The sequence below is a fragment of the Phocoena phocoena genome, chromosome 3 (assembly GCF_963924675.1).
Source record: "Phocoena phocoena chromosome 3, mPhoPho1.1, whole genome shotgun sequence".
Classification (NCBI taxonomy): domain Eukaryota; kingdom Metazoa; phylum Chordata; class Mammalia; order Artiodactyla; family Phocoenidae; genus Phocoena; species Phocoena phocoena.
In genome coordinates this window covers 110,498,456-110,570,544 of record NC_089221.1, presented here as the reverse complement: position 1 = coordinate 110,570,544, position 72,089 = coordinate 110,498,456, and the positions used below count along the sequence as shown (strand labels likewise).

The following is a 72,089-nucleotide window of genomic DNA, read 5'->3' as shown; positions in this document are numbered from 1 at the left end:
ACAAAGCCTCTGAGTATTCCTAACCACTGCCAAACAAGCACCAGCAGTTAAGGCCTCAGCCGAGAACGTCCCTGCTTCCACTTGCACTGAACACCATGGGAGAGAAGGCAGAGGCACAGGGCCCTCATGCCTTGATGAGAAAACCCTAGTGTTTCTGCTGAGGGCCCAACAGCTTGGAGAGGTTGAGGAGAGAAGGGAGCGTGTGGCCACCCCAGCCCTAATCTCCTTCAGCTGAGGGACAGTGGCCAAGGGACATCTGAAGGAGGGTGAAGAGTCTGGGTCAGCAGTTCTTCCTCTCTGTTCTCTCCACCCACCCTTATCCCCACCAAGCCCCGACGTCAGCCCTACTATGCCTACCCTGGAAACCCTCAGCCACTTCTCACAGGTCCCCTCCCAGGGAAGTTCTTTAACTGGTGGGCGTGGGAAAGAGGAAGAGGAAAAATATTTCTATCCCTCCCAATTCTCTCCACTCTATAAACACCCAGTTAGAAAATGACTGGATCTGACCTGGAGATCTCATGCCAGGTATCTTCATGGCTCTTCTTACACCCGTAAGGAGAATGACTGATGAAGAAATGCAAAATCCCAACACATAAAAATGTGTTTGAAAAAGGGAAGCCCCCCAAAAGTTCCCATCTGTTGAGGCAATAAAATGACTTAAAAAAAATTCTTTGGGGTCTTTCCAAATCATGGAGGAAAATATAAACAGAGAAAGACATGCTCTAGTCTTAAAACTCTGACTTGGTACCAAACTAGGTGAACCCTAACAACAGTAAACAACCTCTCCCCAGCACCCTTCAGCTCACTTTGCCTAGCCCAACATGAGGTCCTGGACAATTGAACAAACATTTATTGACCACTGAATGTGTGCTTCCTACCATTCCAGGAGTTGGAGCTCTGCAACCTCTAGGTGTTTTGAGAGGAGCAGGAAAACAGTTCAGTCAACATTTACTGTGTACCTACACTGTGCTAGGTTTTAAAGTTTGAAGGGACAAGAATCTGAGAAAAGAGCAGCTAAGAATAATTCAACCTGGGAAGTACTAATCTACACATAGCACCACAGGTGCAAGAAACAATTAATTCTGCATGGTGGGATCAGGGAAGGTGATCTAGAGAGGTGACATTTAAGTTGGGCTTTAAAAACATATTAGGATTTTGATGGGTACAGCTGGGAAGGAGTGGCATTCCAAGCAGAAAGAACTGAGTGAGCAAAGGTTACGATTGGGAGGGGTGGTATGGACAGTTGGTCATGTGGGGTACGGCATGTAGTCAGGCCAGTGGCGCCAGAGCATGGGGTCTGGGATCAGGGAAAGAGGAAATAAAAGGCAGGCTGCGGTTTATGATAGCCATGGATAAGGGCCATTCAGAGGACCAGCCTGCAGCTTCAGCATCTTCTATACTTACCATTTAAGTCAAGGCCCCACTGCCTCCTAGGAAGCTCCCAACCAGTGGCAGATTATGGCAGGGGTGGTAGGGCTTGTCCATTTCTGCTCAAAGTGGGACTCCTCTAATGGGCAATCTTTATGTTGAAGCTTCCCATTGAGCTGACTGAGATGTTCTCAAAGCTGTATCACAGTCAGAGGATCTTCCTACCCAATCCTCCTTCCTTCCCCCCTCTCCTTTCCCAGGAGGTAGACCTCCATTGCTGGATTGCCCTCGGAAGGCTGCCTTCTCCCTATCTACGCCTGCTCCCTTCCTTTTATCTTTCATAGGTATTACCCTCCAGCCCCCAAGTAAATCTCCTGCACTTCAAATTCCATCTTGGTGTCCTCTTCCCAGAGGACCCAAACTGACTGAGAAGGATCCTGGATGAATGCTCAGTGTCTGGGCTCTGTCTTGTTGGCAAGGAGGAGCCGTTGAGATCTTTTAAACAGGGGAAGCCATGATCAGATCTGAATTTTATAAACATTATCTAGCAACAGAGTAAGGAATGAACCAGTGGGGAGGGAAAATGGTGGCAAAAGGACCATTTAAAAGGACAGTGCATTTACTGGAACAAGATTTTGACAAGAAGAAACTGGCAGCATCTATAATTTTCTATGTATATACTCTTTAACTCAACAATCCCAATTTTAGAAATCTTACAGAAACGGTAGCACAAATGCATGAAAGTATAAGGATGAGGATGTTTACAGTAGCCTCATATATATTAGGATGACATCAGAAAACTCCATATTCATCTGTAGGAAGGAAGATAAAAAATGGTACATCCACACAATGGAATAATACCATACAGCCTTTAAAAAGAATGTAGCAGGTCTCTTTGTACTGTCTTAGAAAGATGTACACATTATATTGCTGTTTGTAAAAAGCTAGTTGCTGAACAAATATACTGCAAGATCCAGTTTTCACAAGCAAAATGGTGCATATACATATCTTCTACATGTGCTTGTATAAATAAGTCTAGAAGGAGATAACGTCAACTGTTGATAAAGGTTATTTCTTGGAGTGGAGGGCTTTTTTTACTTTTTATGTTTTTACAAAGTACTAGTAATAGAGAGATTCAGGCTTTTATTTTTATTTAGTTTGGTGTTTTTCTGTACTTACCAATTTTTAAGGTGATAAACATAGTTCATTCCTCTTAAAAGAAAACAAGATTTTAATTTAAAAAGCTCTATGTTCACCTGGAAAAAATATATAAAAATTCTTCATATTTCCTATTCAGAGAAAAATATAACAAAAAGCTCCTAGGATATTTGGGATGTCTGTCAATGGCCTCGTGTAAGTAAACAGGAATTAGAGATGACCTGGAATAGAGCTGAACACAGGGTGGCAAAGACAGAAGTTCCAGAAGAAGCCCAGAGTGCTATCCTGGGTAGTAGGTAGATGACCCATACAGGAGGGGTGAGTGGGGGAAGGAGAGGGAGACGGGATGTGTGCTGAGTGTGCTGGCCTGAGTGTGGAGGCTCAGGCCAGGCCAGGTGGTGTAAACGAGAAGTGATGCTGGCTCCTGTCCCACAGCTAGGAGAGTAGCTGGGGCTAGAAACTTATGACCTAAGAAAGAGTCAAAACTCACCAACAGCACTCACCAATGGGTGAAAATGCTAAATATAAACAGGGAAACTGTTAACAAAAAAAAAAAAACCTAGAAAAAACACTGGTGAATGTTACCTGATCTGAATGGAGAAGGACTTTAAATACAAAAGCAAATAGCATTTTAAAAGTCTGTCAATATTACAACATTAAAAATAAACACCTATTCTTTAAAAACAGAACTCACAAACAAAATCAAAAGGCAAGCAAAAACTGGAAAAATATTCACAATATTTACAGAGAGGAAATATCCTTCAAAACAAAACAAAACAAAACAGATCAGTAACGAAAAAAATGGTTCAGAAGAAAACAGAGTATTTTGTATTAATTACAATTTGGTTCAATTACATATAATGGAAAACAACAGTGGCTTAAACAAGATGGAATTTTATTTCTCTCTCACACATTAAAAAAAAAGAAAAAAAAGTTCACAGTCAGTTCAGGGTTGGTATAGTAACTCCAGGAGTCATTAGAGACTTAGGTTTCTTCCAGCTCATTCTGCCCCATCCATAGGGCACAGCTCTCATGGTCCATGTTGGTTGCTAGAGCTCTAGTCATTGTGCCCTCATTTAAGGAAGTAGGATGGAGAAAGGGAGGGTGGATAGAAGGGCACACCCCTCTCCTTTTAAGGAGACTTATTAGAAGTCCCACATGACCATTACATCTCATTGGCCAGAGATCAGTCACATGGCCATACATAGCTGCAAGGGAACCTGGGAAACATAGCCTTTCAGTTGGATGGCAAAGGGCTCAGCTAAAAATTGTGTTTATTACTAAGAAAGAGGGGGGAATGGATATTGGAAACAACTAGCAATTTCTAACATACATGTGAACAGAATTCTCAAAAGAAATACAAATGTAAAACTTTTTTAAAGGGTCAACTTTACTAATAAATAAATGTAAAGCAGCCTTCTTACAGGCTTCTCCTGCTAAGATCTTGAAGGGCTGGCCAGACAAGCCATCAAGATGACACTCAGAAACTGACAGTCTTAATAACAACCTCCATACAGCTGCCCACAGATAGAGTCCCAGGGTAAGGCCCTTCCACCTGCTGAGTGGCTCCTAGCCTTTCTCCCCAGAGTCTCCCTCCAACCCCAAGTGATGTCAGATTCTATAAACACTGGAAGGTGGAGAAAATTCTGCACCCAGGGATTCTCTAACTCAACTATGGCTACAATTAAATTTTAGGTGTTTTTGAAAGTTCCTTAAAAAGTAATATCCTCATGCAAACTGAATCAGCAGTTTCAGAACTAAAAAGAACCTCTGTTCCTTTGCTTGGAGTGTCACAAACCAAGCATGAAAACCGGCCACTAAACATCCATTAATAAGTTTTATCTCAGTGCCCCCTTTCCTCCAAAAACCAAGTAGTTAAATTTGTTCGTGTGGATGTTCAAATACTTGCACGCTCCCATATGTGTGCCTGCTTCAGGTGAATCTTATATTCTGATTCGGGAAATGTCTGCCTGGAGTGAGTTGGTCCTCCCATGGGATGACTCCTAGTGGGTAGGGAGGCCCAGAGAGCGGTCTGAGCTCATGAACCCCAGCATCCTTTCCTCAAGTCTTTGCCTGTTCCTGACTTGGCTCCTTAGGAATCTCTCTTAACTCTACAAGCTATTCTCTTTTTTTTTTTTTTTTTTTTTGCGGTACGCGGGCCTCTCACTGTCGTGGCCTCTCCCGTTGCAGAGCACAGGCTCCAGACGCGCAGGCTCAGCGGCCATGGCTCACGGGCCCAGCCGCTCCGCGGCATGTGGGATCCTCCCGGACCGGGGCATGAACCCGTGTCCCCCGCATCGGCAGGCGGACCCTCAACCACTGCGCCACCAGGGAAGCCTACAAGCTATTCTTGAGTGTCTGCTATAGGCTCCAGAGCAGAGCATTGTTGGCTATCTGTTCTGCTCCAGCATCCTTCTCACATGTGCTGACTCTTCCCCTCCAGGCCTTTGCACAAGCCACTCTCTCCGCCTGGAACATACACTCTGTATTGTTCACCTGGCTAACTTCACCTCATCCTCCAAGACCCCTCAGGTGTCACTGCCTCCAGGGAGCCTTACTGAACTTGTCTCCTCTGCTCAACACCCAAAGGGATTGGGAAGCCCTCTGTACGCTCCCACGAACCCTCTTTGATTGTCTCACCACAGCACTACCACAGTCTTGGTTCCCTGGCCTAACTCTCCCAACAGACTGAAAACCTCTTGAGGGACCTTGACATATTCATGTTGGTTTTACCACAATTCAGCAGAGTGCCTGGCACGCAAAGGACACTCAATAAAGTTTTACTGAATGAATGTTTAGGGAATAATTCAGAAAATAGAAAAGAAGTGTCACAAATCCCAAAGCATCAAGTTAACCAAACTTGATGAACATATGTTCATCAAGAACATATGTTCTAGAACATTCTTCCTCTCCTCTTGTCACCCTGGCTCTCCTGCTCCAATAGCAGTCAGGACTGGTAACCTTATGACTGCTCACCTGCTCTTTCCTCGGTCTTCTTCTTTCTCAGGAATCCTCTTAAATGCCTCTTCCTCAGGGGCTATCTCTGACCACCTGATCCAAAGTAGTCATTCAGTTGCTTGATAACACATCAGTTATTTTAATTTGCTACACAGCACTCACTGTGTTGCCATTTTACTTATGTGTTTGTTTAACTATTTTCTATCTCCAGCACTAGACCGTAAGCTCCATGTGAGCAGGAACCTTGTCCACAGTTGTACGCCCAGCATCTGACGAAGTGTGTGCTATACAGTGGAGTGTTCATTAAATGTTTGTTAAATGAATGCATGCTACTGTTAACTGCATTCTGATTTAATTTGCTGTTTGCCTTCTCTCTTTGCTCTTGGTTTAGGTGCTCCAGAGAAACTGAGAAGGGTCTCCCTCATGGCATTGGAGGGTGAGAGGGGCACCTCAGTTCCCTTCCTAGGCCAAGGTGGGGTATGTTGCCTACCCACAGCTTCCTTGTGACCAGATGCTGAGGAATCTTGGCCCACGTATCTGCAGCCTCCAGATGCTGGAAATGCTCCTCCAGCTTTCTGGGAGAGCAGCTCCAGATGCCCATTGCCCAGACTGACAGAGGAATGTGCTCAGGGCTACTAGCTGGCTTGGCACCCATCAGGAAGCAAGTGTAGTGTCCAGCACACTGAGAACAGAAATCTTCCTTTTCCATATCGCCACCTTGAGAGTACACGTAGCTGCCTGGCTGGGTGCAGAAGCTGGCCCTGCCTCACGTGGCTTGGCAGCGTGGTTCTCTGGCTCTGCTTTAGAACAGCCTTGAGAAGCTGCGGCCTCTGCTCCTACAGAAATTGCTCTGCCAGCTCAGTGGAGGGCCAGGACTGGAGTCTCTCACCTGTCCCTGGCCCTTCCTTGAAGTCCTTTGGTTTACTGGAAATCATAAACTGTGAGAGACAGCCTTTATCACACTCTGAACAGTGCACTCTTAATGTTTAACGCCAGAGGCTGAAACGACCAGGGACACTGGCCTCCTGGTTACTCCCAGTGACTGATATTTGCACCTGGTAATTGAGGTCAGATTTGCTTCTCTTAAGTCACGTGGTTTGCTTCAAGGCAGGAAGACGTTGGGGCCACTTGTTGCAAAGGAACCAGGAGGTGATCACAGAAACGCTGCAAACCAGCTTTGGCAGCAAAGGCCATGCTTCCCAAGGAGCCAGCCCTGGGAGCATGGAGCTGAGCTGGTTAATGACCCACGTGGGGTCTAAACCCCAACATTTGACTCAGAGCAAGCTTAGGATACTTTTCTTCCCTCTAAGATAACTGCTAAATGGAGTCAACTTTGAATCCTTGCTGGAATAGAGTGGGACATTAATTAATTAACAAACTAATTAAACATACTGAATAGGCCACCCAGAAGATTCTGGTCACTTAAGGGTCTCCAAATCACAGTACAGGCCCCACCCTGTGCAGACACCCTAATCTTGCTCCAGGATTTGCTTGACCTCAGGTATTTATCTCCTGGTTGTCATGGAAGCAGCTCAGATAAACAGCAACAGAGCCAACCTGGCTTCTCTGCCAGCCTTGGGTCCTGCTGAGCGTGGTGATGCTCCCTGGTGGCCACTGGCGGTCCTGCCCTCTGGGCTGGACGCAGCCCTACACCAAGTCATGCCTGACGCCTCTTTCAGGTGGCCTCTTGAGGCACACAATAGGTGCTCAATAACTGCTTGTTGAATGAAGCATCCCCCAGGGTGTATCTTGGCTCTCAGGCTTCAAGGCTCCTTAGATAATCCTTCAGTGGCTGCTGTGGCTGCAGCAGATCCACCCAGGGACTGCAGGCCATCCTGAACATGGCCACTCATCTCCTCAAGTGACTCAGTTGGCCCACAGGCCACTTCCTCTGCTCCCAGAACCAGGTGTATACACACCTTTGAGGAAGGAGTCAGCTGTGGTCAGGCAACTCGGCTGGAGGGCAAACAGGGACGATGTCTGGCCAGAGTTGCACTGGATGCCACGCACCACAGTGAGAGTGGCAGAGGACCCCCCCCACCTGCGTGCCAGTGGAATGTCACCCTCACTGTCTGCGTATCCACCTGAGGACAAGAGCACACTCTCAACAGAACAACCCTCGAGGATGGACAGCTGGCCTCAAGAGGACACTACAAGGGAACTAAGAGAGAAGCCACTGTCCCCACAGACCCTGAAATGGCTACCAAAGGAAGAGCCACAGTGTTCTCAGGAAAGTTTCTAAAGTGGGACAGATTCTCCCCTCTGTGACACACAGAAAGAGGGTTGGGGGATAGACCAGATTACCTGATCTCTCAAGGCCACCAAAGTCAACCACTGCCCTGTTTAGGGAAGCAGTACAGGGCTGAGTGTGGACTGTGGAACTGGACCTGTGAAGCCCAGGTCTGCTGCATGAAAGCAGTGTAGCTTAGGCATCATCTAACCTCTGTTTCTTCATCTGGTCATTATGTGAATTAAAGAAGATAATATACATAAAACTTTTAGTATAAAACCCTCAATACATTTTCACTATATAACTATTTTTTCTTTCAAGAACACTGAACTAAACAGAAAAGAAACAGGGAAATGAATGGCGTGGCATTACACATCAGCAGAAACTTGATTACCCACCCCAGCTAACAGAAATGACTGCAAATAATAATACAGCAAAGACAGTTTTGAGCTTTCTGGCTCAGTCATTCTAGGCTCCTGAGTCATGGCAGATGCACAGGCTACATGAAGCTGAGCCACACGTGAAAGCTGTTTCCACCCACAGACTAGTGGAGCCTACTGATGTGCTTAATAAGAATGACAAGGATGATAAAAAATAGCTACCATGGGCCACGCACATGCTAAATAGTTCACACAGGTTATTTTATTTAATTCAAACTGCAAATCTGTGAGGTAGGTTGTTCTTGTTCCCATTTTACTGATGCAGAAACTGAGAGGTGAAGAAGCTGAATAATTTCCCAAGTACACCCCCCCACTCACCTGTGTACACACACAAAGAAGCAGAACTGGGATTCAAACCCAGGCCTAACTGACTGTGGACTTCTCCACTGTGCTATACCATCTGAAGCAAAATTCTAAGAGTTGTCCATACCCTGGGAAAACCCACTTGGGTACTCCTTAAGTCTACTTTTCTAGGAGCAAGGGCCACAACTGTGTATCTAAGACCAATGGGCGCAGTCCTCAGGTGACAGTGTGACTAGGGCAGATGGAAAGGGCATCTGCCACTCCTGACCCATAGGGCAAAAGTCAGGCTTCTTTTTCCAAAGGGTCTTAGGGAGACTCCTCCCACACCAGCTTGCTGCAGGAGTAAGGGCCCAGCTTTGCTCAGGGACAGAGAGTTCTAGAGTAACCACCTGCCATCTGCATGTCTGTACCTGTCCCCTCCCCACTCCATGTTCAGTCTCTGTTGCCCCGGGGAGGGGGCAGGGGGTGGTGCAGGGTCTGGCCAACACCAGGCAAGGGTGGGGAATGGGGAAGAGGAGCACTGGGAGCACACCAGCCCCAGCCCCACTCTGCCTCTTAGACAACAAAGAAGGAGGCTCCCTGCCTCTGCTACCATGGATGACCCTCCCTGAGGGGCTCTTAATGCCCAAGACTGATGGTCCTATGTGTTGAGGAAGCCCTGTCCCCCAATCCCTTACAATAGCCAGAACCAGCTGCCAAAGGATTAGACTCAGAACTGTTTCTGTATATTAACATTTTGTCCTGGAGACCAAAGTGAATCCTGGGGAGGGAACACTGGCCTGGGACTCCATGAGCCATGGTTCCTATTTCCAGCTTTGCCTCTAACTCTCCACATGACCTTAAGCAAGTCACTTGACCTCCCTGGTCTAGAGTTTCCTTCCTGTTAAATGGGAATGATTACATATAATCATCAATTGTGGCTGCCATTCACTGAGGTATTACTCTGAGCCAGGCCCTATGCTGGATGCATCATCATGTTCATCCCCAGAGTATCCTTTGAGGTAGGTACTATTTTCATCCCCATTTTCAGGAAACTGTGGAGGAACAGGAAAGTTAGGGGACATGCCCACAGTCACACAGTTAGTAAAGGTGGATCTGGCTCTCAGAACCATGTCTGTTTTTCTAAGCTTTTCACCACTGTGACATACAGAGTTACTTCATAAAGATCAAGGACAGTTGTAAAAAAGTTTGAAAGAAAAAAAAAGGGGGGGGGGGATGCAAAATACAAATATAAATCACAACCCCCTGGACATCACTTAAGGTATAATCCTAACCCCCTGAAGCACATTCTGTGGAATCTGTCCACAGAATCAGAAACCTCCAAAATGGGAAAGACCCTCAATTAGCCATTTTGTTTTTCTCTCTCCTTCCCTTTGAGCAAGAATGTCATGACTAGCCAAATTCTACGGGTGGCACCAGAAAGGTCAAGCGAGGGTGACCAACTTAGGCCCTCAGCTGGCAGGTTAGGAGGGAGACAGAACCAGGATTCCTGGCTCCTAGAAGAGGGGACAGTGATGATAAAAGGCCCATTTTTTGTCAAGGTGGAGCCCCTCCAACCAGAATTTAAACATTTTAACATAATATTCAAGTACACCTTTTCTAACCCTAAAAAATTTTATTTCACTACAAAGCTGGTCAATATTGAGTTCTGAATGTAGTTGGTCCTCTCTCTCCTGGCAAAGCTCTATATCAGATAGGGCTCACAATTGCAGACAACAGAACAAATGGTGGTTAATACTGCCAGAAGAGGGTCTATACAGAAGTATACTGAGAGGTGCAGGATCTGCGAGGCCTGCAGATTTAGAGACCAACCAGCCAGGAACAATGCCTCAACCACACCTTAGAGCTGGGCCAAGAACAAAATCCTACCTTCTTACAGTGCCCTGCAAGGCCAGCCCCTCCTCCCACTCTTCTCCTGGCTCCCTGGTACACCCGCCTCCTTCCTGCTCTGCCAGCAATCCCAACTCAGGGCTATGAACTTGGTGTTTCCTCTTCCTGGAACACAGACAATCACATTGCTTGCTCCCTGGCTTCACTCAGATTTCTGCTCAAAGACCCCCTCCTTAGAGAAGTCTTCCTGGACTAGCCTGTCACTTTAACCCCTTTCCCTGCTTGACTCTTACTCATAGCACCTACTGCTCCCAGATACTCTATAAAGTATTGCCTGTCTCCGGAATCAGACTGCAAACTCCATGAGGGCAGGCTGCTTTGTTTGCTGCTCTAAGCCCACAGACTGATAACTTTTAGGTGCTTAACTATTTGCTGAATACTTTATAAAGGACTAAACAAAGGAATGAATGGAAAACTTCAATACAAACCAAATCCTCACGTTCTCCTGCCCTGCCCGAGCTGGAGGATTAGGGTAGCAGCAAGAGTCAATTTGTGTTGTGGCTGCAGCTGTGCTGTCACCCTGCCCGGATCTCGATCTGCCCTGCAGCTCCCACTTTGGAGGGGAGACATGCCTGGGGACCTGTAGCTCCAAAACTCCCCTGACAATCTCTGCAGCTCTTGGAACTTGTCCAGACTGTTGCTGTGCAGACCATGAAGGCCTGGCTGGGTTCCTGCCCCTGCTTTCCCAGGGCCTCAGATAGGCTGGGAAGTGACTTACCCAAAGTCCCCTTTCTCCCCTAGATGAGTTCAGCCCAGGGAGTGACACTAACAAAAAAATGCAGTCATGTATAGATTCAGAGGGTCACATGAGGTTGGAGTTGCGGGAAGCCTTGGTGATCCAGAGACCAGCCTGTGCTCTGCAGATAACGCAGACCAGTGCAGAGGCAGGCGTGTGTGTGGACTCTGGGGTCTGGCAGATCCAACCTCCACCAGCCATGTGATTTTGGAGAATCTTTTGAAAAGACAGTATTTGAAAAACACTGCTTTCCTCAGGTGTAAAACGGAAATAAACGTCCCTACTTTATACAGTAAGCTTGTCCTCCTGTTCAAAAGTCTTCCCTTCCTATTCTTTATTATATTTAAAGTGAAACTCCTTGGCTTGACAGTCAAATCCCACCACCACCAAAATCCAGTCAACCCAGTGTACCGGGTATGGTCCCTCCAACCCCCTGTCAAACTGCTGCTCTGTCTCACATTTGTGTACCTGTAGCCTTCTTCTTCTCCTCTCCTACCTGAGCCTACCAAAGCCCAGGGGCAAGCTTCACCAAGTCTCCCCTGACATGGGCTTTTCTGGGCACTCACTTGTGTTAAGTATTGCATGTTAACAGATAGCAATAAAGTTTTGACTCTCCAACCAGAATGTGGGATCCTTGAGGGCACAAGGATCAAGAGATCTTGAGGGTCTCTTCTCTTATGATGTCCCCCCCAACGAGGCATTAAATAATACGTAAAAATTCCTGCTGACTGACTTACCTGAAGTTAGAATTCAGTTAAAATGCTCCCAAATATGACCTCTATTACCCAAGGGAAGGAAAATAAAGATATAAAAATAAATTGGAGACAAATTCAAATCATTTCTATTTCTGCATACTTGGTGTGGAAAAAAACCCACCTCTACCTCCAGCCCAGACTTGACAAGTAAAGGAACTCCCTGAAAACAATGCATAGAATAAATCACAAGTACTAGTCTCACTTAAAGACTTCAGGAAGGAAAACACAGTTAAACTGAAAACTGTTAACTGGTGTTTAAAAAAAAAAACACAACAAACAGCCAGGAAACGTTTTTAGGACCATGTCTCTCAGAGTCCCTTAGGGGCTGATTCACCCTTCAACATATCCTTCCCAACACCTGCTTTTACTAAAAACCAACAGCCCAACACCAGAGCTTTGTGAGTCAGAAGCAGAGTGAAACTGGACACAGAAGCACTCAGCTATAAAGCACATCACCCACATAACAAGCAATAGCCACATAAGTATGACTGCCCAGTGCCCTGTGACCATGAGCGTAGGCCCTGGCGAAGCTGAACCAACATCACCCCAGACTCTCCTCCTGCCTTGTTCCTCTCTCTGATCCATGCCTCCACTTCCCCCACCCACTTGCTAAAGACATCTGGAAAAAGGTACTTGCACAACCCTCCACCCAAACGAATTCTACATTATTTCAAGTGAGACCTAAGAACCAATACATATTTCTTTCTTTTTTTTTTTTTTTTTTGCGGTACGCGGGCCTCTCACTGTTGTGGCCTCTCCCGTTGCGGAGCACAGGCTCCGGATGTGCAGGCTCAGCAGCCATGGCTCACGGGCCCAGCTGCTCCGCGGCACGTGGGATCTTCCTGGACCAGGGCACGAACCCGTGTCCCCTGAATCGGCAGGCGGACTCTCAACCACTGCGCCACCAGGGAAGCCCTCTTGTGTTTTTTTAAGCAAGAATATTAAAAGAAAGAGCTTAGAAAACTCAAGTGATATGGAGAAGAATTAGATCTACTACCATTTGATTTTAACCTCATATTAGATAGATAATCTTTTTGAATGCAGTTCTACATCTACACATAGAAACTGTCCCTTTAAATTTCAAACACCAACTTAGTTCTCTTCCTTTCTCAGATTTTTAAAAACAGGACTTGGTCACTACAGCTTACAGAGTCATAAAACACAGTCCACACAAAACCTGTACACAAAAATGCTCATTGCAGCATTTTTCGTAATAGCTAAAACAGTGAAATAACACAAATGTCCATCAAATGATGAATGAATAAACAAAATGTGGTATTTCCATATAATGGAATATTATTTGGCAAAGAATAGGAATAGAGTACTGACACATGCTACAACATAGATGTACCTTGAAAACATCATGCTAAGTGCAAGAAGCTAGACACAAAAGGCCACATATTGTATGGTTCTATTTATATGATCCAGGATAGGCAAATCTATAGGGAAACAAAGTAAATTAGTGGTTGCCAGGGGCTGGGGAAATGGGGAGATTGGAGAGGTGATAATTTAGGGGTACAGTTTCTTTTTGGGGTAATGAAAATGTTCTAAATTGACTCTGGTGATGAATGCACAATCCTGTGAACAGCCTAAAAACCAGTGAATTGTACATTTTAAATGGAATTGCATGGTATAAGAAATATATCTCAATAAAGCTGTTTTTAAAAAAAGAGGACATGACCTAAATATAAGACATGACACCATAAAACTCCTAGAAGAGAACACAGGCAAAAGATTCTCTGACATAGATCGTACTGATGTTTTCATACGTCTCCCAAGGCAACAGAAATAAAAGCACAAATAAACAAATGGGACCTAATCAAACATAAGCTTTTGCACAGCAAGGAAACCATAAGCAAAACAAAAAGATGACCTATGGACTGGGAGAAAATATTCGCAAATGATGCGACCGACAAGAGCTTAATTTCCAAAATTTATAAACAGCTCATACAACTCAATAACAAAGAAAAATTAACAACACAATTGAAAACTGGGCAGAAAACCTAAATAGATATTTCTCCAAAGAAGACATACACATGACCAATAGGCACATGAAAAGATGCTGATCATCGCTAATTATTAGAGAAATGTAAATCAAAACTACCATGAGGTACCACCTCACACTGGTCAGAATGGCCATCATTAAAAAGTCTACAAATAACAAATGCTGAAGATGGGGGCGTAGAAAAGGGAACCCTCCTACACAGTTGGTGGGAATGTAAATTGGTGCAGCCACTATGGAAAACAGTATGGAGATTCCTCAAAAAACTAAAACAGAGTTGGCATATGATCCAGCAATCCCATTCCTTGGCATATGCCCAGACAAAACTATAATTCGAAAAATATATGCACCCATATATTCATAGCAGCACTATTCACAATAGCCAAGACATGGAAGCAACCTAAATGTCCATCAACAGATGAATGGATAAAGAACATGTAGTATGTATATTCAATGGAGTATTACTCAGCCATAAAGAATAAAATAATGCCACTTGCAACATGGATGGACCTAGAGATTATCATACTAAGTAAGTCAGAAAGAGAAAGACAAATACCATATAATATCACCCACATGTGGAATGTAAAATACGACACAGGGCTTCCGTGGTGGCACAGTGGTTAGGAATCCACCTGCCAATGCAGGGGACATGGGTTTGAGCCCTAGTCCAGGAAGATCCCACATGCCACAGAGCAACTAAGCCTGTGTGCCACAACTACTGATCCTACATTCTAGAACCCGTGAGCCACAACCACTGAGCCCATGTGCCACAACTACTGAAGCCCGCACACCTAGAGCCCGTGCTCCGCAACAAGAGAAGCTACCACAATGAGAAACCCATACACCGCAATGAAGAGTAGCCCTGCTTGCCACAACTAGAGAAAACCTGCACGCAGCAATGAAGACCTAATGCAGCCAAAAATAAATTAATTAAAAATAAAATAAACCTTATTTAAAAAAATAAAATGAAGTACGACACAAATGAACATATCTACGAAACAGAAACAGATTCACAGTCATAGAAAACAGACTTGTGGTTGCCAAGGTGAAGGGGGGATGGGAGAGGGAACGATTGGGAGTTTGGGATTAGCAGATGCAAACTATTATATATAAAGTGTACTAACAACAAGGTCCTACTGTATAGCACAGGGAACTATATTCAATATCCTGTGATAAACCATAATGGAAAAGAATATATATATGTATAACTGAATACACTGCTGTACTTTGCTGTATAGCAGAAATTAACACAACATTTTAAATCAACTATACTTCAATAAATTTTTTTTAAAAAGAGGACACGGGAAAAAATACCCCACAATCTCAAATTAGTGACTGTTGTTTGTGAGACTGACTATTGTATAAGTCTATTAGTTTGAAACATCCAGAGTTAATGCGTCCTTGAGGCTATTTGTCCTGAGTGGCCTGAGAATCAGTGCCCCAAAGCAGTGCTCAGAAAGGTCCCACAGAACAAAGGACAGCTTTTCTTTCACTGACCGCAGTTTTAACTGTAATATTTTAAAACATTCAGGTATCAGCAGGTACTTATGAGTGACCTGGTTTATAAAACAGTTGATTTTGACAATTTAGACTTGGGTTGCCTCAGTTACTAGAACTAGGCTGAGACAGAGTTATGCTCAGGGAGTTTAGGGTTTGTCAGTGTCTTCATCCTCAAACAAGTCACTGAACCTCCTGGGTACAGAGGAAGAATTTTCAAATTTTTGAAATCAAACTTTTCCAATTTATGGAGGTTACAGGTTCTTCAAATGAACAATTAAACTACCTTGCGTCAAGTGGTACACATAATGATGCACATAAGGCAAACAGTAATAAAGGCAAATTTTACCAGTGTGTGCCAACAATTCAGGTTAAATAAAATAAGAAAGAAAAATAATACTGTGTAAAATTAGGATAGTAAATTTAGAGATGGGGGTTGTTTGGGAATTATAACGTGGTTTCCCATTAATTTCACTTTGTTCCTTTTTCAGTCTATAAGAACAAATATAATTCATCTTCTACCCATAGGTGGTCAGCCTAATTTTCTGATAAGAGGCAAGAGCTACAGAGACCTTGGGCTGCCCCTCTGGCTTGCTACATTTTAGCTCTGTGAGTAATCTAATCTCTGAGTCTTGGTTTCCATGTTTGTAACAAAAGAATTATTTGACCAAGTTTTTGTGGAGATTGAATAAGATGTAAACTGTGGAGCATGGTGCCTAACGCACAGAGGCTTGTGGCAAAGCTGGCACAGGCTGGGTGAAGGTGGGGATCAAGTTCCTCGCAAAGAAAGACTTGCGACACTGAGGGAAGGTGTCAGAGAAACTTTGTCAGGCAGGGCCCTAAAGGGTTGCAGGTAAGGGAAGGACACCACCAAACCAAGAAGATGCTGATAATCAAGGAAGGCTTTTGCTAGACCCTTCGTTAGAATGCCAATAAGTGGTGTAGTTGCCCTTAGCGTTAAGGACAGAAAGTACCCTTATTCCCAAATATAAAACTTAGAATTAGTGTCTATTGAGGGTAAAGCTAACAAATAGGGTGGAAACAGAATATAAACAATCTCCACTCAAACTGCTCAGATTACAACACTAAATGGGGAGTCTTAGGATCAATAAACTAGAGCTGTGAAATTACCAGCTGTGGGATGAGAGGGAAGATCAGATGCAGAAGCCCTCCAAGAGGGCTGCAAAGTCATGGCAAGCAGACAGAAACCCTGGGCCTGCTGGGCCAGGGATGGCTCTCCAGCAGTACATGAACAGTCCACCCTATGAGCAACTGGAAGAAGGCCAATGAAGTCCACGCAAAGAACACCTCATATTTCTGGCTTACCACACACTTGTTGAATTAAAGGGACTGTCTGGGTGGGTACCACCTCCTAGGATGACAAAAGGGGACAGGCCCAAGGAGCAGAAGGGAAGGGACACCACACTCACACTGCAGAGGATGGCCCCCTTGCCCTGCATCCCCTCTGCAACATTCTAGTAATACTTCTGGTTTCACTGCTATTGTTTTTTTGTTTTTATAAACAAACTGTGAAAATCAACAAGCTACCTCAACATCAAACGTGTGATTTGCACCAATTCTTACACACACACACACACACAAACCAAATAATGTAGAACAAATAAGAGAAAAACTCTGGTCAACCTCTAAGCTCACCCATGGCTGGTGGCTGGCATTCTTGTCCTCAGAAGGAGGGAGTCCATTTTCTTGTTTCTCTGTGGCCTCACGACGGCCTGCAGTGCAGGGAAGTCCAGGGCCTGCTGCCATCTGCAGGCAAAACAGAAAAAACACAAGTTATGGCTCAAATCATCCACCTGAAGCCCCCAACCTGGGCCTGTCCCCAGGCAGCTGGAAGACCTGGGTCCTGTCCGGGTGTAAGAAACAGAACTCACTCAGTTCTGTGTTTGGGACCCCACCACAGAGTTGTGACAGACATAGTAAAAGTTCTAAATGATCAAGGGCTCAAGTATTTTTTTTTTTTAATAAATTTATTTATTTTTGGCTGCATTGGGTCTCTGTTGCTGCATGCTGGCTTTCTCTAGTTGCAGTAAGCAGGGGCTACTCTTCGTTGCGGAGCACAGGCTTCTCATTATGGCAGCTTCTCTTCCTACAGAGCACGGGCTCTAGAGTGCAGGGTCAGTAGTTGCGGCACACAGGCTTAGTCGCTCCGCAGCATGTGGGATCTTCCCAGACCAGGGCTCTAACCCGTGTCCCCTGCATTGGCAGGCGGATTCTCTACCACTGCGCCACAAGGGAAGTCCTCAAGTATTTCTTAACAACAGCAGCAAACCCTTACACATGTGCCAGACATTGCTCTGAATGACTTACATTTATTAACTCATTTAATCCTCATAGAAATAGGTGAGGGACTTCCCTGGTGGCACAGTGGATGACTCCTCGCTCCCAGTGCAGGGGGCCCGGGTTCAATCCCTGGTCAGGGAACTAGATCCCGTATGCATGCCACAACTAAGAGTTCATATGCCACAAATAAGGAGTTGGTGAGCCACAACTAAGGAGCCCTGGAGCCGCAACTAAGGACCCAGAAAGCTGCAACTAAGGAGCCCGCCTGCCTCAACTAAAACCCAGTGCAACCATAAATAAATAAATTTTTTTTAAAAAAACAGGTGAATGTTTTAGGAGGTCTCTGCCAATTTGCCTGATTATTGAGTTAGGCTGAATAATTAAAATGAAAACCTTCATAAAACCTGATTTCAAAGAAGAGTCAACTATGAAAACTCTGTGAGAGATTCTGAGCATCCTCCAGATCAGTCAGTCCTTGAATATTTATCAAGTGCCTGCTATGGACCAGACACTGCTCTAGAACCTGGGAATGGCGGCATAGACACAAAAGATAAAGTCCCTGCTCTCGCAGAGCTTCCATTCTGGTGGAGGGGGGCCACAACAGAAGAGGTGATAAATGTTGTACAGAAGAAAAAGCAGGGTAAAGGGGATAGAGAGTGATGACAATGCTGCTAATATTCATTCATTTATTCATTCGTTTCCAAGTGCTTATTAACCATCTACCACAAGTAGGCACTATGCTGGGATGCAATGATGGGCCAAAAATAGACATGGCCCCTGCCTGTAAGGGCTACTTACTCACACAGGAGAAGCATATGATCACCCAAATAAATGCAAAGATGTTAACTCATGGTAGCTGTGATAGCAGAATGGCAGAGGTCCCAGTGAGAGCATCCTAGGAAGCTCAGAAGCCTGGGATGGAGTGGGAGGAGGACAAGCACCCTTGGTAAAAAGCAGACCATGTGCAAAGGCTGGATCACAGACAGCAAGCCAGAGGCAGAGTGGGGAGAGAGGAGGCAGATGGAGGTGAAGAAGGGATGTGGGCTCTTGCACAGCACTCCCAGCCACGAGATGTCCTTATCCTCTGAGAACTGGAGCACCACACAAGGGCCTTAGGCAGAGGAGTAAGATGGTTGGATGCCTGTGTTTTTAAAAGATTACACTATGTGGTAGGCTGAATAATGGCCCCCCAAAGATGATGATGTCTGAATCCCTGGAAGCTATGAATATATCTCCTTACATGACAAAAAGGACATTGCAGATGTGATTAGGTTAAGGATCTCGAAATGGGCAGATTATCCAGGTGGGCCCAATGTAATCACAAGTGTCCTTATAAGAGGGACACAAAGAAAGATTCAACTACAGATGAGTGTCAGAGTGATGCAGTGTGAGAAAGACTTGTTAGTTTTAAAGGTGGAGGAAGGGTCCATGAGCCATGGAATGCAGGAAGCCTCCAGAAGCTGGAAAAGTCAGCAAAATGATTCTCCTCCAGAGTCTTCAGAAGGAAAAGGGCCCTTGTGAAACCTTCAGAGCTGTAAGATAATAAATTTGGATTGTTTCAAGCTACTAATTTTGTGTTCATTTGTTACAGCAAAAACAGGAGACTAATACACGCTGGTTTTTGTAAAACACAGGCTAGAGGTTATGGGAAGGGGAGGCAGGGACCAGCTGGAGGTCACTGTGTCATCCAGACAAGAGACGTGAAAGCTTGAACCACAGTGGTGGCAGTGAGGTGGAGAGGAGCTGAAGGACCCCAGGAGGGGAGGAGTCAGCCAGTCATGTTCCAGACATTATTGGAATGCAGCAGCAGGCCTTCTTTAGGCTCAGGACCTGCCTGGCTCACCCGGGGCAGCGCTTACCACCCTTTGTAGAAGGCGGAAGCTTGCACTAGGGCTGTAAGACCACCTCCAGATAGAGACACCATCTGCTCACTTAACAGGGACCTGCCAACCCCTTTCCCACAAAGGAGTCCAGGGATTTCCAGGAACACTCTAAGAACTAACACTCTCGGAATTTCGACTAGGAAAAAAGTAGCAATTGTTTCTGCCAAGCATTAGGCCTTGCAGTGAACCTTTTTTTCTTCCTAAGAGAGATTTTGTAATCCTGGAAAGGAGGCATCTAAATTTAAATATACCTATCTTCGGGCTTCCCTGGTGGCGCAGTGGTTGAGAGTCCGCCTGCCAGTGCGGGGGACACGGGTTCGTGCCCCGGTCTGGGAGGATCCCACATGCTGCAGAGCAGCTGGGCCCGTGAGCCATGGCCGCTGAGCCTGCGCATCCGGAGCCTGGGTTCCACAACGGGAGAGGCCACAGCAGTGAGAGGCCCGCGTACTGCAAAAATAAATATAAAAATAAAAATAAATAAATATACCTATCTTCAACCCAGGTGAAACAGAACCATGATTATATCTAACATGTAGAAATTTCACGGTCAGTAGAATAATGCAGAAGTTAAAGAAAGAGAATAAAGGAGAAACTAGGAGACCCTCTCTCAGCATTTCCTCCATTGCTATTTAATGATTCAGATCTACTGAAAAAGTGGGATCCTAATCTGGTCCAACCTAAAAGGGCTATTGAGAAGAAGAGGCAATAAAAATTATTTCAAAGGATTTTAGATATATTCTATTTTACTCCAAAAGTATAAATATATACCCACCAAGACAAATACCTTGGAGGATACTGAAGGGTGGCAAGAAAGTCTTGTCATCCTCCCATGGCTTTGCAGGAGACCACAGGGACCTAACTAGATTCTAGGAGCATATAAGGACCCAGGAGTGCCGGCAGATGGCAAAATACCAGGCAGTCCTGTTAAGGTTAGGACACATTAATTTAAAAATAGTTATATGTTTAAATTGTTTTTCTGTTGACAAAAGTGACATATGTTTATTAGTGGAAACCCCAAAAATTTCCTGTACTCCCAACAGTCCAGAGGTAACTTATCTGTAAATATTTCTTCCAATTTTTCACACACAAACACACAGGCATACACACATACACACTTTCTTTTTAACAACATTAGGATAGTGTGCATATTTTTCTTTTGCAACCAGCTTTGTTTTATCTAACAGTATATAATTTTTCCATGTCAGTAGATATACTTTAAAGAGTTGGCACTATTCTATCACTATTTTCCATGGTATCAAAATCACTTAACTAATCCCTTATTGTTAGACAACGGAGTGGTTTCTAACTTTATGATAACGGAAGTCACACTGGGAAGAACAGCCCCATATATAAGAACACCTCCCCATTTAAAATCTGTGTCTGAAGCTCAGATTATTTCTTAGGGTTGTGTTTCACACCTTTCAGTCATCCATACATCAATATTATTATTTTGCCATAATTAAATGCCATCTGTACTGTACTTAACATTTCTCTTTAAATCAACTCATTTTCACCCTTAAATAAAAGTGTTTTAAAAGCAAACCTTATTTACTATTGTCAATGGAAAACCAGCATCAAATGTCATAAATGAAGGCAGTCACAATAAATAAATACAATGGAAAACACAGCAGTGTCACGAAAATACAGTTGATATTGCTATCCCTTTGCTCATCCTTTTATATCAAGTGGGAGATTAGGAAGGCTTAACAAGGTGTTAAAGACATATTAGCTCCAAGCTGAGATTTTTCTCCTCCCCTTGGTCAGAAGATTGGAAAGGAATTGACCAGAGGAATAACTTTGTTACCATGGGAGTCAGTGTTAGATGATGCTGCAAATGTATCCCACCTAGAATTACCCTCACCACCTGAAATAAGCCCAAAGGCAAACATGTTTTAGGATACATGTTGAAATCAGAATTACGGGGATAAAATGTATGGACACTTTAAAAAGGTTTTGATAAACTCCATCCAAGTTAGTTTTACCATAGTTTTACTATGAGAGTGCCCACTTTACTTCACCCTCAGATACTGTTATAAACAAAAATGTTAAAATGTTAAGCTATTTAGTGTAAGATATTCAGCAGCTGAATTTTCAAAGCTATTTTCATACTCCTCCAGCCAGTTTCTGACCCTGGGGAGGGCAATTATATGAACCTCAGCTAGTGGTAAATTTACACAAACTGATATTGCACTTGGTTTAACCAAGCTAAAGTAAACTCAGTAAAACATGAGGAAGTGACTTTAGCATTTGCAAATATTTTAGAATGCTTTTGTGCAGGCAAAGGTCAAATGAGGATCAGAATAGCATGGATTCCAAAGAATACTTTTGAGAAATAAGAGACCCAGAGAGGCATTACTCCTGAGACAAAAATCACTAAAACTTTTCAGTAAGTCAATGAAAACTCTAAAATAAACATGTGTTTAAGCCTTCCTATCTTGGTGCAATGAGCAACTGCACAAATAGGTTACAGATTAATGCAACTGTTAAGACTTCTAAAATAGAAATATAAAAGCGTATTTTGAAGCATGAAGAGTTAATAACAATAGGAAGCTTCCAGATTATTTCAATAATTCTTAGGCAGACACACGTGTGTATGTGCCTGTGGGAGAGGAGGATTAAAAACATGCTAAAAAGTTTCTTATGTTTGAAATGAAGTTGGACATTCTGATTTTTAGCATTTATAGGAAAATATGTTTACCTATGCTTAGAACTTAATGAGGGCTCCTAATAGGATACAGAATTCCAAGTCACTAAATGAAATGAAGGAAGGAAGGAATGGGGACAAAGACACCTTGATGATTCCAGATGACGTCATAAGAAAAAAAAAGAATATATAAATAACAACTCAATAACAAAAGACAATCAAATTTTCCAAGTAGATCTGAATAGACATTATTCCAAAGAAGATATACAAATGGCTAATAAGCATATTAAAAGATGCTCAATATCATTAACCATCTGGGAAGTGCAAATTAAAACCACAATGAGCTAGAAATTTACACCTGTTAGGATGGCTATAATCAAAAATATAGACAAGTGTTGGTGAGGATGTAGACAATTGAAACACTCATGCATTGCTAGTGGAACTGTAAAATGTTGCAGCTACTTTGGAAGTTTAAACAAAGACATACCATATGATCCAGCAATTCCACTTCTAGGTATATACCCAAGAGATGTGAAAATATATGTTTACACAAAAATTTGTACATGAATGTTCATAGAAGCATTATTAGTAATAGCCAAAAAGCAGAAACAATCTAAGTGTCCCTCAACTGATGAATGGATAAACAAAATGTTTATCCACATGATAAATCCACATGATGGAATATACTGGGCAATAAAAAGGAACAAACTGGGGCTTCCCTGGTGGTGCAGTGGTTAAGAATCCGCCTGCCAATGCAGGGGACATGGGTTCAAGTCCTGCTCCAGGAAGATCCCACATGCCATGGAGCAACTAAGAGCATGCGCCACAACTACTAAGCCTATGCTCTAGAGCCTGGGAGCCACAACTACTGAGCCTGCGTGCTACATCTACTGAAGCCCGCGTGCCTAGAGCCTGTGCTCTGCAACGAGACGCCACCGCAATGAGAAGCCCGCGCACCACAACGAAGAGTAGCCCCCACTCGCCACAACTAGAGAAAGCCCGCGTGCAGCAACGAAGACCCAATGCAGCCAAAATTTTTTTTAAAAAAGGAACAAACTACTGATACATGCTGTAGTGTGGATAAACCTCCAAAACATTATGCTAAGTGTATGAAGCCAGTCACAACAAACCACATATTGTTACAATCCCATTTATATGAAATGTCCAGAAATAGGCAATATATAGAGACTGAAAGTAGATTAGTGCTTGCCTAGGGCTGGGGAGGGGAATATTAAGGGATACTGGAGAATGACTGCTAATGGAGTAATAAAGATGTTCTAAAATTAGACTATGGTGATGGTTACACCCTCTAAATATACCACAAACCACTGAATTGTATCCTTTTAATGGGTGAATTTTATGGTATGTAAATTATATCTTTAAAAAGTTGTTAATAATAATAAAAAGGAGACCATAAATGAAGCTAACAGATAGGAGACCAGACTAAGGGAAGATTTACAACACTGACATTTCACGAAGGATTAACATTTTAGTGAGCATACCAATATATAAGGATCAAAATGAAAACCAGATAGAAAATATCAGAAACCTAGAAGAAGAGTAATGAGACAAATAGGCAATTCACAAATGGCAAAACAATATGATGAGATGCTCAATTAAAACAGAAATGGAGTACTGCTTAACCTACTAGTTTGACAAAAAATTACTAAATTAGATAATAATAAGTGCTGACAGACACTGGAAAAGGGACTCTTCATGGACTCCTGGTGGGAGGAAACTGATGAAGCCATTCAGCAGCACAAAGTAGCAGTTTTTAGTAAAAGACATCCTACAAGTATCCCAGAATTAGCAATCTCATACCTATCTATGGATCTATCTATCTCAGAGACATTCTTGCCGAACACACAGAGACACTGGAAAGGATATCTGGTGCAGCACTGTTTGTGGAAGCAAGGAGTTGGAGGCCACTTAATGTCTATTTCCAGGGGACTAGTTAAGTACTTGCGGTGTACACTCTTGATAGAAAATTATGCAACAGCCAGGATTAATGAATCAGATTTACATATATCAATATGGTTCGACTTAAAAACATAATGCTGAGGGAAACAAAGAAACAGTATGAGATTTATAGCACAGCAGTATTTATTTAGATAAGTACAAAAAAAGCAAAACATGACATACATTTCAAAGATACACATTTTCTGAGAAGATATAAAGAAAGGTAGTTTGTAAAACAAACAAATATGTCACCATGGCTGCCTAAGTGTGTGTGCATGGGAAGGAGCGTGTTGAGAAATGGAGGATAAAAGGAAATAATGAAATGAAACAAAATGACAGACTCTAAATGGACCAAGGGTTATAGTGTGCCATGACTGAAGAGTATGAGCAATTCAATTTTGAAGGCCTGAGATCCTAAGGAAAATAAAATCCCATGCATTATTTTCTTGTGAAAAATGTAATAAAGTACATCACATGCTGGTGGCTAAACCAATGCATAATAAAGCCACGAGAAAAGAAGGTAGTAGGGAGGCTTGCACGGTCTTTAGCGGATTCATTCGGTTTTCAGGAACATGGAAGCAAGAACTTGGGGTGGTGAAAATGCTGTGGATGGTGTCTACTACAACCCTCTCCCTCTCCACCCGCAGACAGAAGAGAGGAAAGGGAGAGAACCATGCATTTCAGCTTAAATTTAGTTAACAGGAGAGAGAAGAGACATTAACGAATTCCAAAGAAAAGGAATAGCTCATTGAAAGTACATCACAAAATCAAAGAATCTGATTTTCTGGCTCATGATAAAGGTGGTATTTTCTAAAAGCAATAAATACTCACCACCACCCTGAAGGGGTGTACAGAGGGGGAACTCCATGTTTTAAAAATTAGGACCTTGATCTTTTGTCAAGGCTGTTTTCAAAGTTAAGGTTATTCAAGTGTTCTTTCAGTAATGGGCCTTATGATCAGATCCACGTGATTAGGCTGAGACAAAAGTTGAGTAAAAGGGGGGTGCTCTTGGTATTGCCTACAAAAACCATCATCACTCAAATGTAAGTCAAGTGCCTGCAGATTTAGTCACTTTACTCCTAACACTTAGGGTCTTCTCCCATCTACACAACTGGTCTTGGGGGCACCTTGCATATATATTTTCTCTTGCCAGGGAATGGGGGACACCCAAGGGCAGCGGCTGTCTCCATAGCCTTGAGGTGGAGCCCAATTTTGAGCTGGCGTGACCAAGGGCAAAGACCAGGGCATTCATCTTTCACCCTTCTGCTGGTGGACAGAGTGCACAGAAAGTGTCCTGTTTGGGATGGACTGAGTCCCCGAGTGCATCCACCCCTGACCATTTCTGCCAGCCCTGGGGTTGGGGCCCCTGCAGAGTCAGCCCCTGTTTTCACCAGGGCAGAGCCTTGGGGAGGGAGCGGCATCCTGGCCTAGTTACTCTCCATGCCTACGACCAAGAGAGATGAGCTGCAAGCCTGCCAGCTCAGGGAACACCTGAAAGGCACCCCAGGTGCGCCCAAGTACACCAGATCTGAAAAACGTAGCCAAACAAGCCAGGTATGGGGCTGCGTGCCCAAGCAGAGGAGTTTGATAGAGATAAGAAGGCGTAAATTATGAATTACTCCCTGCTGGGCTCAGGTGAGACATTCTGCTCAGCATTTTACATACATCCTCCCACTTTGATTTTTACAGAAACTCGGTGGAGGCGTGGGGTGGGGTGGGTGTCGGCCTTCTACAAAAAGAAAACGTGTGATGGGAGCGGTGGCCTGGCTAGCCCCGGCCCCACCTCGACCCCACGCAGCCAGATCCTTGGCGCGTTTGTCCAAGCCCCCCCCCCCCCCCCGCCACCCCGCCCTGGGCTTTCAGCCCTGCCTGGAGGATCAGAGCCACAAGAGCCCAGCGGTACCGCATCTCAGGCCCTCCCAGACCCGCCGCAGGAACCCCCGGCCAGGCCGGCCCTCGCCCAACGTCCGCCTGGCGTCCCGCCCGCGCGGTCCGCAAGGAGGAGCCCGCGAGGCGACCACGAAAGGGCTGCGCTTACCTCGCCGGGCGCGGGCTGTGGCCTCTGCTCGCTAGCCCCAGGCCCACCGACCCGCACCCTGCGCCCCTCGCCCCGACGGCTGATACGCCGGCTGTTGGACACCGCCACTTTCATTTTCCTCAACACTCTCGGCAGGAAAGCGAAAGCGAAAGTGAAAGCGGCCGAGAGGCGGGCTTGAGCCCGAGCGCGCGGTGAACGCGGAGCACGGGGCCGCCAGCCAGAGGCGGGGGCCCGGGCCTCGGGTCTGCACGCGGCCGTCCGGGCGGCGTTCGGCTGGAGCCACGTCCACCCGAGACACCGCTAGTCAGCCCGTCGCGCACGTCGCGGCCGCGCATTGCGCCCTCGCCCGGCTACGCGGTCCACGGCGCCTCAATCCCCCCGGGCTGCTTTCTCATCTGCCCTTCATTTAGCGCCCGCCGGGGCCTCGCAGCTGGAGGCGGGCCCGGGATCTGACTGCCGGCGGCGCTTCGTGGGCTTCTGGCCTGAGCAGGCGGGTGCTGGCCTGGGCGTTTGGGGGCAAGCCTCTGAGGGGTCCCGGTGGGAGGTGCTGAGGGAACTGCTGCAGGTTTCGTTCGAAGACCCCGGGGGTCCGGCGCTCCCCAGCCCAGGCGTGCGCACTGGTCCCTCTGCCCCGCTGGGGGCACAGGCACCGCTGACAGCCCGTTCCTGACGACGAGGTACCAGGCTCTTCATCCTGGGTCAGCGGGGAACTAAAAGTCAACGATGTCGGTGAAATGAGGGGCACTTCGTTTGATAAGAAAAACTGGAACAGCAAGTTTAAGATTTGGAATCCTGGTCTGAGTGGTGCCTATCAATACCCGAGGATTTAGAGATTCCAGGTTAAAGCCCTGACTCTGGCACTTGTTGGCTGTGTGATTTGGAGCAAAATATTTACTCCCTTAGCTTTAGTTTCTTCTCCTGTAGGATGGGGATAATAACCATACCTACCTCAGGGTTGTGGGAATTAAATGAAACGATATAAGGGAGAAAATATTTGGTATTTTCTATTAGGCTGTAGGTGGGTTCTTTGAGGGCAGCGACCAAATCATTGTTTTTCTGGATGCTTGATAGACATTCTCTAATAGTTGATAAAAGGATAGTTTTCAAAGTTCAAACTGTGTTATCTTCACTTAGAAGAACTGGAGGGGGGGATGGGGAGGGCACTGCAGTCTTTTTGGAAGGCACCTCACACTTAGCCTGACAATTAACCCCTATAATTATGCCACTGCTAACAAAGTTTGACAGAAGTCTCTACAGCTCTGTCCAGCATCAGCCACTGACAGCTGAAAAATACTTTTGTAAGTACTTCTGTAGAAACCGAAAAACACTGTCAAGACTCCGTACCCAAAAAACAATTTGCATGTGTTTCTTTGTTATTTTTTGTCATAGAGCAGTGTGATAACTGGAACAGAAAAACAAAACAAACTGCTTAATCTGCCAGTTACTTTGGTTTGCCTGTTTGTAATTTGGGCACATTCCCTGCGTGATGGAGGCCTTGATCTGTGACTGATGTTGTGGCTTTTCATGTGTCCTTGCAGTGTTTCCCTCAAGAGCAGGTGGGGCAGTGGGGCAGGCCAAAGGATGACCTTAGAAAAACACGTTTCCCCCTCCAGAAGATGATGCTTTTGGTCTGTGGTATGAAGCAAAAAGGAAAAAAAAAAAATCATCAAGGCAAGCCTTGGAGCCTCTTCCTTGTTATAGGACAATAATTCTTGACTCCGTGAGAGCAAAGTAGAGCTAAAGTTACATCAAAACTATGTCTGGGGAGCTTCCCTGGTGGCACAGTTGTTGAGAGTCCGCCTGCCGATGCAGGGGACACGGGTTCGTGCCCCGGTCCGGGGAGATCCCACATGCCGTGGAGCAGCTGGGCCCGTGAGCCATGGCCGCTGAGCCTGAGCATCCAGAGCCTGTGCTCTGCAACGGGAGAGGCCACAACAGTGAGAGGCCCGCATACCGCAAAAAAAAAAAAAAAAAAGTATGTCTGGGAGATGAGGAGCTGGAAAAGAGAAAAAAAAGTCACAAGAAAATAAAGCCAAATCCTGGTTACCTTTTATAGATGTTACACATGGGAACAGAGAGGTGCCGGGAGGTGATGGCTAGCCTGGAGTCTTGGTGATTTCCCAAGGTCTAGATTTGGTCTTCAACCTTGTGGGGTCAAACATTTCATCTTTCAGTGTTCCAGCGTTGACTAAAAATCAGCAAAGTGTAAAATCAGGATGCAAACTTATTGATTTCATTAACTACTTGCTAGACTCTATGTTAAGTGCATTACATACATTGCCTCATTTAATTCTCTCTACAGTCCTGTAGTGCCTTGCCATCTTTTTTCAGTTGGGGGAAAAAAATGAAGAAATCCCCAAGGTCACACAGTTAATATGTATATAAGTGGTAGAGTCAGGGTTCAAATAAAGGCTGATTCCAAAACCTGGAGCTTAACTATTCCTGTTAGAAGCAAAACCGCCCAGAACACCGGACTCTAGAGTTTGCCTGATGAATGCACTCTCTTCTGTGCATTTTGAACTGTGCAGTTTGGAGCCTAATTTTCAGAAAGTGGCTTGGCGAGCTTGAAATAGAATCGGAAGAGTGAATTATCTGCCTTAAATGTTTAATGATATCAGGCTTGGGTAGCCTGCTGCGTCTTCTTCCACAGCAAAGGTCAGATGACCTGCTGGGGGGACTGGGCACTCATTCCTGCTGGCTTGGCTGGCCCTTCTCCTCGGGATGGTGCCTGATCAACACTCACATCTTTTTTATTATGCTACATGGGCTGCTCCTTCTCAGATGGACACATTTCTTTTTTAGATAAAATAAGGCCTTACTGAATAACAGTACTGTTAGGCCTTGTAAGTCCTGGAGTCCTTATTTCTCTTTATGGAAGCATATCTTTGCTCTGATTGACTTGATTTTGTATCCCAATTCTTTGAGGGCAACTCACTTTCTTTTCTTTCTTACCCTCCCTGACCTTCTAAATCTAGAATACAATCTTATGCGATAGCAAGTTCTGCAGCAAGCACTTTATCCAGGCCTGTAGTGCTCATCAATGAAGACCTGAAAATCCAAGTCCAAGGCCAGCACTCAAAAACTTTATCATGGGCAGAGAGTGGGGATGGGGCTCGGGTGGAGGAGATCAGGCAACACAGCTAGAGAACAGTATAAATGGAAAGAAATGGTTAGAAAAGAAAACACCTGGTATGATTCAAATAAAAAGGAAAAAAATAAAACTCTTTTAGATACTTCATTCATTCAACAAGTATTTTGTGGCAACTGCAAAATGCAGCCGCTCTGCTAATCCTGGGGATTCACTAATGAGTGAAAATAGACACAGTCTCTGCCCTCAGGAAACACACTTTAGTGATGTAGTCAGACAACCAAATAATCAGTCAATTATAGAATACCATCCTAAATGTTACAAAGGGCATTTCATTCTATGAGAAGGATTTGAACCTCTCTGGAGGGGTGGGAGGGCGGGGTCCTAGAAGGCTTCTCAGAAGAAGGGTTGTTTGAACTGGGAGCTAAGGAATGAGGATTAGTTAACTGGGTAAAGGGGCATGGGCTTGGAGAAGAGATAATTAGTGGAGGAAACAGCATGTGCAAAGGTCCTGAGGCAGGAAAGAACTTGGAACATTTGGAGAACTGGAAGAAGGCTGGATCTGAACCATTGTCTATCTGAAACTCAAAGGGTCAATTGAGCCATAAGAAGAACCCAAGTCCACAGGAGGCTATAGAGTAAGGCAAAGCCATAACAGGTAGCGCCTTAAAGGTCATGCTCAGGACTTAGGTCTTTATCCCATGAGCACTATGTTGTTTAAGCAAGGGGTTGTAGCATCTGACTTGTGTTTTGAAATGACTGCTTTTGTCTGCTGTGTGGTGAATGGATTGAAAGATGGTCACCTGTTGGGAGCAAGATGATGGTGGTAGTGGTAGGAGAGACAGAAATGGACAGATGTGAGAGCTGTTTAGGAGGTAAAATGGTCAGGAACTTAGCAATGGATTGGGTCTTAGAGATAACGGAAAAGGAGATACCAAGCATGACTCCCAGGTTGTGTAATTGAATGAATGATTGTGGCAGGAATGTAGGTACTCAGATCTCTCTTCAAGAGACCCTTCTACGATGAATATAGTTATCTGAGAGCCTCCAGCCACTGCACCTTCAGATCCACTGCAGTATTTACACAAGGCCTCACGTTCTGGCTGCTCCCAGTCAATGAATGATCACAGTGTGGGTACAAGAGCCAGGCCATTTCTGCCCAAGGTGGGACTTCTCCAACAGGAAATCTGTATTCTGGGGCTTCCCATCAGTGTGGCCAGCACTTTCTCAGAGCTCTGCAGTCTGAGGATCTTCCTACCTAATCCTCCTTCCTTCCCTCTCCCCTTTCACAGGGGACATACCTGCATCGTGGTCTGAGTCTCTCTCTGCCTTCTCTTGCTCCCTCTCCTCTTTACACTTTATGAACATTTTTCCCATTAAACTCACGCATTTAATACCATCTTGCTGTCTGCTCTAGGAGGACTCAAACTGACACAATGATGTCCTTCACTGAGTTGGAGAATCTTGAAAAGGACCAAGTTTTGTAGGGGTTCTGTTCTGCCCATGTTGGGTGAGGTGTCAGGTGGGCAGGGGACCTCTGTATCCACTTTCCCATTCATAAGATATGTTCTGCTTTACTATTAAACTATCAGCTATGTCCTCTGTGTGAGCTAGTGTCTTTATAAAACGCTTGTTCCATGGATAACCTTCAAACCTCACTTTAGAACTCAATACTGTAACTGTTTGCCTCTAGAAAAATACGACCTGCCAATAGCAAAAATATCTCTTAACTTTCTTGAGGAGGAGGCAAAAGTCAAAAAATAGAAAGGGAGGGCTTCCCTGGTGGCGCAGTGGTTGAGAGTCCGCCTGCCAATGCAGGGCACACGGGTTCATGCCGTGGTCCTGGAAGATCCCACGTGACGCGGAGCCGCTGGGCCCATGAGCCGTGGCCGCTGAGCCTGCGCGTCCGGAGCCTGTGCTCCGCAACGGTAGAGGCCGCAACAGTGAGAAGCCCGCATACCACAGAAAAAAAAAAAAAAAAAAGAAAGACAGGGGTGAGCAATTGTTCTTGAACAATCAAAGGTAAATAATTTTGCTTTGGGTGTCCCTGGTTCTCTGGGGAAAAGAACTAGTCTTTTATAAGTGTTCCCAAAGGGAAAGACATATATTTGGCAATACAGATGGAAATCCCTGTCATTCTGTACGGAAAAGAAGTTAGCACACCAAAAGGCACTCTTGTTCTGACATCTTTCTCCCTGAGCAAGGTGCCTCTGGAGAGCTGGGTGGCATAGGATGACCTTGCTGTGGAGACTTGCTGTTTGAGTGAATCACCTGTGAGAGGGCAGAGCTCTTCTGGTCCAACATTGGCTTATCCCATTGAAACAGGCTTGAACACAGATCATGACTACTACTGAGCTTTCTCATAGGTCAAACATTTCCTTCACCAATCCCAGACACCAGACAGCCCAAACCCATCTCACTGTGAAGGCTGGAGGCTGACAGTAAGTAAGTTTACATGTTTTGTTACCAAAGCTTTCGAGAAGCCCAGGTACCATTAATCTGCTTGGACTAAAAAGAAAAAGAAGTCAGTGTGGGCATCATGAATTATATTTTCCTGAGGGGTCTGCCTCTCATTAAGGGATGAATGAGTAAAAATATCTGTTGAACAAAAAGAAAAACTACCAAATGTAAAGTGAATGTACTACTTAAGTACTTTAGGGGTAGAAGACTTGTCTTTCCTCCCAAAGGTAGTTATAATTCCCCTCATGAAACCAAACAGAAAATAAAGATTAATTATTTGTAGAGTCAATAATTACATTGGGGGGGGGTCAGGAGGAATAGCAATATTATTTTCAACACAAATTTAGTTCTGCTGTGTACTTTACATGCATGATCCAGTTGAATCCTTATAAAAACCTAATTAGATCGATCATCTATTCTACAGATGAGGAAACAGTCTCAGAATGGTTAAGTAAGTTGCTCAAACTTATAGAACTAGTAAGTGGAGAAGCCTACTTTTGGACCTCAGGGACCACGTATCTGCTCCAGGTGTGGACACTTAGCCAATAAGCTATAGTGCCTTCCAAGAGGATGTGCTTTGAGGTGAACCTTGAACAGGGATAGAATTAGGATAATCAGAGATGAAGGAGGACGATGTATGTATGAAGGCAGGAATGTCAAAAAGAAATATAAAACTGGAAGTGTGTCATATCAGGAGTTGAAATACATTAAAATATGTGAAAGTTTGGGAGGGGGTTGGAGGAGTCTAAAAAAAATACTCAAAATTACACAGAAGAAAATAATTCATCTTTGTCCTCATCTTGCATATTTACCTCCAGTTTTATTATTTTTTTGTTTTGTTTTTCTTGTGGTACACGGGCCTCTCACTGCTGTGGCCTCTCCCGCTGCAGAGCACAGGCTCTGGATGCGCAGGCCCAGTGGCCATGGCCCACGGGCCCAGCTGCTCCACGGTATGTGGGATCCCCCCGGACCGGGGCATGAACCCGTGTCCCCTTCATCGGCAGGTGGACTCCCAACCACTGCGCCACCAGGGGAGCCCTCCAGTTTTATTTTTTAATTAAAGCTACTTAAAAATGTGTACATGCAAATTATAAGGAATATAAACACTATAGCAAATACAACAATAGATGTTTTTAAAAGCTCCCCAGATCCTACTATCTAAAAATTATTACTACTAATATTAGGAAAATATCATTAGATACATTTTTCTTTGCATTTATACAGAGAGGAGGATGGATGGACAGGTGAAAAATGATATCTCAGTATAGTTTTCATTTGTATTTCTCTTATTAGGAGAGAGGTATAGAATCTTCTCATATGTTTAAAAGTCATCTGTGCTTCAATACCTGTGTATTATTTATATTTCTTGCCCAATTTCCTATTGGGGTTATTGATTTCTTATTTATTTGTAGTAGATCTTTTTATGCTAGGTAAATTAGCTCTTTGTTATATGGGTTGTGAATGGATTCATTTAATAATGGGCTGGCTTTAATTTTTAAATAATTTCTTTCAAAAAGGATTCATGGGTACCTTATTGCTTGAATTTAATATTTGAGAATGTTTATTTCCATTATACTTGAACAATTCTTTTAAAAAAATTATTATGGTAAAATATATGTAACCTAAAATTTATCATTTTAAGCTTTTTAAAAATTATTTATTTAGTTGCAGTGGGTCTTAGTTGTGGCACATGGGCTCCTTAGTTGTGGCATGCATGTGGGATCTAGTTCCCTGACCAGAGATGGAACCTGGGCCCCCTCATTGAGAGTGTGGAGTCTTACCCACCATGCCACCAGGGAAGTCCCAGTTTAACCATTTTAAGTGTACAATTCAATGGCATTAAGTACATTCAAATTGTTGTGCAGTCAATACCACCATCCATCTCCAGAGTTTTTTTTTTATCATCTCAAGCTGAAACTATTTACCCATTAACTCTTCCCCCTTAGCCCCCAGTAACCATTATTCTATCTTCTGTCTCTATTAATATGACTATTCTAGGTACCTCATATAAATGGTATCATACAATATTTGTCCTTTTGTGTCTGGTTTATTTCACTTAACAATGTTTTCAAGGCTCATCCATGCTATAGCATGTCTCAGAACTCCATTCCTTTTTAAGGCTGAATAGTATTCCATTGTGTGTATATATACCACAGTTTGTTTATCCACGCATCTGTTGATGGACACTTGGGTTGTTTCCACCTTTTGTCTATTGTAGATAATGCTGCTGTAAACATAGGTGTACAAATATGTTTAAGTCTATGCTTTGAATTTCTTTGGGTGTATACCTAGAACTAGAATTGCTGGATCACGTGGTAATTCTGTGTTTGGTTTTTCTGAGGAAAGGCCATGCTGTTTTCCATAGCAGTTGCACTGCTTTATATTCCCACTAGCAATGTGCAAGGGTTCCAATTTCCCCTCATCTTCACCAATACTTATTATTTTCTGTTTTGTTTTGTTTTTAATAACAGCTATCCTCCTGGGTGTGAAATGGTATCTTATTTGTGGTTTGATTTGCATTTCCCTAATGATTAGCACATCTTTTCATGTGCTTATTGGCCATTTGTATACCTTATTTGAAGAAATGTCTCCTCAAGTCCTCTGCCCGTTAAAAAAAACTTTTTTTAATTGTTGAGTTGTAGGAGTTCCTTATATTTTTTGGATATTAACCCATTATTGGAAATATGATTTGCAAACATTTTCTCCCATTCTATAGGTTGCCTTTTCATCTCTTGGTAATGTCCTTTGATGCACAAAACTTTTTCCCCCAGCTTTATTGAGATGTAATTGACATAAACAGAAGTTTTTAATTTTGATGAAGTCCAATTTATCTATTTTTTTCTTTTGTTGCCTGTGCCATATCCAAGAAATCATTTCTAAATCCAGTGTCATGGAAATTCCCCCTATGTTTTCTTCTAAAAAGTCTTAGGGTTTTAGCTCTTATGTTTAGTTTTTTTTTTTTAATCCATCTTTGAGTTAATTTTTGCATATGGTGTAAAAGGTAAGAGTCCAACTTCATTCTTTTGCGTGTGGACATCCAGTTTTCCAAGCAGCATTGTTGAAAAGACTGTCCTTTCCCCCTTGAATGGTCTTGGCATTTTAAATTTTTTTTTATTTTTTTTGCGGTACGCAGGCCTCTCACTGTTGTGGCCTCTCCCATTGTGGGGCACAGGTCCGGATGCGCAGGCTCAGCAGCCATGGCTCACGGGCCCAGCCGCTCCGCGGTATGTGGGATCTTTCCGGACTGGGGCACGAACCCGTGTCCCCTGCATTGGCAGGCGGACTCTCAACCACTGCGCCACCAGGGAAGCCCGATCTTGGCATTTTTTTAAAAAAAATCATTTGACTATGTAGGTGAAGGTTTATTTCTGGGCTCTCTATTCTATTTCATTGATCTATATGTCTGTCTTTCTGCAAGTACCGCAGTGTTTTGATTACTGTAGCTTTATTTTATTCTTCACAATTTGGCTACATTTTATTTCTTCTTCTTGCCTAATTATTATGGTCAGAACTCCCAGTACAGTGTTGAACAGAAGTGGCCATCCTTCTGTTGATGAACATCCTTGTTGTGTTACTGATCTTAGGGGATGAGCTTTCAGTTTCACCAGTGAGTATAACATTAGCTATGAGGTTTTCATAGATGCCATCTGTCATGTCGAGGGAGTTCCCTTTCTATTTCTAGTCTGTTGAGTGTTTTGTTTTTATCAAGAAAAGGTGTTGGATATTGTCAAATGATTTTTATTTTTGGCCGCACTGCGTGGCTTGCAGGATCTTAGTTCCCTGACCAGGGATCAAACCCGTGCCTCCTGCAGTGGAAGCATGGAACCCTAACCACAGGACCACCAGGGAATTCCCTATCAAATGATTTTCTGCATTAATTTATATGATCATTTTTTAAAACCTTCATTCTATTAATGTGTTGTATTACATTAATTAATGTTTGTGCATTGAACTTCCCTTGTATTCCTGGGATAAATCCCACTTGGTCACAGTATGTAATTCTCTTATTATACTGCTGGATTTGGCTTGCTAGTATTTTGTTGAATATTTTACATCTATGTTCATAAGGGATTAGATCTATAGATTTCTTTTCCTTTGATGTCTTTGTCTGGATTTGGTCTCAGGGAAACGCTGGCCTCATAGAATGAGTTAGGAAGTGTTTTCTCCTCTTCTATTCTGGGGAAGAAGTTGAGAAGGATTGGTGTTAATTCTTCTTTAAATATTTGGTAGAATTCACCAGTGAAGCCATCTGATTCTGGGCGTTTCTTTGTTGGGAGGTTTTGTTTATTAATTCAATCTCTTGAAGTCTGTTCAGATTTTATTTCTTCTTGAGATGATTTTGGTCATGTGTGTTTCTAGGAATTTGTTCAGTTCATCTAGGTTATCTAATTTGTTTGCATACAGTTGTTTATAGTATTCTTTTATAATCCTTTTTTCTGTAAGATTGGTATTAATTTCCTCACTCTTATTAATACTGTCTTTTATATTTATTAGGTAGTTCCCTTTTTCCGTGTTCTTTATTCCTTCATGTGGATTTGCATTGCTCTTGTCCTTTTTTTTAAAATAAATTTATTTTATTTTATTTATTTTTATTTTTGGCTGCATTGGGTCTTTGTTGCTGCGCATGGACTTTCTCTAGTTGCGGTGAGCACGGGCTACTTTTCATTGCAGTGCATGGGCTTTTCATGGTGGTGGCTTCTCTTGTTGTGGAGCACGGGCTCTAGGCACACGGGCTTCAGTAGTTGTGGCATGCAGGCTCAGTAATTGTGGAACACAGAGCATGCTCCGTGGCATATGGGATATTCCTGGACCAGGGATCGAACCCGTGTCCCCTGCATTGGCAGACGGATTCTTAACCACTGTGCCACCAGGAAAGTCCTGCTGTTGTCCTTTCATTTCAGCCTGAAGGACTCCCTTTAGCATTTCTCATAGAGCAGGTCTCAATTCTTTCAGAGTAATCAGCCTCATTGTCCATTTTCTCTATTTCATCCATTTGTTCTCTACAGTAGTTGCCAAAAATCTTTGAACAGGGAAATAAATAGAGACCTTCACCCTGTCTGCTGTTTGCCAGATATGGGAGTAAGTAGAGAGACTGTTTCAGATGTTGATGCCTTTCCAGTATGGCTAAAGAGCTGAGGAGCAATGTTAGAATCTTCTGTTTCTTTCCTTCCATCGATTTTTAAAGTGTATTGTTTTAAGTTATGCTGCTTTCTTGTTTGGTTAATTTTGGTGAAAAATATTCATAGGTTTTTACTTTTTTATGCTCATTTTGTTTGGTCTAGGGGAGGGCAATTCTACGATGACATTTGTTGTTTTCAGAACTATTTCGTTCATAATCAAAGGTTACATGATTATGAATACAATAGTTCTGAAGTTTCAGTAGACTAGCCCTGTGAAACACTGATACCGCTGCATGCATTTAGCAGACTCTCCTTGAGGTATAGAGTGTATGTCCACACCTCCCCTGCACATCCATGAGAAGAGTTTCTCATGTGAGACTTCTGGGGTTAAAAGAGTCAGTCTGGTGCCTGGCTGTTGCCTTCCGGCTGGCCCAGCAGAGAGATGATGTCCCAGTGTCTCTGGAAGCCTCTTGCACACCTGTCCTTGAGATGAGGCCCCTTCTTCCCAAGGTGAGACCTTCTGGGGTGGGTCTGCCTGAGACTCCAAGAAGACATGATTTCCGCTGAGAAACCTCTGATTTGTCATCCTGGGCATCCTTTCTCAATCTCATAAGACTTCTATGAGGATCAAATGAAAATATAGATGTATTTTTCCAAAGTGCTTTTATTGCAATGGCACACAACATAAGGTATTGTTAATGTTGAATTGCATCAAGCCTCTTTCTGTTACCTTAAAAAGCCCTTTAAGAAAATCAGTTAAATGACAAACACCTAGGGGAAAGATTTGTTGTGATATTTACTACCTGACAGGGAACATGGCCCTCTGCCCAAGGCATTCATCATCACTTATTCTAGGTGTAAAGCAGACTAATTCTCTTTGGCAAACACCAGCCCTTCTGGAATCCAGGATAGTGTTCCAGGGAGGTCTGGGAGGCAGGAACTAGTTGCCAAGAATAGGAAAAGATTAGGGGGTACACTCCTGTTTGCACTTCGATCTGTGGTAGAAGACTTTTTATTATTTTTAAAATCTGAATTGTTCCTCCACTGCCTTTGCTTTGTCCTTTGCATTTCTGTGGGTATCCTGGTTTCTAATTCTTATGGGCATTAACTGAGCACCTTACCACACACCAAACATCCCTCTGGGTTCCTTGAGAGGAGATCCCTGGGCAGGATAATCTGGTCAGTTTCCCAAAATCATGACTGATGGAAACAAGTCACACAAGAGTCCAGCAGGCCTGCACAGAGGCCTTGGATTTTTCAGATACTTGGTTCAGCCCGGGAGCAGGGACTTGGGCTATTGCCCTGCCACTGGAAGAGATTGAAGCATTCAGGTAGTTATGATTTTTGTGCCCAGAAGGTCACAAATGACTGATCAGTGACATTGAGAATAAGAGAGAAAACTCAGAACTGCTCATTTGTGCAACAGGAGAAAGAGCAGGAAGGACCGTAATTATATTCTGGAGGCACTGTGATGTCAGTTAATCAGGAACCCTGCACAGAACCGGGTGTGAGGAGAGTAGAGAAGTTAACGCTGTTACAGAAACCAAGCTTCCTTCCCTCCCCACCTGAGTTTGATGCTGCTCGTTTTGTTAGGCTACACGTTTTTTGAGTTATCTATCCAGCCCTTGGAGCTTTTTACCCATGTCTGTACACATTCTAGCTCAGATCTCCCTGTGACACATTATATATATACCTTGTGCACCACGTCCAATCCCCAGTCCCCTCAGCCCCACCGCTTACTCCAAGTCACTGTTGCAGCAACCAGTTCACACACTCTGACCCGCTTCACTGAAGTGCAGCCTGACAGTGCTTCACCTCAGGCCTGCAGTACATTACTTCTTGCTTTCCATCCAGGGGACAGAACCTGTTTGGGACTCATCCATGTGCAACCTGGAACTGTGGGAATTGACACCTGTGGGGCTGCCTTTGACGAATGGGGAATGAAGGCCAATATGTAAATGCTTTCCCCTTTCATCATAGTGCAGATGGTTTTGAGATACATTTCATAAGGCTCCTGAGAAATCTTGGCTGGATGGAACAGTGCCCTTGGTGCTGGCCATCCTGATAATGCATCCTGGTATTGGGTCTCCCTCCTTCCCTGTTTCCTCCCCCTATCCTTTACTTCTGCTCCTTGGAATCTTATTCCCAAATAAATTACCTAACTGCACAGAAGCACTGGCCTCAGGCTCTGCTTTCTGAGGAACCCAGGCTAAGACGCTTGTGCAAGAATGCTGCCTCAGTCCATAGTCAATAGAGTGAAGGTCTCTAGTACATGGGGATTAAATTTTAGCTTTAGAGACTAATCATAAACCACTGTTAGAATTAGCCCAAGCTGATATAGAGAAAAGTGATGTGATGGTGTGGCATGGCTCACCAAACTGTGGAAATAAAAGTTGTGGGCAGTTGTGATTATTTTAAAAAATCATTTAATTTATTAAAACATCTTCATTTCCCAAGGCACTTCAGTAGCTTTCACAAAAACACTTTTTTGTTTTTAACCAGGTGAAGCATATGCTTTAGAAGTACCATGGTAGCATAATCAGAAAAGAGAAGACAATTTTATGCTGAACACAAAATATCTCCCAATGTTACACCACTGAAGTGAGCAACTCTGAAAGACTGTGAACACGACTTAATTTTCTTCTTTGTAATTTTTTTCCATGATTAAGTTTCATGAAAGGAACACACACAATGATGTCATTTTTGGCACCCAGAAAAGTGCTAGTAGCTAAGGCTGGTGAGGCCTTGCACAAGTGGCAACTGTGGACTATTGCCAGAGTGATTCTGGGTTGAAACAAACAAATAAAAGACACAAACCAGGAGGCTAAGGAACCAGCCTTTCCTAAGTCTATTCTGAAGTGCAAATAACTTAAGGAGAAAAAAAGACATAATAACAAACAACAAGCAAAACACAATCAAAATCCATATTATAGTTTTGGGAGAAGAGACAAGTTTGCTCGTCTCTCTTTCTCATTGATATACTTCCTTCAAACCATACATCAGAAACCATAGTAGCTAGGAGACTTGATTCACGTAGTAGTGGAAAACAAGAATAGTAGATTCAGTGATGAATCTCCTATGGGCCTGCACAAGACCAGTGCTTTGATCAGATGTAAACAAGTCTACCCAGTAGTCACTCTGAGTGGTCCAAGAGCTCATAAGTTAATGCACTTGTCTCTGTTCTGTATCTGCTGTCCTCTCCATATGAAATACCTCTAGGTTTCCCCAGACTTGTGCTCTCCTGCCCTGGGGAAGCAACAATCCCATTTAATATCCTTTGTAACTGAGAAAGTATGAGAAATCAGACTCCCTGTGAAATTATTTCTTTTCCTCTAAAGTGCACCATTAGTGGGAAACAGGGAAAGGATTTTTTGGCAGGGTGAGGAGGTGGAGAACTAGACCCCCAGTTCTATCAGGGGCCTTTTCAGGCAGTCTGAAATTAAAATGTAAAGTTAGCAATTGTCTCTCATATTCTTCCAAATCCTACTGGTTCTAGTGAGTAGTTAACTTCTTAGGAAGTGCCAAGTCCATCACTGTAATAGTTAGGATTTACCCAAAGTTGTCCGTCAGTAGCCATGGTGTCCCTGGAGGGAAGGTGGTGCTCCACGACCATATGCAGCTGAGTCTGGGTATCCATCCGTGAGCAAGGCAGACACCGCGTCCACAGAATGAACAGCAAAGACCTTTGCCACTGAAGGACTCAGTGTCTACACAAGCCACTTCTGACAAGACGGTCTTTCCTCTTTACTTTCTCACTGGAGGTTGTGTTAGAAGCCTGTGTTTTTAAGGACTGTGGGGCTTTCTTCACCATCTTTTAACATCCTTGTGTGGCTTGGAGTTTGCCTGTATTTTATTCTAGAAGAAGAAGCCAAACAAATGTTAGAAACAAATCTTAAAAAGATGTCTACCAGTCTCAAAACAAACAAAAAATGCCCCAGAGCTGAGGTTATCTCACTAAAGGGAAAATATCATACAGCAGATTCTGAAAGGTTTCTTCTTGTCTCTGTACTATTCGAGTTGCTACTGCTGTCGAGATGTTCATGGTGACCCAGTGGTCTGGGTCTGGCCAGAGAGAACAGGCTGTAAGTACCTGGCCATGTCTGATCCTATTATGGCTAAACTAGTCCATGGCGTTTCTGAGTTCGTGGGGAACTCTCTGCCAGGCCCAGACCCAGTGCATTAACTTTGTGAAGAAGGAGGCCCCCTTACCCTTTGACCCTTAGCATCTGGTCAATGGTGTCTGGGAGTGGGGTGCCGAAGCTCTCTGGGAGGAACAAGGTGAGGATGGCTGTCAGGATGGTCAGACTCCCCATGAGAATGTAGGGCAGGAAGCGGTCGTAAGCACCTGTGGCAAAGCAGACAGAGCCCCAAGCCGGAAGTGCAGTTTGACATGGTTTCTCTCCCTCCCTTTGTGTCCCCAGGACTCTAACAGGGATCACCTGCCTTCTCAGCCTCAGCATCTCCCATTCTGAGCTGCCATATTGGAATCTTGCACCTAGGCAGGTCACAGAACCCAGAGTTGGCACAGAGCAGCAACACCTCGGTGCAGGGGATGGGTGCAGCCTGGGAGGAATGGGCCTGGGCCATTTCTATTCCTATTTCCTTTTTATTGGCCGTGCTGTGTGCCACGCGGGATCTTAGTTCCCCGACCAGGGATTGAACCTGTGCCCCCTGCACTGGAAGCACTGGACCACCAGGGAAGTCCCTCTATTCCTATTTTCTAGCCAAAAATAAATAAATTAATGAACAAATTAATTTAAAAAAACCCAATGCAGCCAAAAATTAATTAATTAAAAAAACCCACAAAACACCCTATTTCCTAATGCTGGGTTTCCAAGGAACTCAAGGTATGTGTCCAGGGATAGGAATAACTCCTCCACCTCTCCAGATGTGTCACAACCCACTCGATTTGTCTTCAGGCCAGATCAGAAGGTGTTTCTGCTTGTCAGGTCTATGTAGCATGTTCAGAAAGCACTCTGAGTACTCCCAAGGTGGGTGCCACCCGTCCCCAGAGATGTGCCAGCTAGGCATGTGCAGGGGGACAGCAGCTGCCATGAGGAAATAATTCTGAGAAAGATAAAACTGGGGCCCTATTACATAAAATGGTACGAGGCAGATCTTTGCACAGTGTAAAACTGCTGTGTTAAGTGCTTCAAGTTACAGAAATTCTCGGTTCATCAGACCTCTAGAATAGACATCTTTCCCTTCCTGTTCCTTATAAACTATGATTCCAAGAAGAAATTTCCCCAATTAGTACACTGGCTCCCTAAACGACGCTGCAATTTCTTAGCATAGGGGAATTACGTTCTCTGATGGAAGGCCTGGGAAGGCTAAAACAGATACAAAAACCCTCAACTGTCGTCAATTTCTAGCTGTCTATAGGTTGTTTTCCACATGAGCGCTTCCACCACGGTGCACCCAGACAGGAACCTTCTCCAGGCATAGATCCAGTATTGGATGGATCCCATTTGCTGAGTGTGCTTGCTTTCCTGTTAACAAGCCATCCCCAGGTCGCATTAAAGCCAATCAGTGCTTCCACCCCATCCCTCCTGTGTGCGCTCGACCCACGGGACTTACCAAGGTAAATGAAGTAGGGAGACAGGATGCTGCCCAGGCGGGATGCCGTGGAGCTGACTCCAACGCCCATGTTCCTGACCACTGTGGGGTACAGCTCGGCTGTGTACACGTAGACCATGGAGAAGGCAGCAGTGACTCCAAACTTACCCACCATCACCAGGATGGTAGCCAAATAATACAAGTCTGAAGAGCAAAGGGAAGAAAGTAGGAGAAGGCACCAACCCAAGGCACACTGCTACTAGTTTTTTGCCTGAAACAGACATACTTTCTCCCTGGGAAGGGTGGAGGAGGAAAGTTTCTATAACTTCCTACTGTGGGATAAGGGGTTTATGTTCCTCCAAGTTGATTACCGAGAGGAGGCTGGGACCTGCAGCTGTGTCAGGACATGCTCTTCTCCTCAGCCTAAAGACCACCAGAGTGAGCGAGCCCCTCAATAACCCAGAGAAACCTGCTCTCCAGTCCAAAAGTCATTAAAGACATGTGTGTCAGAGGGGGCAGCTGGCACCCCAGAACCTCACGCTGCAGGCACTGTGGAATTAACTAAGGATTTGTGGATGCATGGGAAGTTCAATTATAACTCACTTCACGCTTTCATTCTATGCTACACTTCACAGACCAGCAGACCCTCATGAATGATCCTCGGATCTCTCCTGCTCACTGTGCCAATGAGGAGATGCTGTGAGTGGCCTGTGGGTCTCCCTGAGCTCTGGTGTGAACCTCTACATACATTCCTGGGCTCCCAGCCATGCTGCAGTGGGTGCTCTTCCTGTGCAGAGTGTTGCCAGCCTCAGGGGCCCACAAATGATTACCAGAGGCCCCCAAACCCATGACAACTCTCGGTACCATGATGGACACGAGGATCCATAAACCGTTTTATGAATTTTCAGAGGGCTGCCTCCTACCCTTCTGTGGGATACCAAGATGGTTTTACAAATAAACTCCTGCTACTGGCCTGTGAGAGCCACGCTGTGGCCTGGCCCCGCCCTTTTTCCTCTCCTCATCTCTTACCAAGTGTGCCAGGCTCATTGCCTCCTCAGGGTCTTGGCCTTTGCCCTTTTTTGGCCTGAAATGTTCTGCTCCTAGACTTTCTCATGGGTTTCTCCATCGTTTCATCTGTTTCTGCTCAACTTTCCCCTCTTTAGGGCCACTGTCTGTGACCACTCTATATAAGCTAGCTCTCCATTGTCCTTCAGTGTCATTATTAAAGGTAACACAGTCTGTACTATAACAAGCATTTTATTTACTTGTTTGTTGTCTGTCTTCTCAACTGGAGTCTGAGCGCCAGGAGGGCCTGGGGCTCTGCCCGACTCCTTTACTTCTGCACCGTCAGCCCCAAGCACAGTGCCTCCCCCACAGTAAACACTCCACAGCTACTTATTGAATGAATAAATGACTAAGATGGGGCCAGGTTAAAAAGACATGGGGATGGCCCTCTTTCCTCCCCCTCACTCTGCAAAAAAACACACACACACACACATTAACTTGGGTAGAGAGTACAATCAACCGTTAGCCCCACAGGGTCACTCTCCCTTCTCCCCCAAAGCCCAGGCCATGATGACTGTCTGGTCCCAGGAGACACTTTCTCTTGACTTGTGGGCTGAGAACACAGATATGCAGGCGAGCTGTAATGGCATAATTTTATTCTCTTTATTAATTGGCTGAGACAGTATGGTAGAGACTGAGTGACTCAATGGATATCCCAGACTGCAGACATGTATGGTACCTACCTGGGGGCACCAGCTGCACAAAGAGAAGAACGCTGCCACCCAGGAAGAGGGCGGTGGCCATGGAATAGCGTCGGGGCAGGTGCTGCAGGAGCAGCCAGGCCAACACATATGCTGGGACTTCAACCACAGCCGAGAGGAAGCAGTTCAAATAGACATTCCCATGCAAGTTAGGAGTGTCAAGGGAAAGCCCAAAATAGCCCACTGATATGGTCATCCTGAAACAGAATGCAGAAAAAAGCTGGAGAAGTGGCATCCACGTGCCTCCCAACCTGGACAACTTGTAAAATATAATTATTGCAGGAAATTCAAAACTATCCTTACCAGGAGGGCAGCAGATTTAACCCTGAGTCTTACTTCTTAGAAAGAAAGATAACTTCCCCCGAGACCAGGGTACCTTCTGGGTCAGAGCACTTTCAGAGCTTTCTAAACAAAGCGTTCCAGCAAAAAGACATATAATTCAGATAGATTCACTTTGTTGGAAAAAAAAAATCAAAAACCAAAAATACTCCAACCTGCCTTTCGGCTTTAAAAATCCTAAGCTAAAGCACTCACAAAAGCCTATTTCCCTACTCTCTGAACCTCCCAAATCCAACAATTGCGGAAGGAGTTAGGGTATGAGTAAGGAGGCAGATAGCAACTGGGGTGTGATAAGACTGATGAGATAAAATAAGGAACAATCATTAGGTCAAACATTTAGAGAAAGATCCCTGGCGGACCCTCTGGGGCGACCAGCCAGGAAGAGGCTGGTCAGAAGCAGGTGACCCCAACCCCACCGGACTCATGGGGAGGAGAGGGAGCTCCCAGTGGGCCATCTGCATGCCCCCCACTGCCCCTGGCCTAGACCCTGTCCCCAGTAGGCATTCTCTCTATTGATGGTCAACACTCTTTGGCAAACCAGACCAGTACAAATCAGACTGTTTTTAACTAATCTGCAGGTTGAAACCACAGCTGGTACAATCAGGGAAAAGGGCATGTACAGGAGTCCCTGGGAAATCCAGAGCAGGAGGGGTGCCTGGGTGAACCATGGAAGGGTGACTCATCGCAGGCTGGCAGGTCTATGGTGCAGGCTGAAAGCTGGTTTTGTTTGAGGCCGACTCAGGGGCGGTGCACTGCCCTAAGGGATCCCGTGCCATTCCTTGGAAATGGGTGGCTGGCTGCCAAGGCTTGTTGACTCCAGCAATAAGCACTCTGAGATGAAGTCTGCCTTCCTCCCCCGCAGGCTCAGGTAGTCACTTGTAATCCCAAGGGTCTGGCCACTAAGCAAATGCTATCTAGGCACTTGGTTGTGTTCCTTTTCTCTGGTAAATCACAGATCCCTCCCTGACACACTTGGTGAAATGCCTCGTTAGAAGGAACCTGACGAGGACATGTAGGCCATGGCTGTGCCTCCAGGACAGTCTCCAAACATCCCAGAGGGAGGATGTCCTGCTTCCACATTTCCAGAACATACTTAGCAGCCTCTATAACTGAAAGGACACGGTGTCTTCACTTAGAACTTCTTAAAGGCCTCAGTCACTGTCTGATGCACAGGCAACAGGAACAACTGAACTAGGGACCCAATGTGAACAGCGATTTGCCTTCTGACCCGGAGGGATCCCCAAAGATCCCATATCTTCCCCCCAAAGCCCCCACAACAGTTTTCGTTCTCCTCTTCTGAGATTCCGTTAAGAACTGGGACATGCCCACTTCTTTTATTGCAAGGCACATCCCTGCCACTTTCTGATGACACAGGCTTTCAATTCTGATCTGAGACGTCTGCAAATGCGAGGCCTGACAGACACTGCCAGAAGCTTTGTCTGGAGGCCTTAGGTATGTCTAACTTACGCACCACAGAATTATGGACATGATGGTGACCATCCGGATATTCTGGGTTCGGAGCAGATCCAGAATGCTGTGAGACTGCTGTTTCTTGGAGCTTAGGTCTTGTAGCTGCAGGAACAACATGACAAGGGTACGGGACGGAGAGAAGGTTGGAGACTCAGAGACCCAAGAACATACTTGAAACCCTGGCATCTTAGCTTTCTGCGTCTCCGAGTTGGGGAGTGTTTTGTGTTTCTTGCTTGAAAAGAAGGGTACATATAGTGACTATGTCTTGGGCTGCAGAAGGCTTCACCGGGCCTTGTGGATAACAAATTAGTGAACAAGAATGAGGAGGAAAAGTAAGTGACCAGCCCTTGGTGCGATGCAGCCAAGGAGGAGCCCAAGCTGACTGCCCCCTCCCGGCAAAACCTCCAGCCCCGTCAATGGCCACATTCCAGGGAGGCCTCTGCGCATTCCTTTCCAAGGTTGGCTCCCGGCCCCTCTGGGTCAGAGAGAGAAACTGGCTGTGTAGTTTATTGATATTATATTTTAAAAGAATTAATGTTTTCAGTCCTCATACCATGTAGTTACTGGTCTACTTCCAAGGAAAAAAGTTTCAGATAGAAAAACAGGAAAATTGACCTCAGCTTCACTCTGAGTAACTTCCTATGAAATCTGGCACAGCCAAAGACATCAATAAACCACACATCTAAACACACTGATGTTGCTTTCTTAAGCAAACCCAGTTTTGGAGTTTGTTTTTCCCGAGTTAGCAGTTCAACAAAAGGTCAACTTTTGACTTAATGGATCCCCTGGAATAGCCTCATTTCCACAAAGATGCCAGTGGGACTTACGGTTTCATCCAGACTGACCTCTGCAAAGCTACAGAGCCCACCTCACTTAAAAGCCCTCCCTGCCACCTACCCCTCCCTGAACTTTTGTGCACCAGAGTCCTTTCTAGGATGTGGTGAGTGGGATTTGGTGCTGGGCCACTGCTTAACCATGAGGCCGGCAGGGCTGTCAGTGGCCAGCAGCTTCTTTGCTGCCTATAATAACCAGTCTCTCTTTCCCAAGCCCCAAGTCTGCATCTGCATGCCTTTGCGCACTGCGGTATGACTGACTGCTGGTGGCTGTTCTCACAGCCAGGACCTTGTCTTGCTGTCAGAGCAGGGACACACTCCAGAACCCCATCAGCCAGCAATGACAATTTCTAACCTCTTCTCAGAGGCATGAGACTGAGGAAAACTGCTTGCTGCAGAGGAGGTGGAAAGAGAGGGAACAGGAAGGAGAAGCAAGACCCAGGAATCAGGCAGAGCCAGGAAATTACTCATGGCGCGTGAGAACAGGGTTTGCAGAGAGGGGTGGGGTAGGGGGAGGGCGGATATCAAAAAGGACCTGGCTCCAAGACGATAATCAACAACTCCCCGTTGGTGGGTGGAAGGAGACAGGACATTTCTAACTCCAAATCTATTTTTGCTTCATACTTTAGGTACTTGTATTATTTTTTAAGATGAGAAACAACCTAAGGTATAAGAAACAATGATTTCCCAAAATGCCAATTTCATGAAAGACCTGTTAACTCATAAAGAGTTTTTATTATTAAAAGTAATGGTTTGACTGTATGATCACTTAGAAAATAATTATATAAAGTATGAAAACCTAAACTCCACGGAAAGGTGAAGGAGTTTACACAGTTGGCACCTTCTCAACTTCTGAATTTTAACAGGACCTGCCTTGGGGGCAGCTGGGGCTTGGGCAGGGCGAGAGCTGGGCTCCTGTGTGAAGGGAGGGCTTCAGGGCTGTGTGGTCCTACCCTAAAATCATGGTCACCGAGGCCCTCCCACCAGCTCCGGCATGGTGCTCACCTCACTTGAGTCAAAGATGGTTGAGGGTGCAATGATCCCATTGATTTTGGCAGCCCTGCGGATGATCACCTCTGCCTCTTTAAATCGGCCTTGAGAGATGAGCCATCGGGGGGACTCAGGGATGAACCTGGAAGTACAAGGAGCAATCTCACTGAGGCCTTCCCTTCCCACAGACCAGGTGGAGCATAAGTGGAGGTGGGAAAGGGGGTTTCAGAACCAGAGCTAGGTTTGAGGGATGTTTGGTGTTTCCAAATCAGAAGCTAAGAGGTGCACCATACTAGAGCCAGTAAGTGCGAGCTTCTGATTTCACTGGAGTACACAAAATTTAGAGGGGCCGACACACCATGATGGGATTCCTCCCCTGGCTGGCCACCTCCATTTCTGAAGAGTGGTGGTGCCACCTGCTGGACACTAAGTAGACAGGCACAAAATGGGCTCCTGAAGCTTGGCTTCTGTCATGGGCTGAGCCCGGCCCAGACCCTTACCCTGCCGTACTCCCTTGCTTGTGCCTGGCATCCACAGCAGCTTTTGCACTGGCCTCTTATAGCCTCTAGTTTTTCCTCACTCTCCCCCTCCCCCTGCCCCGCCTTGATTCATCCAATTGACTCTCCATAAGGCACTTAGGTGTTTTGAGACTTTATGGATCTTATTTTCTACCTCACGAGGTAGCCCCTGCCCTTAGGTCATAACTAGGACTCAGCTGTACCATCTCTGCTCTGTATCTTCTCCTAGTATGCTCTGCAATGCTCTCACATCCAGGTGGACCAGTGATCTCACCATCCCCACCTGCAAGGGGCGATTCTTGCCTCAGCCCCTCGGCTGTGTTCTCTTTCTCCGTATGGAACGGTCTCCTCTCTGCCTGTCCAACCTCTATCTTGGAGGCTCAGATGGAGCCTGGTTTCCTCCATCCAGCTACCCTGAGGACTCGCACAACGTGCTCCCTCTTCTCCCGGTGCCTCTGGCACGAGGGTGCGGCAACATACAACCAGAGCCAGGGCCTAAGCTGTCTTGTCCTGCAGTCTGATAGCTTCCTGGAGCTTATGCTAAACTCCATCGTCTTGCAGCTACTGCTCTTTCCTCTCCTTGCACTCCAATCAACCCACCACCACAAGTCTGTTGATGTCTTGGGGCTGTTTTGTTTTTGGCTTTTCTGAGTATGGAAAAACATTCTGAAACACCTTATAAAGACTTTAAATTTTCTGTCTCTGTGAGCCCAAATGGGGATTTGTGGGTTGCTGCTGCCCCCTAGTGAAGGCCAGATAGAAGACATCCTGCTGGTGGGCACCACCGGGCACAGGGCCACACACTCACCACCACAGTGGGAAGCACAGCACCCCTGGCACCGTCAGCGCCAGCAGAAGCATCCGCCAGTCTCTGATGAAGTGAGCAAACAGCGGCAGCAGCATGTAGCCAAATGCATAAAATATGCACACGCCTAACGTAGAGAATATAATACGAACTGACTTGCCAAGAATTTCTGTTCCTGTTCAAAACAAGGGAGGAGTCATGTTAGTATTTTAATTCCGGTTATTTCCTTATTAATCTTCTTGTGTGTAATTTTCAACATACAGATAAGAAAGCAGGCAGAATTATCTTGAAGCTTCCAAGCCCTAGGGATGGGATTCTGACCACCTGCTGCGGGTGCCTCCTTGTGGCCTCACAGCGACAGCTTCTCTCATGAAACTGTCATCACTTCCTGAAGCCCTATGCTAAAGATGCCACGTGAGGCCTCAAAATTTAATCCTCACTGAGGAAGGAGATTCATTAAAGGGGAAGTCACTATTAAGGCCACACATGCTGACTATTACGCTTTAAGGAAAAATATTTTATCAACTGTGAAGAGAAACAAATAATCCTTTTAACAATCAACCCAAGAAACCCCAAGACCAATAAGCTAGAGTTAGATGCCTCTGAACGGTGAGACTGGCAACTGTTCAGTGAGAGCAGGCCAAAGCCCTGCAGTGTGGACTCAATTAAAACCCTGAAGGTCATGTGACTAAAGCCCACTCCTATCAATTCATTCTTGCCAGTCGATTTCACTGGCCACTATGTTTTGCAGAAGAGGCAGTTTTCTTCCTTGGTGAGCCTGCCAATCATGGCCCTTGCTCCTAATGTCATGCCTCCCTGTTTCCTTAGCTACCCCAGCCCTGGGCAGAGGCAAGCCCTATTTTTAAGATCTTAGGTGAATTCCGGCAAAATGGCCATCGAGTACTAATGAGACCAAGGTGCCACACCTCGGGGGCCAGAAAAGAACTGGAAATCAGCAGCCAGGCTATTGGGCTGCTGGGGACACAAGGCTAGGCACTTGGGAGACTCAGTTTCCCTGACTACTAATCGGATTCATCAAGAATCCCTGGTCGGTGTTGCCAGAGACCACTTCCCTTGGAGGGACATCACAGCTGTCTCCAGAAAGCAGGTGGTGGGATGATGGTGAAACACAGGATCAAGTACTCGACTCCCAATTGATGGCCATACCCAGGACAAATGCTGCCACGTAGTTGGAGATCTGGCCCATGCCTACAAGGAAAAACAGCATGGCAAACATCTCAAAGTTCTTCGAGAAGATCTGCAGGAAGCTGAAGCCAGTCTGCATGCCCATTGTCACAAACAGCACATTCTTCCGACCAAACCTGGGAAGGAAAGGAGAATGACAGAGAACCAGCTGGGAGAAGGCAGCAGGAATGGGCCCCACCAAGAGGGGCTTTCCCCAGAGTCATTTCAGGGAGGGGTCGCGGACACTGCTGCCAGGGCAGCTGGTGCAGGTGCAATCCTGGCCTCTCAGTCCCTATGCTGTTACTCCCCTTCCCACTCACCAGGACCAATGTGCAGCCTGGGCACCAGGGTTGCCCAAAAGGCAGTGCCAGAATTAAGACAGTGATTACAAGGGATTGACGCACATTCATTATACTTAAATTCATACATTCATCATTTATTATTTTTTTAAAAGAGCTGGTTTACTTTGGAGGATGATGGAGAAACAATTCATTATAAATGAAAACTGGTAAATAAAGGGGAAAACATTTGTCCTGACTTTTCTATGTAAACTATGGTGAACAGTTACCAATAACAGATGAGGGAGAGTATCATTTCATAAAAGTATTCCAACTATTAAATGAAACCAAAGTGATAAAACTAGAACATCATCATTTTACAACCCCCGATGAATGAAGAGATATGGGCGTTGTGTTTCAATGACTGCTAACATCATAAAGAGAGACACTTGAACATCGCATGACTCCTATAGTCTTTACAAAGGGGCTGAATCTGAATCTGATGAAGTCTCTAGATCCAGCTGCAATTTGCAAGAAATGCAGGGAAAAGAGGAATATGCTCAATTGTAACATAAGCATACAGTTAGCAAAATTCAAACGGGGAAATTCTACAGGTAGAACAGCCCAGGCAAAGAAAAGGATGGAGAATCCATAGGTTAAAGTAGACTAAAAGACATACAAAAATTTTTAAGTGGGCAAGACTAAACTTGTGTTTAAGGATGTACATTTGGACGATAAAACTACAAAAAACCCACAAGGAAGTGATTATTATAAAAGTCAGGCTAGTGTTTACTTATAGGTGAGGGAAGCTGTTGTCTTTGGGATGGGACAGATGGATGGGGCTTCTGGGTGGCCAGCAAAGTTCTATTTCTTGACTTGGTGGTATTTATATGGTTATTTCCCTGGAATAATTCATTAAGCCTCATTTGTTCTGTGTGGTTTCTGTACCTGTGTTCATTTTCAAATTTTAAAAAATGTTGGTTTTTTGGGATTTGTTTGCCTTTAAAGACAGTGACACAACAAGGAGGAACAAGTCAACCTAGTTCATTCAACCTAGCAGATTCAGCTTAAGTCTGCCCAGGGCTAGCAGACACCTATATTCATTCAATGAATATTTATTTGAACATCTATTATATACTAGTTACTACGGATGTATTTGAATTAAAAAAAGACACTGATTCTGCCCTCAAGGAGCTTATAGTCTACAGTTGGTGAGACAGACAGTAATCATATTTTAATCGAACAACAACACTGCTGAATGTACAATTACACACTGGAACAAGAGCACTGAAGGAACAGCATCCTGGCCCACAAGGGACACAACAGAGGAACCTATCCTGGACTGGAGGTAGGGGCTGGGGACATGGGCATTCAGGGAAGGTCTCCCTGATTATGGGGCACTGAGACCAGACCCAAAGGAAAAGAAGTTGTTGACAAGGGGGAGTAGGGGAGAGGGACCAAGCTTTCAATGATATTCACAGTACAGTGGGGGAGGCCAATATTAATCATATGGTGTCATCTTTTATTTACCAATTTCTGATAGGAACAAGGAACCAGGGTAATGTAAACCGGGGACCCTGAGGAGGCCGCCTGCGTGGTCAAGGAAGGCCACGGCACGCGGCTGGGGGTGGGGTGGGGGGGAATTCTTCACTGTGACTGTGAGAAGAGCATGTGCAACTGTGGCTAGAGGGGCATGGTGAACACGAAGGGCAGCTGTTCAGTAGAGGGTGGCAGGAGCCAGACTGCACAAGACCTTCAGCCACGGTAAAGAGTTTGCTGCTTCTTCCCATTACAACAGGGTTTTGTTGTTTTTGATGATATTGGCATCTAGTAGATAGAGGCCAGAGATGTTCTAAACATCCGAAAATGCCCAGGATAGTCCCCCACAACAAAGCAGTCTCTGGCTCAAAATGTCAACAGTGCTGAGGTTGAGCAACCCCGACCTAAAAGGAGGCTCCCCTGCATTGTCCTGTAACAACAGTGCCCTGCACACCAACCAAGGGGAGGGCCCTTCCTACCCTGCTTTCCCTTCCCAAGGGCTCTCTGGATAGTAGGGAAGAGGAAGACTCAGGAAGCCCTTACATTGCTATAGTCCTTGGCAATCCAGGGTTGGGGCCAGAAAACACTCACGTTTTTTTTAAGAAATATTTGTCTATTTTTATTCTTTGATATTTATGCATAAATTGTACATTTGTAAAATATAGAAAAGCACAGAGAAGAAAATAAAAATCAGCTGCATTCTCTGATAGCCACTAACATTTTTTTCTCTATTTTTTTAAATTGAAGTAGAGTTGATTTACAATGTTGTGCTAATTTCTGCTGTATAACAAAGTGAGTCGGTTATACACATATAGACATTCTTTTTTTATATTCTTTTCCATTATGGTTTATCCCAGGAGATTGGATATAGTTCCCTGTGCTATCTAGTAGGACCTTGTTGTTTATCCATTCTAAATGGAATAGTTTGCATCTACTAACCCTAAACTCCCAGTCTATCTCTCTCCCTCCCCTCCTCACCCTTAGCAACCACAAGTCTGTTCTCTTTGTCTGTGAGTCTGTTTCTTAGACAGGTTCATTTGCGCCATATTTTAGATTCCACATATAAGTGATATCATACGGTTTTTGTCTTTCTCTTTCTACTTAATTCACTTTGCATGATAATCTCTAGTTGTATGCATGTTGCTGCAAATGGCATTATTTCGTTCTTTTTTATGGCTGAGTAGTATTCCATTGTATATATGTGCCGCATCTCCTTTATCCATTCATCTGTCAATGGATATTTAGGCTGTTTCCATGTCTTGGCTACTGTGAATAGTGCTGCTATGAACACAGGGGGACACGTATCTTTTTGAATTATAGTTTTGTCCGAGTATATGCCCAGGAGTGGGATTGCTGGATCATATGGTAACTCTATTTTTAGTTTTCTCAGGAACCTCCATACTGTTCTCCATTAGTGGCTGCACAAACTTACATTCCCACCAACAGCATAGGAGGGTTCCCTTTTCTCCACACCCTCTCCAGCACTTGTTATTTGTAGACTTTTTAAGATGGCCATTCTGACCGGTGTGAGGTGGTACCTCGTTGTAGTTTTAATTTGTAAGAAATGCTCACTTTTAAAGTCTGTCAACAAAAGGTCAAACACACACATGCCTACAAAAATAGGAAATATCAGCTACTTCTTCCCAGAGTTGTGCCTCCCTTCTATTTCTGCACATAGAGGTAACTCAATGACGTCCGATAAAATGCTTTGACAGCCCAGGATTATTTTAATTGCTTTTGACTTTTTGGCTTATTCATATTCCAACAAGGAGTCCTATATAAAAACCTGATATTCTAGACAACTCTGGAGGGCATGAATCCACTGCCGTTAGGTAATCTGTTTGGCTTAGGTTTTTTTTTTTTTTTTTGCAGCACGTGGGCCTCTCACTGTTGTGGCCTCTCCCATTGCAGAGCACAGGCTCCGGACGCACAAGCCCAGCAGCCATGGCTCACAGGCCCAGCCGCTCCACGGCACATGGGATCCTCCCAGACCGGGGCACGAACCCGCGTCTCCTGCATCAGCAGGCGGACTCTCAACCACCGCGCCACCAGGGAAGCCCTGGCTTAGGTTTTTGAATTGGCTCACTTAGGAGTAAACTGTCCATCCCACAGAGCCCTGGGCCTTCCAAGGGGGTGCAGACAAGCTTGAGGGGTGGTGTAGGGAGCTGAAGGTAGGTGCTGCAGCCAGAACAGCCACATTTTTAGCTATTTCGTTGACTGAACTTAAACGATCCTATTTAAAAGATGAAGTCTGCTGGCAAAAAAATGTTTAAAGGTTTGAGAAACCCTGTACTAGCCCTTCTGAAGACTAAGGTGGTCCTCAACATACACACCAACTTTGTTTCTACTGTTTCCTCAGGAGCAGATCTTTGGGAACTTAAACACTTTCCTCAGGTAATCGTGGTGTTACACGGCTCTGAGGCCAGCCCACAAAGATCTCCCTATCCCATGACACAGCTGACCAGAAAAATGCACTGAGCTTCAACTCTGTAACTGGGGGACCTCCTCCTAGTCTTTCACATGAAGGTAATTCCTCTGAGTCTCAGCTGCCACCCAACCCTGTGAGAGGGGGATTCCCACTACCCCTCTGGGAGGGCCTCTAAGCTCCATCCAGGGCATGCCCTCCTCTCACTCTATACTGTTCCCAGGCAATCACATCCACTTACAGGGCTTTGATGAGGGTTCTATCAAGTGACAATTCCCGAATGTGTTTCTCCAGCCCAAACCTCTCACGGAGCACCCTATCCATACATCCAACTCCATACTCCATTCCTCCTATGAGACCCCTAAGTCTCATAGTTACCCCAAATTCAGTATGTTCAAATTGAACTCAACATCTTCTCCTACAAACATGGTCCCCTTCCAGAGTGCTTTGTCTTAGAGAAGGGTATCGTCATTTACGTGGCTGTGCAGGCCAGAAGTCTCCCTCCCCTCACTTCCCATGTCCAACTCATAGCCAAGTCCTGTTGGTTTTACCTCCTACCACTCCTCCCCATGTCTACCGCCCTCAGCCTAGTCCGAGCCACCTTCATTTCCTGCATAAATGATTGTGATAACCTCTTAATTGGTCTTTCCACAATCCTCCTTGCTTCCTTTCAATCCTTTCTCCACAAAGCTATCTAACAACTTTGTAAAAATGCAAATCTGATGATGTCACACTTTTAAAAGCTGCCCACTGCTCTGTGACGAAAGCCCAGACTCCTGTCATCTGCTAAGCCCAGTCTGCTCTTCTGCTTGGGCCTCAGCCTGCCTCGCTGCTTTGTCTCTATACCACTCTCCACACCCCCACCCCCCACCCCCGACCAACACTTTCTTCCAGTTCCTAAAGTGTGCTATGCCTTCGCTTGAGTCTAGGCTTAAGTACTCTTGGCTCTCTTGCCCAGAACACTCTTTCCTCTCTTCACTCCTTTAGCTAGCTAATTTCTACTCATCTTTCAACCCCCAGCGCATGCTTCAATGCTTCACCCTCTCAGGTCTCCTCTGTCAGACCCTCTCTGAGCACCCTGTACTTCTCCCCTGTATCACTTACCACCACAAAGGATAACAAGTACTTCCCTCAATTCTTTAATACATTCTGCCTTGCTAGAAGGCAAGTTCTAGAAGAGCAGGCACCTGGAACAGTAGTCCACACAAAACAGAGGATCAGGACTCTGGGCCCGAATCCTAGCTCTGCCACTTGCCACTCTGGGCAAGTCATTTAATTCCTCTGGGCTTCATTTTTCCCATCTATAAACTGAAAATAATAATGCTTCCCACATCATAGGGTTATGAAGATTAAATTATTTGTTGTTTCTTTTCACTTGGTATACAGTGCTCATAAGAGTGAATGGCACATATTAGATGCTCTGTGTTTATTAAATAAATATAAGTAATCAGCTGATGCTTGCTGCTAAGTTAAGGGTCTGGGGAAGCAAAGGCCTTTCCCCTAAAGGGGTAAGTGTCTCAGGCTCATCTAGAATCATCAGTCAGTGGTCACAGCCTACTTAACTCTTTAATGCTCATTGGTGACTGTAGGAATTTGTCCCTTTTAAAAATCCCTAGATGACACTCTGGAAAAGACAAATCTAGTGAGAAATGTGCATATTTCTTATGAGGAAAGACATTAATCCATAGATGCAAACATGCCAAAACATCACTTTGCATGTCTGCTGCAGGATAAAATGGCTGTAGTCTTAAGGCAGGATGACATTCTCACCCTGAACTTCTCTATTAGAGACTCCCCCTGCTGGGACGATGCTGGGACTCCTCTCCACTGGGTGACCCAGTGTGGCCAAGGACCTTGCTGAAGGCTGTTCTTTTTGCCATGGGCTTCGCTCACAGACCCTGAAGCTCTGGGGTAACAAGACACAATATAATAAACCCCTCTGAGAACACCATGGAAACTATGGAACTGTTTTCCCCAGAAAAATGCTCACATACAATCTCTAAAATTCTGTATGGGATTTCCAGAGGAGATGAACTCCCTAAGCCATGGACTTTGAGTTAAGAGCCTTGGAATTACACAAATAACCTGCTTATGGGTCAAAACAGCACACTTCCTGATTGCTGAGAAATGCCATAACCACAAGTCTGTTAGATAAAGGGAATCAGCCCTGTGGACATAAGAGTTCTGCCCATCACACTGCCATTGGCTAGTGAGACCTCTCACCTTGAGGAAAGAGCAATGGTTTTGGGAACACAGAGGCAGCCACCTATGGAATGCCCTAAGATCTACAACACAGCTGACATGCGTGTGTGTGGTATCTCCCTCTCCTAAGCTTGAAGATGCCAAAGAGTTACGCTCACCTAGGGAAGGCCAGCAGGCAGTGCAGAAGTAAGTTGTGGCATATTTCCTGGTCAACTGGATCATGTATACACTCGGCTGAGGTTGTTTCTCTCAGCAAGCATTAGTGAGAGGAGGTTGCTGGCTCTCTTTACTTGGTCTGGAGTCTATACTATAGATGTGCCTTCGCCTTTTTAAAACACACAGCCCTGGGCTGAGAGAACACTACCTTGCTCTGTGCTGAGGTGCCCTGCAGCTGCAGGAGTAGACACCCACCTTACCTGTCTGAGAGCTGCCCCGAAATGAAGGAGCCCACCAGCACACCCCCGAAAAACAAGGAGACCGTGAGCGGGGCCTTCCAGTCGTCCTCACACACCAGGTTCCACTGAAAGAGGAGCAAAGGGATGTATCACTCACTTCTTTTTAAAAATGTTTTAAATGTAAGGCTTCTTGGAAAATGAAATCAGAACATCCTGCATCCCTGCATGCTCTGTTTACATTACTGCAAGGGTGTGTGAGCTCACTGAGGCAGGCGATGGCTCATCGGGCAGCAAGGCAAAGAACAGGTTTCCCCTCACAGGGAGACTGAACATCCTGTTTTTCACAGCTCTTAGCCTCATTGTTTTGCTACCAATTTGAGACGGGGAGACAGGCTGGGAGCAAGTACTCTGCCCATGTGCCAACCCAGGAGGAGGCGAGGCTTTTCACGGTCGCTTCTAAGGACCTGGGCTGAGGCTGGGGCTGTGGGTGGGGCAGGGCACCCTTTCAGTGGGGTTCAGGTCATTGGCAGGGGTGGCATAGGAGTGGTTCTGGAGCAGGGCTCTGTAGCTCTAAGGGTCAAGGCTTCCAGTGAGGGACTGAGGCCAGAGGGCCTGGTATGTACCATCTGGATCTGTTCCTTCAGCTCTGCTCAGGCCTCAACTCTGGGCCAGTGACCCCTGGGTCCTTCTGCTGACATTTAGAGCTGGGATCCCTGATGCTGTGCCAACTCTAGGCCCAACTACAGCCAAGAGCTCTGAGCTGGCAGTCAAGAAGCTGGGTTTTAGCTTCTACTCTACTGTTAACTAGTTACCCAACCTCAGACAAGATTTTTCCCCCTCATTGTGCCTCAATTTCCCCATTTGTGAAACAGTGATGGGGGGGGAACAGGCTACAGTGCTTGAGGTTCCCAGTACCCAGTGTAGAGTTCCGTCTTTAGTTAGCACAGAAAGTGGTCTATGGGCATGGGGAAGCACCTGAACACTCAGACATTAGGTTGCTCCAGCCTAACAAGGGCCAAAAGAAGGAAGAAAAACCAAAATAGGAAGCTTGGTGGTTCCCAGAAAAATGTTTCCCACAACAGAGAGGTGGTGCTCAGTAGTAACCAAGAAGGCCACCTTCTAGGGAATTTAGACCCTGGCTTGCCTGGCACCAGGCTGCAGGCCTGCCCTCCATGAGGCCTGCTGGCTCCCAGGAAGTGTGCGGCTTCCAAGAATAAAGCATCTCTTCCAGGCCAGGGTCAGAGGGAAAAGCAAGTCTGCTTTTCGGCCCTGCTGGGCAGTGTGTGCACAGTGCCTCCAGGCACCTCAGAGGGGGTCGGAGGACAGCCCTTAGGGTGGACACAAAGAACCCCTGCAGCTGATGATAAGAGCCACATACCTGGCTCTCCACTCTGGAACAAGCATGCACGTTGGATGGACTGAGAATGGGGTGATGATCCCCACTCCAGGAAGAGTTGGGGGTTACCAACTCCTAAATCTAGAAGAAGGCCAGACTAGCAGAAGACAAGCAAGGAGCACCAAGGCCCAATCACTCAGGCTATGGCAGCCTTCCCACCTCTGCAGCCTCAGCCGTGCCAGCACTCAGATACCATCTCCCTTCTAGGAGGGTGAGTGCTCCTAGGGCAGCCCCCATCCAGACAGGGCTGCCGAAGTCAGGATGGGAGTAGCGGGGGAGTCAGAGCTGAGGGACTTGGTGATGGGGTGCTGGCCTCCGGGGGTGTTAGGCGGAGCTTCAGGACCAGACTATGCCTATTGCTGCTCTTGAATACGATGTGATCTATTCCCACCTAGCATGCGCTACTTTTGTAGCGACAGAAATAAAAAACATGAATAGAGTCAGTAGCTGCTTCTCAATAGGTCTCTCGTGAAGGTTGGGGACTGATATGGCTGTGCTAGACTAGAAACCCACAGAGGCTTCTGCAGTGAGTTCTGGGGTGGAACCCCACCCCCTCCCCATGCCAGGTCTCCCAATATAGGCTTCTAGGGACTTCTGGACTGGCAAGGCCAGGTGCCACCTGGAACCAGGTCAGACTATGCTCTGCAGGAGACAAGGTGACTGTAGTGCTCATCTTGGAATAGGTCCCCAGAGCATCTCTCCGGCTCCTGCAGCCTCACCACCACCACTTGGTCCAACTGGGCTCTCTATCCACTACTGACATTTCTCAACAATTCTCACAGCCTGGCTTTGGGCCCTCCACAAGCAAGCATGGGTTAACACTTCTTTCCTCCTGGCCACAAGGGGCCTGTGAGTAGGGTCAGGAAAGATAACAGGTCTCAAAAAATGAACAGAAGGGCAGGCACGGGCTAGGTCCCACCCAGCCAACCCATCCACTTACCTGTCAACCACCAGATGGAGTGCAGTGGGCTCTTGGACTTGGCCTGACTCCCCCTTAAGCAGGCGGCAGGTGGAGCGGGGGGCGATGACAAGCCCATAGAGTCCAGGCTATGTACCCCGGGCTTGTTGTGTTTATAGAGGAATGTAGTATTTCTATACTGAGCTCCTGGCTTGGCAGCTGCGACTAAAGCAGCTACAGACCAGCTCACTGATGCTGCCACTTGGTACGAAAGATGGGCTATACTGGCTGATGATAACAGGGATCAACCTTAGAACTAAACGTGTAGGTTTAAGATTTAGGTCATGAGTCTAGTATCCTTACCCCTCAGCTGGGTTAGCTATGAAAGCAGGCGCAAACTGAAAACATCTGGGAGTAACCCTTGCAAGGAGCCTAGACTTGCCACCCTTCCTGGTCAGAAATGTGCCTTTCTAGTGGTGGTGTCTTCATGGATATATATGTGTATGTGTGTATATCTATATCTGTATCTATATCTCAGAGCTTTTCCAACTATATACTTTAGTTATGTACAGTTTGTTTTATGTCATTTATACCTCAATAAAGCTGTTAAAATTTTTAAGAAGAAAGAGAAATTGTGTCTCTTGTATGCAGTATGTAATTGGTGCTACTTCTCAGTTATAGGTAGTAGAGAGGTGATGTAGTTCCCTGGGACTAAATGTCCTTACCTGTGAGTTGGCTGGAAGAAAAAAGAGATAGGGCCTGTGCCCACAGGGCAGAAGCTCTTCCCAGAGATGTACCTAGGCTGACGGCATCAACGGTCAAACACACTGATAAGCACTACCTGTTACTGAATGCCATGTATTCTACACACATTTCATTCTGCCTCCTGCTGCAATTAACGGTGAATCCTTGCCCCAAGGCTGTCAGGGCAAGGAGAAGAAGAAGAAAAAGAATTTGCTACCATATCCTCTACAAAGCCTGGCAGTGCCCTGCAGAGGAGAGGCTCGGTAGCTGTTTGGTACCTAGGTGAGTGAGTGAATAGATGGATAAAAGGACAGTCAACCTTCCGAACCATATTATCCCTTGGGTTTAGTCCTTGGGCTTGGCTGCCCAAAGCCCAGATGAACCCTGAGCTTCATTCTCTAGAACAGATTATTTTCCTTTCTCCCTCACACCTTCTCTGTGACAACTGTCAGAACTTTGACCCAGGATGTCGGTTCTCAGCTAGCTAGAGAGACTATCAATCTGACCACTCATGGCCAGATGGGTCTGTTGTGACTGCACACACACAGGGCCCTTCAGGGACCCAGCAAGTGGCTTGCCATGAGCTGCAAAGGCAGGGGAAAGGGTCTGTGCTTTCCTAGAGTGAGGGAAGTCAGCAAAGGCATACCAGTGAGGCACAGTCTCCAGGTCTTTTTGGTCTCCCTACCCCAGAGTCAGCCCGGGGCCTGCCTCCCAGGTCGATGTGGCTTTTTCTTCAGGTGGACGTGGAGATAACAGTGGGGTCTCTCCTATTTTCCAAGACTACACGCGCATAAGGCTGATGGAAAAGCTGGTCCAGAAAAAGAGGTTCTCTAGGACAACAGGGAGTAAAAGTGTTGCGAAGGGTCAGGGCAGGGGGCTTCTGGGAAGCAGAGGCTGGCAAGGAGCAAGGGGACGCAGAGGACTGCAGTGTTTTGGCTGAAGAGACCCCACGTCACGGGTGCCAGAGAGTTAGAAGTTTCTAAAGGAACCTTTCCGGCCACAGGCTGTGCTATGGAGACACCAAAAAGCAGGTGTCTCAGACCCAGGTAGCCTGAGAAATCACCCAGGTTCCCCGAGAAGGAGGCAGTCCTGGGCCAAGAAACACTCAGGTATTGGAGCAGCACTGCACAGTGGGGTGGCTGATTCTCCAGCACTCCAGGGGTGACTGAAGGGCTAAAGAAGGGGCTAGCCTAGAAGCACATGGACCACCAAACTATTCCTGAAACATGGGAGAACCACCTTTCTCACCTCATAAATAGTGTCCCCTTCTTTCTGCCAGTCCCAATGCCTTGTTGCAGATCCACGCAGGGGCGAGCCCCAGTTTGTGGAGTGGGGGATTACATTTACTTTAAAATATTCCAGTGCCTTTCAACCACCCCTAAGTTTCCCTTCTATAAGTTAAACTTGTCCTTTTCTTCTTCAGTTCTCACACTTTAGAGATTTCAAAATTATTCATTAATCCGTTCAATAAAAATTTTCCTGAGTACCCAATCTGTATCCAGCATCAATGTTAGGACTTGCAGGAGATACAGAGATGTTAAGTCTACCACAAAATTTAGTACTACATGTGCACACATTAACCTCAACAAAGAAAAAAAATCAAACAGGAGACCTGAGGTTTTCATTTTCTGCTGAAAAACATGAATAGGGGGCTTCCCTGGTGGCACAGTGGTTGGGAGTCCGCCTGCCGATGCGGGGGGCGCGGGTTTGTGCCCCGGTCCGGGAGGATCCCGCGTGCCGCGGAGCGGCTGAGCCTGTGAGCCATGGCCGCTGGGCCTGCACAACCAGAGCCTGTGCTCTGCAGCGGGAGAGGCCACAGCGGTGGGAGGCCCGCATACCGCAAAAAAAAAAAAACAAACAAAAAAAACATGAATAGGAATTCAATACCAGTGTACTTAGAAACACTTCTATGATTTGGGGCAAAGGGCAGTCTTGGAGACATTTAGCAAGCACAGGACTAGTTGCAATGGTCAGCAGGCCAGGTCCAGGTTGAAAGAAAATGGGCCTTCGAAAAAAGGAGCTCTCAGAATGTTAATGCAACAGCTTCCAACAGTGACTGTTCACCAGAAGAGAACAAGCAGCCTTGAACTTAAAGTCTGGTATTCCAGCATCCTCTAACAAAGGGCTAAGTAATATATTAATCTTGCCTCCCTGCAAAGACTGACAACCTGAAAGTAGGTGAAAGGGCACATAGCTCTTACAAAACTGTTAAGACAGCTAAAGAAATAGGCTAAATATATGAGGAAAGGCTGACATTGGCAGCAACATAGCTCAAGGACCCTTCTGGAACAGTTGGCCTTTGGGAGCTCATCAGCGCCATCACCACTCTCAGCTGAAGGCATGATGGGGGCAGCAAAGAAAGAGCAAATGACTAGAGTAAGTTGGGGACCACAGGGGTTAGGGAAAAATCCTAAGAAATGCCATGAGCTACTTCTGACTTCACTGCCTTTTCTTCCACAGGCAGCCAGAAGCAGAATTTGCAGGGACTTCTGAGTCATGGACTGTGGACTTCCCCTCCGTGTTCTCTGCCTGCAGTCTGAGGAACAGCCTCTGCTTTCACAATGCTTGGCTTCCAGAAGGGTGACAGACTGGCTTCCAGAAGGGTGACAGACTCACTTGTGAGGCTAGAACAAAGGATTTGTGATGACTGGAAGTTTTCATACTCCATGCACTTGTCAGCCACAAGTCACAGTCAGCTACCTCCAATCAGTACCTCTTTTCTCAAGTAACAATGCCTGAGGACACTGGAATGATGTCACTTGCTCAGAGATCCCAGTGGGGCTCTTCTCTTACTCCTACTACATACATGTGGAGTAAGGAGGCACAGATGCTGGGGACATCAAATGTCCAAACATACAAAAAACAACACACACACACACACACACACACACACACACACACGTCTGTTGGGGCAGCACTCAAGACTACCCTGAAGGGTGACAACCCCCAGAAGCAACACACACAGGGTCTCCAGAACCCTTGTAAGCCCCTTTGAGGCTCAAGCGCGGTTTGCTGCCATACCAGGACCTGTGCACCCTGCCCTTCAGCCTCTTCTCTGTGAACTCTGCCCTCCTGCCAAGTTTTTTCTTGCTGTTCCAGACTTTGCATCTACTGAGCTCTATACCCCAGACTCACTGAGAAGCCTCTTCCTCCAAGAAGCCTTCCCTAATCCTTGAAACCCTGACCCTGACACTCAGTGAACCCAGGCACCCTGGAGCCTATAAAGGAGTGCTCTTTTCAATGTCCTGCTTGCTCAGTTCTGCTGAGACTACAGGGAGTTAGAGTGCCAGTGTCGGAGTATGACGCAAAGCACATCCACATGCATCAATAAACATCACATCATACATCCAGCTTTAATGATTGCAAGGTCACCAGGGGACAGACAAGGCCACCCAAAAGGAAAATCCAAGGGGCTGGGGTATGAGAAAGGTTTTCCCCCTGCTTCCTATGAACTAAGGTTGTATGCTTTAACTAAATCTGGCTAATGACATTTCCTTAGAATATCCTAAAACATTCCAGGTCAACAAGTCACCCTGAATGGATCTTCAGATGCATGAATCCTTAAAGGGTAGTAACTAACCCTGAGCAAAAGGTAAGCAATTCTTTACGGGGAATGACCAGACAGTCATTTAGGGGTGAAGGTGGGTGGGGAAGGAGTAACTGGGAAGAGGAGCAAGAGACAGTTTTATAGCCATGCTTCCTTTAACTTAAAAAGTTTGAGAAAGTAGAGGGGCATTTCCCCTCTCTCTGAATAGATGCCAAAAGGCTGGAGGAAAAATGGTGACAGCTCCTTGGCCCAAGCTCTTGCTCTAGTCTTCAGCACTCCCACCCCCACCTAAAGTCTCTGACTACTCAGAATCTTAGAGTATCTACAAGGAGTCGCCAGGGCCTTCTTGGCTTCCTCTCTAAGAGAGCTAACAGGATGGGCGGCCAGCCTGACACCCGTGCTGCAATGTCCATGATCTCTCTGGAAGTCACCACGAAAAGTTCTCCGGAGCCACCTGGCTGGACGATGACCATCGCCAGTGTGTAGTGAGTCGCGGAGAGGGAGTGACAGCATCCAGCGCTCACCTTGGCGGGTGGAGTGCACGACCTTTAAGACTGTTAAGGTCCTGCCTACTCCCCGGTCCCAGGCCCCGGACGCGGATCTGGTACTCACCTCGGTCACGATGGTGGACAGGTAGATGTCCTGGTTGAACTCCCAGCCATCCAGGCAGCCCTCTTGCTCCAGCTGCTCCAGGTCCACGTCGCGCCCCGGCTCCAGCCCGAGCGCCGAGAAGTTGACGATCGTCGCGAGCCGGTAGCGGCGGCACCTGTGAGGCACCTCGCGGCCGTCCTGCAGCTGCAGCGGGAGGCTGTGGTTGCGCCACACGCTGCTCAGGTTCGCTGTGTCCGGCACCCGACAGTGGTGCTCCGGGGTCGCCGACAGGAAAACGGACGACAGGCCGTTGAAGCCGTTGGGGATGATGCTGGCGCTGAGCAAGAAGAAGATGAGGCGCTGGAAAGGGCCCCACTCGCCCAGGAAGGCGGTCACCTCGTCGTAGTCCCGCATTCCGCCCTCAGTTGCCCGCGCGGCGCGCGGCCGGGGGTCGGAGGACGCGGCGGCGCGCGGGGGCGGGGCGTGCGCGTGCGCGTGCGCTGTGGGCCCCCACTGCGCGACCAAGCGAGAGTCGGACCAGGGAACGGCCCGCCGATTGAACGAGATCGCAAGCTCCTGGCGCCGCCGCTGCAGCCCTGCCGAAGCGACCGTCCTTACATAGTGCGCAAGGCCGGGGCGGGCTCTGGGCCTGAACCTCCAAGCCCGCCCAGGCCGTTGGTGGTGGGGCGCGGACGGGGGCGGAGCTGGGCCGCGCGTGACGGGGGTGGGCGGGCCCGGGCCGCCGCGGGCACCTGGGGCTCGGACCCGGTCTCTGCTCCCGCGTGGAGACGGCCTCGGCGGGCCTCGGTGGGCCCATCCTTGAGTTTACATCCGAAGGAGCCCTGGCTGGGCTGAGGAAGGCCGCGAGACTCGTGACCTTGGCGGCGTTTGAGGCCGAGCTCGCTGGCCCAGCGCGGAGCCCGGGCGAGCCGGAAGCTAGGCTCAGGTATTAAAAATACTGCATCGCCCCCCGCCCCTTACCGAAGCCAAAAGGGGCACTGTGACTGGCCCAAGGTCTCGTTGCTAGTTTACTGCCCTTGACACCGCCCATTTTTGTAAGAGTGACCAGGATTATCTTGAAACCGGAACCGTTAACTACCCCAATGGAGAGCCTGGGAGCAAGGACTTAATTCTAATCCAAATGCCCTTTTCATATTTTGGTCTGTAACAAGCCCTTTTGTTGTCCTTTAACTTCAAACAAATGTAAAATTTTAACTTCGAGATTACTGACGATCCCAGCCTAGGATTAATTGTTCCCCTCAGGTTAGTTATTTCTGTACAGAGTTAAGAGTTGAAGGGTAATTCAAAAAAGCAACTAGGTGATTCTAAAGCTTCACTGTCCCATAGAATAAATAGCTACATTTGTAATTTAAAATTTTCTAGTAGTCATATTAATAAAGTTACCAGATTTAGCACATAAAAGTATAGGACACCCATTTAAAATTTGAATTTCTGATAAACAACGAATTTTTTTTTTTTTTTGGCCTCGCCCTGTGGCTTCCGGCGTCTCAGTTCTCCCACCAGGGATTGAACCCTGCCCACGCCAGTGAAAGCCGGGAATCCTAACCATCAGGCCACCCAGAACTCCCAAACAACAAATAATTTTATACTAATAAAATATGCGCAGGGACATATGAAATTCAGATGTATTGTGTTAGGGCAACCTTACATAATAAAGTCAAAAGAAATGGGTGAAATTAATTTTAATAATATATTTAATCCAATATATCCATAACATTATTATTTCATAACATAATCAATATAGAATTTATTGAAATATTTTACATTCTTACATAAATAAGATCTTATATTTTTAAAATTTTCATACTAAATCTTAAGAATCCAGTGTGCATTTTATAACACATTTCTCTTTGTGTTAGCCACACTTTTAAGAGCTCAGTAGCCACATGTAGCTTGTGGGCTATCTTATTGCACACACTGTTCTAAGGCCTTTTAGAACTAGGGTTGCTAAATTTAACATTGGAGCATTTTCCTTTTTATAATAATAGTGGCTTAGTGATCGAAAGAGAACTAAGTGCACACTTTTAAATGTAATCTGTTGGATAAACTATTTAATAGTGATTGTATTCTACACTGAAAATAAAAAGAGAGGGGGAAGCTAACCTTGCCAGCATGTTTTACACAAAGAAATAATCATTTCCATAAATCACAGATTTCTTTTTTTATAAATTTATTTATTTATTTATAAATTTATTTATTTTTGGCTGTGTTGGGTCTTCATTGCTGCCTGTGGGCTTTCTCTAGTTGCCGTGAGCGGGGGCTACTCTTTGTTGCGGTGCGCGGGCTTCTCATTGCGGTGGCTTCTCTTGTTGTGGAGCCTGGGCTCTAGAGTGCAGGCTCAGTAGTTGTGGCACACAGGTTTAGTTGCTCTGCGGCATGTGGGATCTTCCTGGACCAGGGCTCAAACCTGTGTCCCCTGCATTGGCAGGCAGATTCTTAACCATTGCGCCACCTGGGAAGTCCCACAGTAGATGTTTTTTAAAAATTAGGCTAAAATTCTTAACACAGGTCTTAGTCATTTCCTTTATACTTACTATCCAATATTCCTGCCTCTTAAAGACACCCGGCCAGGATTAAATGTGCTTAATCCTTTCTAACATCTTATCTCAAGTAACAGTCCTTTACTGGAACTAACAGAAAAGGAAAAACGAGCTTCTTGAACATAAAGTTTTTTTCTCGTATCAACTCTCAAAATTGTTTTAATATTTCAAAGTAAACAAAAGCTTCTATGAGAAAAATGCTGACCTGTGTCCAGACCAAACAAGGTGAAAAAGTCTTATTTTAAGAAATATCAGTTGGGCATCAGAAAACAGTCCTGAAAGGGTTTGGAAACAATTCACCAGGCTACCAAAGAAGCTGCAGATCCTGAAAAGAAAATAAACCATTTCTCATAAATGGCTTGTCCACATGCACAAAGCCAGGAGCAACTCAGGGCCTTCCAATCCTTGGTGGGGCATGGATTACTCTTTGAATGTTATTTGAACTGCATCTTTTATTTATTTATTTATTATTACTATTTTCTGAATTATTTATTTATTTATTTTTGGCTGTGTTGGGTCTTCGTTGCTGCCTGTGGGCCTTCTCTAGTTGTAGCGAGTGGGGGCTAGTCTTCCTTGCGGTGCGCAGGCTTCTCATTGAGGTGGCTTCTCTTGTTGTGGAGCATGGGCTCTAGGCACGCAGGCTTCAGTAGTTGCAGCACTTGAGCTCAGTAGTTGTGGCTCGCAGGCTCAGTAGTTGTGGCACACGGGCTTAGTTGCTCCGCGGCATGTGGGATCTTCCCGGACCAGGGATCGAACCCGTGTCCCCTGCATTGGCAGGTGGATTCTTAACCACTGCGCCACCAGGAAAGCCCTGAATTGTATCTTTTAAAAGAGAGGTTGAACTCAGAATCTGAGAGAATCAGTTACCTGAGGCCCTTTAACCCTCAAAATTCTGAATTGGGATGTTCCTATTTTATAAATAAGAGAAAATAAAACTGATTTATATGGTAGATAGCAGATTCAGGGTTAGAACCCTAGATTAAAGGAATTAAAATGTTAGCAGATGTGGTAGTTGGTCTCCAAGCCAGCACCCTATGATCCTTGAATCCTGGTATTATGTAACAAAAATCAAAATGGAGTCAGTATTGCTAAGAGAGCTTTATAAAATGGAGGCAGAGGCCATTAAAGAAGTATGATTTATGGACATCTCAGTCTGGATGGAATCTGACGTTTTGACCTGATGCAGTCATCCAGAACACCTACCAGAAACTCAAGCTAATTACTGGGACCCTTACCCTAAATTAACTTGTGATAGTCTATCTACTTATCAGACTCCTACCCTAAAACAACTCATGATTCCTTAAGGACAATTATTTTCTGACATGCATCAGAGTCAATTATAATTCTTGCCAGGCAGCTTTTAACAACCTTCGTGACTTTTTGTCTGTATAAGCCCCTGACTCTTTCTCTTCCACGGAACACTCCTTCAGGGTTACCCTAATCTGTGTCTCCCGAATTGCAATTCCTTTTTTAAAAATTTATTTTTATTTTTTAAATATATTTTTTTATGTGGACCATTTTTAAAAAGTCTTTTTTGAATTTCTTACAGTATTGCTTCTGTTTTGGTTTTTTGGATGTGGGATCTTAGCTCCCCAACCAGGGGTTGAACCTGCACCCCCTGCATTGGAAGGTGAAGTCTTAACCACTGGACCGCCAGGGAAGTCCCCCAAATTGCAATTCTTAAGACCCCAAGTAAACTCTTTTCTTCCTTACAGCCTCCTGCATTTTTTTTTTTTGGTTGACAGTATTCATATCCTTGTGTAGGCTCCTCCCACTTCATACCAGGATTGGTCTGTGTGACCAACAACATATAGCACAAGTGATGTTTCTTCACTTCAGTGATTACATTACAAAGTGACTTCCCTCTTAGATGTTTTCCCTCCCTCTCTCTCTCTATCTCTTTCTTTGGGAGAAGCAATCTGCCTGCCATGTTGTAAGCAGCCCTTTGAGTGTCCCAGGTGATGGCAAAGAATGAAGACTTCTGCCAACAGCCAATGAGGAACTGAGGTGCTCTGACCTGATGTGAGTGAGCTTGTAAGCGACAACTTCAGCATTAGTTGAGTCTTTAGATGACTGAAGACCTAGCCAATAGCTTGACTGCAAACTCATGAGAAACCGTGAACCAGAACCACCCAGCTAAGGTAGCTCCCAGATTCCTGAACTTTATCAATTGTGAGAGATAAATGTTCATTGTCTTAAGCTGCTAAATTTTGGGGTACTTTGTTATGCAGCAATATATAACTAATGCACAGATTATTGAACAATATGTTGAATTAAAATACAGAAGAATAAACATCTATAACTCCTTGATTTGTTTTACCTTCTATTCAACAGAATTTTTAATTTATTTCCCTGACAAGAGACAGCATAGTGTAGCATAACCTCTGTATAAAGATCAGTATTCAATTGCTGACTCCTTCAAGTCCTAGCTTGGCAAGTTTTTATTTATTTATTTATTTAATTTATTTTTTGGCTGTGTTGGGTCTTAGTTGCGGCACGCGGGATCTTCATTGAGGCATGCGGGATCTTTTGTTGCGGTGCGCGTGCTCTTCCTTGCAGCGCACAGGCTTCTCTCTAGTTGTGGCTTGTGGGTTTTCTCTCTCTCGTTGTGGCACGCGGGCTCCAGAGTGTGTGGACTCTGTAATTTGCAGCATGTGGGCTCTCTCGTTGGGGCGCGTGAGCTCAGTAGTTATGGTACGTGGGCTTAGTGGCCCCACGGCATGTGGGATCTTAGTCCCCTGACCAGGGATTGAACCCGCGTCCCCTGCATTGTAAGGCATATTCTTTACCACTGGACCACCAGGGAAGTCCCTTGGCCAGTTTTTAAAGCTTTCCAAGCCTCAAATTCCCAGATGATAGTGCTTAGCTCAGTGCCTAGGACACATTAAGTGTGAAATAAGTATTAGCCATAATTAATAGTTTTATTTTGATTACTGACTCTAAAGAAGCACCTTTGGACGTGTCTGTAGGTTGTGTGGGATGAAGTAGTCAGTACTTACTTGCCTGAGGAAGAGGAAGCCTCCAAAGAAAGAACTCCTTTGAGAAAAAAAAGAGTAGAGGGTCCAGGCTTAGTCCAGTATTAGAGCTTCTGCATCAGAATGGAGGAGGATTCAGAGGGTCTGTCCAGCCTCTGCTGTTGACCCCACAGGTCGTGTATGGATTTTATAGAAAAGGGACCTCGAGTAAAATCTGAAATAGCTATTTTTGCCAAGATCTCTATGAGACATTGTTTGCGTTGGCCTCATAACATCCAAGTGTGACCCAAGAGTGAAGGAGCAGAAATCTGTCCACCTCATCAGACAACACCCCAGGTGGCATGTCATTACCTATGCATATCAGCATTTTGGTTACAATAGAGCAGCTGCATCTGAGCTTGGCATAGCGAGACTTCAGGTGTCAGTGGGTATGCAGCACTTTTGTGCTCTTCTCCAGGGGTCCACTACAGATACATCTCAGAAAAAAAAAAGATAAAAGTCTTTGTTCATGAGCCCAACTGTGGTTGGAGGTTTGACTTTGAAGGAGATTGGAGTTGCACAAACAGAAGGGCCAGAGAAATCACATTTGTACTGTTATTATGATTCTACGTTTTAATGCTAGTCTATTTTGGCCTGGACAGATAGGTAACTAATCATGAAGAGAGTGGGCCTTGAAATATTCTGCAGACTAGAAAATTATATAATCAAATACTTTGAACAATTTTTTAAGGACTTAGATGTCCAGACTTTTCCTTTGAATGAGTATAATTTCCAATGTGAAAACCCACAATTTGGCTTCAAGAGACACATGCGAGTTTTTAAATCCCATATAAATAATTACTCACTGCCACAAACTTGAGTGGGAGTAGGAATGTAAACTTGTTCCCTTCAGGTATACCTACATAAAGTGAGATGTGAAATAGGCTGCTTCTATTTTAAAGGCTGGTTATCACATTCTAGAATAGATGGAAAAGACATTGGAGACAGCTAATGTTAGAAATACAAGTTTTCCCCAAAGGCTTTTATGTATGTATGTGACACAGAAGGAAAATGGGTTCATTAATGTTATTTACTTCTTCGTTCATTCAGCAAATATTTGAAAAGGTTGTTATGTGCCCAACCCTTTTCTGGGAATTGAGAAAAGAAACAAGATTTCTGTTCTCACGGAGTTCACATTTTAGTTGTGGGATGGTGCTACTGACAATAAACTTGTGAAGATAAATAAGAATTTCAAATAGTGGTTAAGTGACAAGTAGAGATAAAAGAGCATGATGGTGTAAAGAGTGACAGTCAGTGGGTGGCTACTTTAGACTGGTGAGTGAATATTTTTCTGAGAAGGTGATATCTGAGCTGAGACACAAGGGTGAGAAGGAAACTATCATGTGAGGAATTGGGAAGACAGTGTTCCAAGCAGAGGAGCAGCAAGTGCAAAGGCTGTGAAGTGAGGGCATGCGCTTGGGGTGTTGGAGCAACAGAGAGAAGACCAGCGTGACTGGAACATAGTGATCAAAGTGAGTAGTGGTGGGACATAAGGTCAGAGATGTTGGCAAGTGGCCAGATCATCTAGTGCCTTGTAGACAGTGGCAAGGAGTCTGAATTTCATACTTGGTGCAATGAGAAACCATCAGAGCATTTTTTTTTTTTTTTTTGCGTTATGCGGGCCTCTCACTGTTGTGGCCTCTCCCGTTGCGGAGCACAGGCTCCGGATGCGCAGGCTCAGCGGCCATGGCTCACGGGCCCAGCCACTCCGCGGCACGTGGGATCTTCCTGGACCGGGGCATGAACCCGCGTCCCCCGCATCGGCAGGCGGACTCTCAACCACAGCACCACCAGGGAAGCCCCCATCAGAGCATTTTTAAGCAGAGAAAGGATAAGGTGTGATTTCTATCATTAAAAGAGTGCTCTGCCTCTATATAGATAATTGACTGTAGAGGACAAGCATGAAAACAGGTCAACTGGTTAGGAAGCTATTGCAGCATCCCAGGCAAGAGCCTTGGATGGCCTGAAGTAGAGTGGTATCTGTGGAAGAGATACATGGATGAATTCAGAATACATTTTGCAAGCAAAAGGTAACATGACTTATTATTGGATATGGGCATGAGAGAAGAAATTAAGGATGACTCCTGGATTTTTGGCTTGAGCAATTTGGTGCCAGTTTTTGGAATGAGGAAATTGGGTGGGATAGGGGGTTTAGGAAATTAAGAATTTTGCTTTATTTTAATTAAAACATTTTTTATCATGGTAAA

The 72,089-nt window shown here is 45.3% G+C and overlaps 1 protein-coding gene across 1 annotated transcript; it reads right to left on the bottom strand.

Annotated features, from left to right (window-relative positions):
• Positions 1 to 39,242: 39,242 nt before the first annotated feature.
• Positions 39,243 to 64,885, bottom strand: LOC136119942 (organic cation/carnitine transporter 2). Its single transcript, XM_065873297.1, has 10 exons — positions 64,329 to 64,885; positions 57,153 to 57,256; positions 50,275 to 50,429; positions 49,111 to 49,282; positions 47,800 to 47,926; positions 45,963 to 46,063; positions 44,135 to 44,349; positions 42,408 to 42,590; positions 41,040 to 41,175; positions 39,243 to 40,685 (listed from the first exon to the last, which is right to left on the bottom strand). The coding sequence occupies exons 1-10, from the start codon at positions 64,719 to 64,721 to the stop codon at positions 40,598 to 40,600; spliced, it is 1,674 nt and encodes a 557-aa protein (XP_065729369.1). The 5' UTR covers positions 64,722 to 64,885; the 3' UTR covers positions 39,243 to 40,597.
• Positions 64,886 to 72,089: the final 7,204 nt, after the last annotated feature.

What these genes read in the sequence shown, in the direction of transcription:
- LOC136119942 (XM_065873297.1), bottom strand. Translation starts at nt 64,721, where the DNA reads ATGCGGGACTACGACGAGGTGACCGCCTTCCTGGGCGAGTGGGGCCCT. An exon ending in CGTGGCAGCATTTGTCCTGG is followed by an intron (nt 49,283 to 50,274) that starts GTATGGCCATCA and finishes TGTTTTGAACAG; the next exon opens with GAACAGAAATTCTTGGCAAG. An exon ending in CAGATGCTAAGGGTCAAAGG is followed by an intron (nt 40,686 to 41,039) that starts GTAAGGGGGCCT and finishes TTCTTCTTCTAG; the next exon opens with AATAAAATACAGGCAAACTC.